Raw genomic sequence first — 72,089 nt, forward strand, 5'->3', positions numbered from 1 at the left:
GCATTACCCTGATTCCAAAAACGTATTTCAAAAAGGAAAAGAAAAAAAAAAACGTATTTCAAAAAGAAAAAGAAAAAAAAAAGTAACAGATGAATATTTCTCATGAATACAGATGCAAAAACCCTCAAAAAAATTCTAGCAGATTAAATTCAGCAATATATAAAGAGGATAGTATGTTATGACTATATGCAATTTATTCCAGAAAAAAAAATGATGTTGCAGAAAATGCATCTATTGGCATAGAAATACATTTGCAATAAAAATTGGGGGGAAATATCAGGTCACAAAGAGTATCTCTTTAAAGGGAAAATATATAAATGTGTACAAATAAAAAAGGATCTCAGTGACTTCCATAAGTTTGATGGAACCATCTGATCCCAAACCAGAAAAATGACTTTATGTAAAAGTAACAATTGGAAAGACTTCACTGAGCTCAACAGCAAGATGTACTGGAAACACAACAAATGTAGTTATGAGTGTGGTTAAGGTCAAAGATATACTGGGCTCTGGGTCCTGAAGCACATGGTAACAGCTGAGAGTCTGCTCCTGGCAGGTAAAGAGAGTAAAAAAGTTTCATGTAAGATAGGATTGCCAGCATCATTGCCTGACTAGAAACTTCTCTCTCCATGAAAAGAGGCTGAAGAAAATTCCTGCTAACCATTTGAGGCAATGGTTTAATCCAGCTGTGGGCCCACGAATAAAACAGACAAAAACTTGTGATCTGGAGGTAAACCAAGCCACCTTGGGGTTATCTTGGGTTGGGGTCCCCAGAAGCAAAGTCTTAGATGGGTTGATTGACTTACTGAGAGAGTTCTCTCAGGAGAAACCTATAATGACATAAGGAAAGCACAGTGGTGTAAAAGAAGAAGAGAGGCACAGATTATCATTCAGAGAATGCCTAGTCTCAGTCTGATGCCACATGGAGCTCTAGAGTGTAAATAGTATCACAAAGGTTGTCCTGCCCAGAAGGAAGAGAGATAAACTCTTATACTCCTGCTTCAATCAGTCAATGGCCACATGCCAACTCCCAAAGTGAAGCTGTGAATCGTTCAGAAATGGAACTCCTGTTAGTTAAGGCAATCAGCCAGAGAAGGATGCAAGTGTTATCTGTTAGCATCAATACCCAGAACAGCTGGTTGGAGTACCCCAGTATCTGCTAGAGTAGATGATTCTATCTGTGAGATCCTGAATTGTGGTAGGGGCAAGAGCTTCAAAATGCCACATAGAACTTGACTCTGAATGGAGAGGCTCAGGAGAGCCAGGTGGAAGCAACCACAAAACAGTGTGAACACAGAGGTTGGGGTATTGGGGAACAAATGAAAATAAAGTACTCACACAAAATGAGACTTCATACTAAAATTCCACCACCAAAAAGAAATCAAATGCTAAAACAGCAAACAAAATCAAGAATCAAGACACAGATTTACTCCCAGTGAAATTAACATTATGCAGTAATCTGACAATGACTTTCAAATGTCTTCTTAAGATTCTCAAATAATTAAATAAAAAGATAACTTCCAAGGAAGCGTAAAAAATTATACAACAAATAAAAGAAATGAAACAGGAAACGTAAAAGGATAAAAAAGGAGTAAGGTTGACCCTTGTACAACATGGGTTTGAACACGAGTCCACTTATGCTCAGGTTTTCTTCCATAAATATGTACTACAGTACTGATGATTCATGGTTTGTTGAATCTGAGAATACAGGAGAGTCAACTGTAAAGTTAAAGTGGATTTTCTACTGTGCAGGGGATTGGCACTCCTAACACCTGTGTTGTTCAGGATCAACTGTAGTTAGAAATATTGAATATAAAAAATATAGTCGGGCTTCCCCGGTGGCGCAGTGGTTGAGAATCTGCCTGCTAATGCAGGCGACATGGGTTCGAGCCCTGGTGTGTAAGGATCCCACATGCCGCAGAGCAACTAGACCTGTGAGCCACAACTACTGAGCCTGCGCGTCTGGAGCCTGTGCTCTGCAACAAGAGAGGCCGCGATAGTGAGAGGCCCGCACACCGTGATGAAGAGTGGCCCCAACTTGCCACAACTAGAGAAAGCCCTCGCACGGAAACGAAGGCCCAACACAGCAAAAATAAATAAATTAATTAATGAATTCCTACCCTCAAAATCTTCAAAAAAAAAAATACAGTCATAAAGGAAAGAAATACAAAAGATAGAATCAGCTTTAAATTAACACAAAGAGAATACTAGTTCATTATAATGTGCTGGGGAACTCATCCAAAACAACACAGAGAGACAAAGATTTGAAAAATTAAGAGAGCAGATAAGAGGCATGAGAGATGGATTGTCAAGCCTCCAAAGATCATCTAATAGGAATTCCAGAAGAAGAGAGAGGGGTAATGATAGAGAACCCATATTTGAAAAAAATAAAAGCTAAGAATTTTCTATAATTGGAGAAGAAACTGAATCTTCACATTTGAAATTTGAATATCAAGCAGGATAAATAGAGATAAATCTACTCGGGCAAAATGTGGTAAAATTTCATAACACTAAAGGTAACTAAAAATATTAGAAGCTACTGAAAAAAAAAACAGTCTATAGCAATACTCTCACTAACAATATTGATTTCCAGAAACAATAGGGTAATCTCTTCAAACTAATGAGGAAGAATACCTGTTACTTTAAAATTTTATAAATAGTTAAGCAACTATTTAGGAGTGAAAGCAAAATTAAGGCATTTTCAGACATAAAAGTACCAAAAGAAACTACCTCACAGACTCCAAGAACTATTAAAGGATATGTTTCATTAAGACGAAAAGCAAACACATATAAAGAAGATATGAGAGCATTGACGAACACAAAACTATATAAACTATGCCAATAAATTTAATTAACTAATAACTTTTATTTTAAAATTGTATTTTGTTTATTTTAGACGGTAAAAATAAAACTTCAGACAACACAGACAAGATGAAGAATATACAGTGGATTAATTTAAGATGTGCTAAGTTCTGAGTCTTGTGTATGAAAAAGTAGACACATATATAATGCACTGATTAACTTTGGACTTTGTGAGAAAAAATTTACAGTTGCGTATATATGGCAAGTTGTAATTCTATTCAACGTAGTTTTTGCTTCTTGTGAGGTTGCCCTCCCTTAAAATAATAATACCTCTCTGAATTATTGACATTAGGCTTGGTCACTTGACTTCTTTGGTCATTGAAATGTATCTGGGGATAATATACATTACTTCCAAGTGGAAGTTTTCAGAACCAGTGTGTACTCCATGACCTTCTCCCTTCTGCTTTCAAACTGGCCTTGCCAGATAAATTGCAGGATATCCCGTTAAATTTTTTTTTCAGATAAACAACAAACAACAAACAATTTTAAGTATATGTTCCATGCAATATTTGTGACAGGCTTACACTAAAAAATTACTCATTGTTATGTGAAATTCAAATTTAACTGACATAAATACCCTTCTCAAAAATTAACTCAAAATGTATCACAGAACTAAATGTAAACACAAAATTATAAAACTCCTTGACGATAACATAGGGGAAAACCTAGACAACCTTGGGTACGGCAATGCCTTTTTAGTCACAAGATCAAAGACATGATTTGTGAAAGAAATAACTGATAAGTTGGACTTCATTAAAATTTAAAACTTCTGCTCCACAAATAAACAATGTCAAGAGAATGCAAAGACAAGCCACACACTGGGAGAAAATATTTGCAGAAGATACTTCTGATAAAAGACTGTTATCCAAAATATACAAAGAACTCTTAAAACAACAATAAGAGAACAAATAATCTGATTTTAAAATGAGCCAAAGACCTAAACAAACACCTCACCAAAGAAGATATACAAATGGCAAGTAAACATAAGAAAAGATGCTCCACATAATATGACATTAGGGAAATGCAAATAAAAACAATGAGATACCATTACACATCTATTGGAATGGCCAAATCCAGAACACTGACATCACCAAACGCTGATGAGGCTGTAGAGCAGCAGGAATTTGTTGATGGGAATTTTAAAAGTTACAGTCACTTTGGAAGACAGTTTAGCGATTTCTTACCAAACTAAACATACTCTTAGCATATGATCCAGAAATCATACACCTTAGTATTTACTCAGAGTTTGAAAACTGATGTCCACACAAAACATGCACATGGATGTTTATAACAGCTTTATTCATAATTGTCAAAACTTGGAAGCAACCAAAATGTCCTTCAGTAGGTGAATGGAGAAATAAACTGTGACATATCCAGAGAATGGAATATTATCCAGAACTAAAAAGAAATGAGCTATCGAGCCATGAAAATACATGGCAAAACCTTCAGTGCATATTACTGAGTGATAGAAGCCAATCTAAAAAGGCAACATACTGGATGATTTCAGTTATATGACACCCTGGAAAAGGAAAAACTATGGAAGCAGTAAACAGATCAATAGTTGGCCAAGATTAGCATGAGGCAGCAGAATGAATAGAAGAAGCACAGGAGATTTTTAGGCCAGTGAAAATACTCTGTATGATATTATAATGATGAATATATGTTATTATACATTTGTCCAAACCCACAGAATGTACAAGACCAAGAATGAACCTGAAGGTAAACGATGGACTTTGAGTGATTATGATGTGTCAGTGTAGGCTCAACAAGTGTAACAAGTGTGCCACTCTGGGGGGGTAGTGTTGTTAATAATGGGGGAGGCTATAATGTGTAGGGGCAGGAAGTATATGGGAAATCTCTGTACTGCCCTCTCAATTTTGCTGTGAACCTAAAACTGCTCTAAAAATATTGTCTTTTTGCAAAAAGCAAACCATGTACTGATTCTAGATACTTTCAAAGTATATAGCCCAAGTGGCTCCTATCCAAAGTATATGTACAAAGCTTACAAATCAATAAGAAAAATAATCAATGCAATGAAATATGTGTCAAGTAAATGAACTGACAATTCACAGGGAAGAAAACTTGAATAATAATAAATACATGAAAATGTGCTCAATCTCATTAACATTTGTGGAATGCAAATTATAACAATAATGAGATACAGTTTCACATCCTTCACATTCATGAAAATTCAAAATTATGGCAACGCCAAGTGTTGGTGAGAACATGGAACAATGGTAACACTCATGCCTGCTGGTGGGAGGGTAAATTGATACCACTGCTTTAGAAAATATTTTAGCATCCTTTGGGAACACAGGAGACACATACTCTCCAGTACAACATTCTAGAGAAATTTTTAACACATGAGTGCAAAAAAATATGTGCAAGAATGTTTATTGAAGCTTTTTCATGGGAGTGAAAACTTAGAAATGGTTTAAATATCTATCAGTAGAAGGATGGATAAATTGTGATACATTTATATCATGGAATACCATTCAGCACTTAAAATGAAGCTGAGAGAGTAGCAAGTATCAATACTGATAAAACATCACTTACAGAATTATAAAGACAGCATAAAGCCATCTATATAAAGTTTATAAATGTGCAAAACCTTGCTACTTACAGCTTAGGGAAGCGTACATTGAGAGCAAAAGTATTAAATTCAGCATGAGAATTAAGGAGAGTGGTTATCTTTCAGAAGAGACAGAATATAATAGAACTGGGGCTAGGAACCCAGGGGATTCTTTCTGTATTTGTCATTGTAATCCTTTGTTTCTCAAAAAGAAAAAAAAACCCTATAGATTTCTTTATGTTTGAAATATTTCACAATTATTTAAAAATCCAGAAGGAAAAGCAAAATCAAGAATTTGACAGTGATCATCTCTCAGTGTGTGAATTTATTTTATTGTTGTTTTAGGATTTCCCTTTTTTTTCACCTTTCTTGTTGTTGTTCAGAGAAGGAAATTCTTTTTTTTTTTTTTACTGAATATGAAATAATTAGGCTTTTCTCCCATCTGAATATTTTGGATGTGTATATACATGTGTATATGGGTGATACACCACATATTTCTTTAATAGTAACAATGACAACACATTGGATAAATTTTTTTCTCCATCAATTATCTAGAACTTTTGGTGGAAAAGTGATTTTTCTGGACCATGCAGTTAATAACCTCACAAAGGTTGTGGCGTGTGTGGAATGGCCCCACCCTTGATGGTTTCCAGAGTTTGCATGGAAACCAGTTTCTGGATATTTCAGCATCTCAGGAGAAATGAGAGGTGTTGCTCTGAGGACACCCAATCAGCACCACATCTACCTGGCCCTGTCCAGCCATGCAATGGTTTCTCAAACTAATGAGATCAGCAGCTTTTCACAAAACCATGAGTCATCCTTTTCAGTGAGGATTTCCAGGAGTCTGAGGAGTGCCTTGAAGTGCCGGCTTCCCCAGATGTGCTACCATCACCAACCCTTCCCCTAATACCTAGCACCACATCTGGCCCATTGCCCATGGTCACAAGATCACCAACAGCCAAAAAAACCTCTTGGGCTTCAGGTGAAGACCTGTAAAAGTAATACAATCCCAATAAAAATTCCAGTTAGATTATTTTTCAGGAACTTGATCATCTAACACTTATATTGGCTCATGACTAATCAAGACATCATTAATTTTAAGATGTATTAGAAGACCAATAATAAAAACAGTATGGTATTTATTCAGAAACAGACAAATCAATCAATGGAAGAGAAGAAATTAGTATCATATAAAGACAGATTGACGGGGAGTTCCCTGGCAGTCCAGTGGTTAAGATGCTCTCACTACCTAGGGCCTGGGTTCAATCCCTGGTCAGGGAACTACGATCCCACAAGCTGTGAGGCACAGTCAAAACAAAACAAAACAAAATAAAACAGTTGATAGATAGATGATAAATGATAGATAGATAGATAGTCCCAAAGATTTATTGAGACACTTGTTTAATAAATAACATTGGAAAACTAGAAAACTATTATAGGAAATAAGTTGAAGCTAGATTCCTATCTAACTCCATAAACGAGGGTAGATTTCAGATGGATTAAAGACCTAAATGTGAGCAGTAAAACTATAAAATTAATAGAAGAAACTGTAGAATATTTTTGTGACCTAGGAGTTGGAAAAGTGAGGAGTTAATAAAACTTCCAGAGAACAAATGCTATGACAAAAAAAGAGATGGATTTGACTATAATAAAATTAAGGATATTTGTTCATTGAAGAACGCCATGAACAAAAGTAATAGAGGAGTGGCAGAATAGGAGAAGATATTTGCAACCTCTAAAACCAATGTCTACAATTTTCAAGGAAATTCAATCAAAGACAGTAGCCCTAATAGAAAAAATGAGTAGAGGGAGTAAAAAGGCAATCTACAGAAGAGGAAACACAAAAGGTTTAGTATATGAAAGACTCTCAAAATTACCAATAACCAGAGGAAAGCAGTTTAGAGCAAGATATCGCTTTATACCTACCATACCAACAAGGTTCCCAAAGCTGGGTAATGGAAGTCTTGGTGAGAACAGAGCCACGAGAACCTTCTTGCACTATGGGTGGGAGTTTAGAACCAGTAATTTCACTCCTGGGTGTATATCTCAAGTGAATTCTTTACCCAGTCCCATAAGAGATCAAGTACTAGAAAGTTCACTATTATTGTTATTGTGGATATTACAGTGGTGGCTGAGCATTGAAGACAACTGGCATATTTGCCAGTGGAAAAGGAGAGAGAGAAATTGTGGGAGACACTTATCTTGGAGCATTATGTAGAAATGAGAAGCAATGGATTAGATGTAAATATAGTAGTATGGAGACACTTTTGAAAAATGCTATACCTAGTGTAAAAAAAATAAAAAGTAGAGTGAGATATAAAATCAAATATAATTTACATAAAATTGAAATAATGCACATAAAAAATATATATATTTGAAGAACACATACTCTTCAAAAGACCTAAACAGGAACCACAATAACAAACACATTAAATAGAATAGAATGGTTGTCCATAGAAGTGGGTATGAAAATAAAAGACAATAAATTAATAAATCAAATAAAAAAGAAACCCTTTAGGGGCCAGTAATAATTATGTCCCATAAACTGCAGAGTGTGATTAGCTCTGCAACTGAAGATATCCTTGCCCTGTAAGTGCTCATACTCTCGTAGAGAAAAAGATACTAAAAAAAGTCAAAGAAATTTTATATGTATTAAGGAATTCATGTGGTGTCTGGCAAAGAGGAGATAATCATCATACAGATGCTACTATTTAAGCCAGGCAGACTGTAATAAAAGCCATCATATAGGATATATTACAACATAATATAGAGTGACCAACGTGTATTTTTTTTTTTACAGACTAAAGGTCTTAGGTTTCTTCTTCTGGGGGAATATTAATGGAACAGTTTATTCAATGAAAATCTAAGCACAAATTATCTTAGGCAACACATCACAGATGCATGTGTGGGAGCTGATGGAAATGCACCGTATTCACTGAAATTTTCATCAACACTTTGGATAATGAGGGACAGAAATGTGATCCTATCTATCTTATGTAATGTCAATAAACCATTTATTACGTGTATTCATCTGTTTTTAGATTTTATCATCACCTTGTAGAAAAAGAAAGTACCAAGAAAAGATGTGAACACTTCCCCTGTACCTTTTTCTCTCCCATCTCTAGACTTTCTCCCCCATCATCTTTTAATACTTGTTCCTACCTTATTTATATGGTAAAAACTTTGAAATAACAGAAATGCCCCCAAATAGGGGAACAGTCAAGCCCATGGTGTTTCCCACTTGATAAAATATCATAGACTCATGAAAATTATGTTAAGAAGAAGAAGAAGCAGAATGAACACTAAAGAAGAGTGCTGGCTCTTGGCTAGAAACACAGAGTTCTAGCTCTTGGCTAGAAACACAGATTCCCAAGCAGAGATCGGTTTCTCGCCGGGAGTCTTTCTGGCTGGAATCCCTGGTGATTTGTCTCATCTGCCTTGTAAGCAGGGTTTAATTTAACAAATTCCACACCTCTACCAATCCTTTGGGCATTCAGAATGGTTGCTGCTGACAATGGCAGGTCACACATGAAAAAAAAAATATAATAACATATTTTTTCAAAATTGATTGAGTGAGGCCATAGAAATTTGTAGAGGTATCATGAGTAATCCTGACTTAATACTACTAAATTTCACCTATGTTAATTGATTGTAAGATACTCCATTATTTTATGAATCATTAATTAAGAAAAACACTGTCAGTTTAACTATGACATAATGGTGTCCTTAAAAAAACAATACTACATGTTCAGCAGCCTGGCAAGCTGGAGTGTATGTACCACCCCTTCCACTTCTAGCTGTGTGGTTGTGAACACATGAGCTAACCTCTCCAAGCCTCAGTGTCAGCATTTGTAATAAGAAAACAGTAATAGGACCCACTAAGTAGGGCCTGTGTAGAGATTAAATGAGAAGAAAACGCAGTGTTTAGCATAATGTCTAGCACATACTGGCGGTTGATACTTAAAATATATAAGCAATTTTAGGGTGAATGGAAAGTTTGTAATAATATGGAATGTGCTCATAGTATAATGGCAATGAAAAAGCAAGACACAAATTACTATAATTTTTTTAACATCTTTATTGGAATATAATTGCTTTGCATTGTGTTAGTTGCTGCTGTATAACAAAGTGAATCAGCTATACATATACATATATCCCCATATCCCCTCCCTTTTGCGTCTCCCTCCCATCCTCCCTATCCCACCCCTCTAGGTGGTTACAAAGCACCAAGCTGATCTCCCTGTGCTATGCGGCTGCTTCCCACTAGCTATCTATTTACAGTATGGTACTGGCACAAAAACAGAAATATATATCAATGGAACAGGATAGAAAGCCCAGAGATCAACCCACACACATATGGTCACCTTATCTTTGATAAAGGAGGCATGAATATACAATGCAGAAAAGACAGCCTCTTCAATAAGCGGTGCTGGGAAAACTGGACAGCTACGTGTAAAAGAATGAAATTAGAACACTCCCTAACACCATACACACACACAAAAAAAAACCTCAAAATGGATTAAAGACCTAAATGTAAGGCCAGACACTCTAAAACTCTTAGAGGAAAACATAGGCAGAACACTCTATGACATAAATCACAGCAAGATCCTTTTTGACCCACCTCCTAGAGATATGGAAATAAAAACAAAAATAAACAAATGGGACCTAATGAAACTTCAAAGCTTTTGCACAGCAAAGGAGACCATAAACAAGATGAAAAGACAACCCTCAGAATAGGAGAAAATATTTGCAAATGAAGCAACTGACAAAGGATTAATCTCCAAAATACACAAGCAGCTCATGCAGCTCAATATCAAAAAAACAAACAACCCAATCCAAGAATGGGCAGAAGACCTAAATAGACATTTCTCCAAAGAAGATATACAGATTGCCAACAAACACATGAGAGGATGCTCAACATCAGTAATCATTAGAGAAATGCAAATCAAAATTACTATAATTTAATCTCAATTATATTTCAAAAGTAATGCATAGGAAAAACACTGCAAAGAAATATACCAAAATGTTCACATATGTGTTAACACATATAACATACGTTTGGAAGCTAAAACTACAGATTATTGTTTTTCTTTTCGTATTTTTCTGACTTCCGAACTTCTCTATAAAATTAATTTAGCGGAAAAAAGTATTTGATTGCTTTTATGATTTACTCCTAGATGCTTTTTTCACACTTGGGTACCACCATTGAATGAGTAAACAAATGCACCCTCAAATGTGGCCACAAAGAATCCATCCTACCACTTCTCATTCTAGCCCGAGAGAGACATTGCTAATCAGTCACAGCCTCCTGTGATTCTGGCCCCGAATCCTACCTGATATTTGCAATCCTTAATATAATAGTCCAGCTCTTTGCTTCTAATCAATTGAAATAGCACAACAGGTAAAGCCTATCTTTGGTCTCATGTATTATTCCTCCCCAAGATATTCATATGTTAACTATTAACATATTTAATCAGTAGATCAAAAGTTTAGGCTAAAGACAAAAAAAAAAAAAAATCCAGGTGGAATTTTAGGTGGTCAATTTTGGGAAAAGGGGATTTGGAAAGAAGGGCCTTTCAACTGCAACACCCTCATTTTCTTTTACCAAAAGATTATAGGGTTAATGTCTTTAAACCTATGGCAGAATTCAGATTTTCCTAAATAGTCATACTATTGAATATTCTACCACTTGTGCTGGTCAGGCAATGATGTTCTTCAACCTTGGTTTTGCCTCTAAGGTCCTGTGAACTCATCCCTTTTTATATTCCATGCACCAGGTTCTTGACAGATGCTAAATCAATTGGTTATTCAGTGATCAATTTCTTCTAGCAAAAAGGGGACCTCTTTCTTTCCTAGCAAAGCCATAAATTCCCCTCTCTCTCAGACTTTGTCTCACCTCTTCAATGTCTGCCAAGATGGCACAGCCCAGGTGACTGATACATAAACTAGACTAGTCCTTCCAGGCGGGTCCTAGAGTCGGTTTCCTAGGAGACAAGAACTGGTGGTCAGGGCAATGTCATGCCCATGCTTTGGAAAGCCACTGGAAATGACTGGTCGGTGAGTCATATGACTGTGTCACTGTAGGTTTACAGGGACCAAAGCTACATTTGTTCCAAGCTTGTAAATTCAGAGAAGAGAAAATCTCAGGAAAAAAAACAGAGGATCATATTACTCCAAAATACCTGCAAAAGGTGGAGTGATAGGCTGCCTGCAGATGGAGATAGTACAGCCTTTGAAATGCCATTGAAAGGCTGCAGGCACCTGTCTTCAGTGTCTTGGGTAGTTGGCAAAGAGGTGTTTCCCTATGGAAAGACAGGAGATTCTGTTTTTACATAAGCCCAGAGGGGGGATAGGAGGCGGTTCTAGGACAGCCTTGGGAATTGTCGGTTGATGTGGCCGAAAGAATATATGACTTGGTTTCAGAAAACCTGCATTCAAGTTCTGCTTCTCTCACCTAATGATCCTATGATCTTGGGTGAGTCTCTTAACTTCCCCAAGTTTTATTTTCAGTTTTATTATCTGAAAGATGATGGCAGTAATTCCAGGGTGTTGAACTAAACAACTGAGACAGCTTATAGGAATCTCCTGGCATATAGTAGGTGCTCAATGAACATTACATTCCTTATCCATTCTCTTTCCAGTTTTTTCAGATATGGAAATTTAGGCTAGGAGAGATTCTGTGATTTGCCAAAAGTCTCCCTCATCAATGGTGAATGACAGACATTCATTCTCTGTCTGGAAAGTGGGAGAACTGGGACTCAAGTCTAGTTAGCTTCCTGATTTAAAATCTAATACATTTTCTGAAAATTCTTTTTGCCTTCTTGCCAATCAATGCCAGCTGGTGGGGGCCTAATCAGAACTGAGGATGAGCACAAGTTCTTAGGGGCCAAGACAGGAGAAAACCCAACAGGAAGAGCTCACTGAGAAAAGCCCTTAGCTCTGTGCCGGTGTGGACCTCCCCATCCAGAGAACCAGGCGGAGACAGCACAGGGGAGGGTCCAGCCCATCATCGTCACATGTGGGCACTCCCTGCAGTTACCTGACAGTGCTGAACCAAGACCATGTCACCGTAACAGCAATAACCTTAGAATGACAACTCCCACTTACCAACAGCTTCTCATGTAGCCGGTCACAGGCCAAATAGGCCCCCCTCACAAGGTGGTTGTAGAGATGCAATAAGGCAACATATCTACAACACTTCATAGAGCACATGGCCTATAGTAAGTGCTCAGCTAATGGTAGCTTTGGGTACTTTATACACATGGTCTCCTTTCATCTTTGCAACGACTTTATAAAATGCTCATTACTGTGGCCTCTACTCTACCAATGAGGATACTGAGGCTTAGTGGATAAAGGAACTTGGTCACAGTCAAAAAGTTAGCAATCTCAAGGTCAGTGGACTCGTTTGTTTGTTCTAGTTTGATTTGGTTTGATTTTTCTTTGGAACCCTTTGCTTAAACGAAATTTTATAGGAAAGCCCAAAGTGTGAAGTCAACAAAAGTGGAACCACTCTGTTGAAAATAATTGGGAGGCCCAGAGCCTCACCTCCTCCAAGGAACCCCGACCTATGCACCTCTTAATTCACTAATGGTAGCCGTATATCTGGAGACCAAAGGACTATGCCTTCTGTATGTGGACAGAGACCATATGCGTAGTGGAAATGAAATCAGGTAGTCCTGGGTTCATATTACAGCTCTGTTCTTTATGATATGTGTGATTTGGGCAAGGAAAATAATCTTTCTGAGTGAATTTCATCCTGTGTAAAATGGTGCTCTGATCCCAACCTGAGAAGGCTGTAGAGGGAAAATGAAGTAATTGGTGAAAATGGCCTCAAACAGTAAAAGACACAGAGAAGAAGAGATACAACTGTTGGCTCTTGGGTCATTAACCTGGGGTTTTGGTTTGGTTTATTTTGTTTTTGTGGAAGGAAGAAGAAATTTTTAGGGGTTAAAATGAATAAAGAAAATATATCTTAAGACAAGCCTATATAATCACAAAGGCTGAAAAATGCACATCCTTGCCTCCATTCAACATTTACCATGTGCCCAGAGCTGTGTGGTGCTGAGATGGAACAAACAATATGACTAGCACCTGCCCTGGAGGAGCTTACAGTCCACTGTGTGTACAACCACACACACGCACACATGCAGGAAAAGTTTCCAAACTCTTCCCAGTGTGGCAAATTATGACGATGTAGCGGCTTAGAGTCCTGAACCCTGAGAATCCCTGCACTGGTTCTTGTCACAGCAAGAAAAACACCAAAGCCGTAAACAACACCATTACCCTCCCAACTTAGACACTGTAGAATTCCAAGACTTTATGTATTGGAACAAAGAAATTTTTCTGTTATGCTTCATCCAGCGAGACCAGAAAGGGCAAGATTTTAGATGAAATATAGTGGCCATGCAATTATCCCTTTCATGTATTGAGTGCTCACTGTGTGCCAGATATTGTGCAGACTTTAGCTAGACTCTCTCTGGGCTCCAAGTTACTTGAGAGCAGGGAGTTTTGTGTTCCCAGAGACAGAGTAAAAGGACTGGACTTTTCGGGTTCTTTCCAGACTAGAATAATTTTTCTTTTTCCAGAAGAACTCTTTTAAGTATTTATTTTACGGTAGGCCTGCTGGTGATTAAATCTTTTTTATTTTTTTCTGTCTGAAAAGTCTTTATTTGGCCTTAACATATGAAGAATATTTTTGCTGTGCATTGAATTTTAACTTGGAAATGTTCTTCTGGAACTTTAACGAAGTAATTCCATTGTTTCTGGCTTTCACCATTTCTTAAGAAAAGTAATGTTATTCATCTATTTTTTCTCTGCTTACTTCTAAGGTTTTCTCTTTGTCTTGTCTTTGTTTTGTTTTTCAGAAGTTAGCAATGAAAGCCTAGATATGGTTTTCTTCTGATTCTTTCTTCTTGGAGTCTGAACCTAGGGGTTTCATCCATTTTGGAAAATTCTTGCTTGTTATTTCTTCAATGTTGCTTCAGTTCATTTTTTCTCCTCTCATTCTAGGACCCTAGTTATATGGTTTTAGACCTATTTACTGCCTCCATATGTCTTCCCTTTTGTCTAGTTTTTCTCTAGGCTTTGGTCATTTAGTTCTAGTAATATTTTATTGAATTGCATATAAAAAATTGTCAATATTTTGGATAATGTTATTTTCCTCATGAAAAGGTTTGCCCTTTCCTTTGCTGAGTAGACAGATTAGGGATTATCAACTTTCACCAGTCAAGTACTAAGCTGGTTTGAAGTAGATCTGTGGTTATGGCAAAGATCTATCACTTCTGGTTTATCTCCCCTTTCTAGAATTACCAATAGGTAATCATTACTGAGGTGTTTCTTGAAGATTTTTCTACCTGCTTGGTCCTGAATTCTAATCCTTTTATCTTTGGCATTATAACACTAACAAAATTTCATTCTACTTTTTAGAGCCTACCTTTGTTAATCTCCATAGGCAAATTCAGATTTTGGCAAATATTGAGAGATGATGAATCTGAAGGAGTGTTGGGATCAGGTCTCTAGCCTTCTCTTTTCATTGTTATTCTATCTTCACATATCTTCTTTTTGTCTTTCCAGCCCCATAAGACTATCAGAATCTCTATAGTTTCTCTGAGTCTTAGTAGTTGTCTCCTGCCTGGACCCTTTGTTTCAAACCCCAAATTGAAAAATGCCCTGAGATTTAAAAGTCACTTTAAATGTCAGCTCACCTCCTTGCATGATTCCCTCTTCCTTGGAATTTTGTTCCCTCAAGTCCTCATTGCCTTTACCAGCTGTCAATGCCCTCAAATCTTTCCAGTCATTTTGCTGGGGGCTACTGTATTATATTCGGAAGTAGAAGTCTATAGTGTGATTTGAAATTTGAGGAGTGTTTTTGTTTCATTGGACCGTAATTTTATTTTATTTTTTAAAGAGTGAGAACGGGAAATGCAGCAAAGATGTTGATCTGTAGATAATGAGAAGATTTTGAAGATTTTAAAACACAGAGACGGCATAACTCGGGCTGTATACTAGGTGGGGTTTCTTGGCAGAAGCATGTGGAAAGGAATGCGGGTGGAAAAAGCAGAAAAGGAGAGACTGGCAATTGTTTCCCTACTTCTTGTCCCTGCTTGAGAAATGACCCAACCTTTTCGGCTCCTGCTCCTTGCTCTAGAAAAATCAGAAAAGGGTGTTCTCCCTACAACAGGGAGTTTATGAGCAATGTCTAACAGAAGTAATAAAAGGTGGTTTCAGGATAAAAATAAGAACTTTGAAGCCAGATAGACATTGTTTTAAATCCTGTCTCTGCCACTAGCTAACTATGAATCTGGTAAAATCATAAACTTTCTAAAACTTATTTTTCTTGTCTGTAAAATGGGAATATAATGTCCCATAGAGTTATTTCACAAATTAAATGTGATTTTAGTATTGTGGTTGAGCCAGGATTCAAATCCAAGCAATCTGGCCTTGGAGTCAAGTGTTTAAGTATTACAATATACTGTATCTATGAGAATTAGAGATTGTTGTTGAAATTCCCCAAGTCAGATATTTCCAAAAGACAATATTTTCCATTGTGCAGATGAGTTTGAAGACAATAGGTTCTCTTCAAGGTTACCCAAGTCCTGCAGTGGTCCTGGCTCATAGTTTCAATCAGATGAGAAATTGGTGACTCCAAATCTAGACTCTTTCAGGAAATTACAGGAAAGGACTTTGCCCTGTAGACAGACAATCAAAATTTCAGATAGAAAGTGGTCACATTCATTAGTATGGGTTAAGGTTTCTCTTACTCAGGATTCTGTCTCTACTTGTCCCAAGACTAACCTGTACCTAATGCCTTAAAACACCACTCAAAGGAAAGAAATAGGCTCCATCTATTTGTCAGGACAAGTCCTTTTCCCCATCTTCCAACTCTCTCACTGGGTTCTTCTTGGCTTCCTTGCATTTTCCCAGCCCCAGGTAAAATCTTTCTGTACAGAAATAACTTATATGATAGGCAAGCTGTCACCACAATTCTACTTCTCTTTCATAAGAATAAGGCCCTTTGTAACCTGAGAAAAATCTAAACTCCCAAAGACTAGACCATATGCTCTCTGTTTGCTGGCCTCTGAAGCTTTGTTCATGCCATTTCTTCTACAAAACTACTCTTTCCAATACTGTCACCAGCTACCTTCACAATTGTATTGACTAGTGCTCTTTGTTTTGCAATCAACAGAAAACTCAGAAATCTAAAACAAAGATTTATCAGCTCCTGTAAATGAAAAGTCTAGTAGTAAGGAAGGCTTCAGGTACATCCTGATCCAGGGGTCCATGATTCATGAGGGATCTAGTACCAGTTCTCTGAAATTTGGTTTGTTCTACCCCCCCCTCAGTGTATTGACTTTATCCTCAGGTTAACTTCCCTTATAGAAGAAAAACATGTTACAGTAGTTTTATGATTCATGTCTTCATATCACACAGTCTTGAGGAAGAGACTTTTATGTCCCAACATCCCCAGCAAAAAGTCCTGAGACTCACTCTGATTGTACTAGTTTAGGTTATAGTGATAACCCGCAGAAGGGATATAGACTACCCTGATTTGCTCAGCCTGGGTTATGTGCTCCATACCTGGAGTTGAAGGAAGAGCTACTTTTCTCAGAACTACATAGATCCCCAGTGGAAACTGAGAACTACTAGAAAGAGATAAGAGAAGAATGTGCACTTGGGAGGAACCAACAGAAATTCATTACATTATGAAGTCCTGACATCCAACAGGTGAATTAAAAGAAAAAAATATGGGCTTCCCTGGTGGCGCAGTGGTTGCGAGTCTGCCTGCCGATGCAGGGGATGCGGGTTCGTGCCCCGGTCCGGGAAGATCCCACATGCCGCGGAGCGGCTGGGCCGGTGAGCCATGGCCACTGGGCCTGCACGTCCGGAGCCTGTGCTCCACGACGGGAGAGGCCACAGCAGTGAGAGGCCCGCGTACGGCAAAAGTAAATAAAGAAAGAAATACAAAATGGATAACTAAGGTAAAAGATGTGGTGGCAAATATTTGACACACTTAAATTTAGATCTGACTAAACAACTTTAGAATTGGGTTTTGATTTTGTCAAGAAAGACTAAAAATTTTAACCCTCAACAATTAAAATATACTAACCAAATCAGGAAATGGAGGAAGGGAAATATGAGGAACAACACATGTTAATTTTATCATATTTCAGAACAAGGAGTCAATCAAGCCTGTCTAAAATGGAAACATGTACTTTTAGAAAGCATAATTGCTCCAATGTCAAAATTTTCGTGCTTCATTTTCGTGAACTTAAAGGTACCTTTTTTGAACTAATATACCTTGTATTAAAGACATTTATTTGAATTCAGAGATTCCCTCCATTTTTTTTTTTTTTTTTTTTTGCGGTACGCGAGCCTCTTACCGCTGTGGCCTCTCCCGTTGCGGAGCACAGGCTCCGGACGCGCAGGCTTAGCGGCCATGGCTCACGGGCCCAGCCGCTCCGCGGCATGTGGGATCTTCCCGGACCGGGGCACGAACCCGTGTCCCCCTGCATCGGCAGGCGGACTCTCAACCACTGCGCCACCAGGGAATTCCGGGAATTCCCCTCGGGAAACCCCCCTCCATTTCTTTTTCTTCAAGTTGGGTTGAAGTCAAATTGAATAGTTTTTACTTTGTGAATTGTGCATAAGATCACATTTCTCTAAAATTACTTCTATTTATATACCTATCTATTCTTTTTTATTGAAGAGTTAATCCATTAATATGGTTCATATATAAAGTTTTACAGTGGAAAAAGTCATGCTTTCACCCATATCCTCCATCCTCCCAAGTCCCAGCCCTCAATTCATCTATCTTTTTATTAGTCTAGAAGCCTGGAATTAGTCCACCAAAAGTGTACATGGTTATTTGGAGTGGTGGGATTTGAGATACTTTTTTAACTTTCTCACTGTTTATGTATACTTCTTTTTTCTCAAATAGTAATCAGATATAATTTGTAAGTTATATTAAAAATGAAAATAATTCCTGTCCTTCAATGGCCAATTAAATCCCACTCTTTTGTGAAGACTTTGCTGGTTTTCAGGAGCAGGAATTACCTCTCTCCCTCTTCTCCATCATCCATATCCCTTACTCTGCAGCCCTCGCACACCATACACATACTCTCTGAGACCAATGCTATTTGTGGACGTGTAATGCATTCCTGCAGCAGGAGCTCCCTGGAAGTCCAATATGGGGTTCCACTGTTAGCGTTACACAGACCAGTCAGCCTCAAGAAAAAGTGATAGCTAACGTGAGTTTTGAATTTCAAGTTACACTCAGTATCCCAGGAACCTGTTTATTTTTGCATTTTTGGCAAAATTCAACTTCCTGTTTCTAAAAAACCCTACTCAAAGAAAGAAGGGACTTCACTCAGCTGTTCAAACCTCAGGTGGTACCTCCTTTAGCAGCTTAGGAGTTCATGCGATAGAAAGGTCATTGCTTGGGGGCTGGGTTCAAGTCCCAATTCTCCCAGGTGGCAGAATTGTTTCATCATTCTGAGCCTCCATTTCCTCATCCCAAGGGAGAGATGGTAATGATGATATTTACCTATCTCATAGAATTAAGTGAGATCATATAAGTAAAGTGCATGGTACTCTGCCTGACAGAGTAAGTACTACATAAGTATCAGCCATCACTGTTACCCATGAGCCATATCCCCAGGGGGCAGCTTTACCAGGTGGAGATACACTTCTTAGATCCTGAAGAGCAGCTTACCCTGGAACTGACCACATATGTCCAAGGATCCAGGCTCTGCAGCTTTTGTCTCTACCCCTTTCCCACCTCCCCAGTCCTACAAAACCACCAGAGACAACTCCACGTTCACCTCAGTTCACCAGCCCTTCCCAGGGCAGAATCATAAACACTTAAATAAATTTTGGACTCCATTCAAACTTATTTTCATAAATTCCTGGAATTTGCTATTTGGAACAACCTCAGAGATGATCTAGTCCAACCCATTGATTTACAAATGAAGAAACCAAAGCCAGAGAGTTTAAGAAACTTGCCTAAGGGCCCATGGCTAGTTAGTAACAGAGCCATGACTGGAACCCAGGTCCCATCTTCCTGCATTTCCCTATTATTGATCATATTGCCACGTAATATGTTGGTTAATTGACCGTCTCCCCCAGAAAGTGCGAGCTCCAACTTAGAATGCCTGCTTGTTCATGAGGAAGCTGAGGTTTAAAGAGGTAAAGTCACTTGCCCAAGGTCACTCAGCTTGTAAGTGAAGGTATGAGATATGGAACTTAGATCGCTTCCACTCAAAAGCCTGTGCTTCTTATGCTGCTAGCCTGTTCTCCAGTCCTGGTGACTTAAAGATATCTCCTCCTAAAGAAAGAATGGACATCAGCGGTGGACACAGGACAGTGGAGTAGAACAGGAAGTCAAGTGGGCTCATATACTAACCTGCTGTGTGAACTTGGACCAGTCATTTGACCTTGCCTTTTAGTCTGTCTTGTGCAGTAAGACTATGGCAGCACCTGGTGCAGTGCATGACACCTTGGCCGTGATCCATATGTAGCTGAAAATTGTTGAATGTGTGAAGCTTTTTTCCCCCCAGTACCACATAGCCACGTTCTTTACTTCTTGTTTTCCCTCTCACAGGGCACCTCAGCGGAGTCCATCATAGGCCCGGAATCCTGTGTCTCCCCATTCAGGTGAGGCATCCTCAGGTCGAACTGAAGAGATCCACCTCTGTTTTCCCAGCTTCAGCAGGGATCACTGACTCTATCATCGAGTGTGAATACACTGTTTGTTTTCCTTCTTCTCCTTCTGTTTGTCGTTGGAAAAGTCCATTAGTGCTGAATGTCATGACTAAAGAGTCAAGGGGAGAACAGTTGATGTGTTAATAACCCTTGGGTAAATACCATTTGTTACTGTCACCACTGAGGCTTTCAGAGAGATGGCACCATTCCTGGCCCTGGACCATCCTCTTGTCACCTCTCTGTCTTTCAGCAACCTGGAAGGACAGGTTTGGAGAGAGAAGGAGTCTGAAAGGGACTGGTGAGCAAGAGGAAGGAAAGGTATGGGAAAGAAACAGGGACTCAAAGAGATACAGAGAGTAAGAGAGAGGAGGGCAGGTTCATGTACATACACACATATGCGTGCGAGCACACACACACACACACACACACATACACAATGAAGCCGTGGAGAGAGTCAGAGAGCTGACGATTAATGGGATCTTTTACCAGATTTTATATTCTCATGTGCTCCTTCCTTAGCAGTGCTAGAGACCTCTGCATTCATCATATCTTAGTAGCTCTGACTTGGTCTCCCTGATTCCACATCTGCTCTTCTACTAACTTCTAGGATGTGCAGTTTTTTCCTACCAGACCTGGCTGGGACCCAGAGCGGAGATGATGTTGGCTGGATTTGAAGAATCAGCATAAGAAGGTTACATGGCATCACCATGGAGGCCAGGAGAAAAAGGAACTTTCTAAAGGATATCTCCATGTTGGGGATGGAGGAACCCACCATCAGGAAAGGTCACACTTGGGTGGAAGGATTCATGAACAGGAAAACTTGAAAACCAGCTTCCCCTCTTAGTTAAAAGCCTGGGTGACCTTGGGACTGCCCATTAAGCTCTCTGCACTTTTATGATGGCAGTTTGCATCCGATGATCTTCCAGCTCTAAGCATCTCTGGGACTGAGATTTTAAGGTGGATCAGACACTAAATCCTCTTTGAATTTTCGTCCCTGGCTAGGGCTGATCAAGTATGACTTTAACGCAAGGCAAAATGGCTTGAAGACATTCATGTTGGTTAGATATCATTGTGTTCCCAGACTAGACACCTCAAATACCTCTCTTGGAGTTCTCACAAATTTAGTAATAATTCCGTTACTTTGTTTAGTACTTAATTCTTTTCATAGCACTCTCCAAGAGAGACTATAGAGCATCATGATTAAGATCCCAACTCTGGACTCAGCCAGACAAAGGCTCAAATCTCAGCTCTTCCTCATACCAGCAGAGTGAAGTCAGGTAAGATTCTTTACCTCTATGAGCCTCAGTTTCCTCATCTGCAAGATGGAAATAACAGTAGAACCTATTTCATGGGCAAGGACTTAAATAAATACTGTTTAGCACAGTGCCTACATGGATAAACCCTCCAAAAATATTAGAATTTGTCCACTCCATTCCCACACCACCAATGGGAAGTAGGTATGTATTTCCATTTAGGAGAGGAAGAAACTAAAGAATGGAGAACTTAAGTGACATGACCACAGTCTCCAACCAGTTAGAGTTGAAGCCAGGACCAGAAAGAAAATAGACTGTCCTTCCCCCATATCATCACGAAGTCTCTGAACTATGCTTTCAAGAGGCTGAGCTTTGAGAGTGAGAATGAAAAGGGAGAAGAGTAAAGCCTAAAGCTTTAATCTTGGGGAACACGTGTTGTTAGAAGGATGGGAAGAGTAGCAACTGAAGAATGAATACTCAGGAAAGCAGGTGAAGAAAACTGTTGCAGAAAACAAGGAAATGGAGAGACCTTCAAGATGGCAGAGGAGTAAGATGTGGAGATCATCTGGTTCCCCACAAATACATCAGAAATACATCTACATGTGGAACAACTCCTACAGAACACCTACTGAAGCTGGCAGAAGACCTCAGACTTCCCAAAAGGCAAGAAACTCCCCACGTGCCTGGGTAGGGAAGAAGAAAAAAGAAAAAAACAGAGACAAAAGAATAGGGAGGGGACCTGCACCAGTGGGAGGGAGCTATGAAGGAGGAAAGGTTTCCACACACTAGGAAGCCCCTTCTCGGGCAGAGACTGTGGGGGGTGGAGGGGGGGGGGAACTTCGGAGCCACAGAGGAGAGCGCAGCAACAGGGGTGCAGAGGGCAAAGCGGAGAGATTCCCGCACAGAGGATCGGTGCCGACCAGCACTCACCACCCTGTGAGTCTTGTCTGCTCACCCACCAGGGCAGGTCGGGGCTGGGAGCTGAGGCTCGGGCTTCGGTCAGATGGCAGGGAGAGGACTAGGGTTGGCGGCATGAACACAGCTTGACGGGGTTAGTGTGCCATGGCTAGCCGGGAGGGAGTCTGGGAAAAAGTCTGGACCTGCAGAAGAGGCAAGAGACCATGGTTCTGGGGTGCGCAAGGAGAGGGGATTCAGAGCACCGCCTTAACGAGCTCCAGAGATGGGCGCGAGCCGCGGCTATCAGCGCAGACTCCAGAGACGGGCATGAGACGCTAAGGATGCTGCTGCCGCCACCAAGAAGCCTGTGTGCGAGCACAGGTCACTATCCACACCTCCTCTCCCAGGAGCCTGTGCAGCCTGCCACTGCCAGGGTCCCGGGATCCAGGAACAGCTTCCCCAGAAGAACGCACAGCGTGCCTCAGGTTGGTACAACGTCATTATGGCCTCTGCTGCCGCAGGCTCGCCCCACATCCATACCCCTCCCTCCCCCTGGCCTGAGTGAGCCAGAGCCCCCGAATCAGCTGCTCCTTTAACCCCGTCCTGTCTGAGTGAAGAACAGACGCCTTCAGGGTACCTACACGCAGAGGCGGGGCCAATTCCAAAGCTGAACCCCAGGAGCTGTGCGAACAAAGAAGAGAAAGGGAAATTTCTCCCACCAGCCTCAGGAGCAGTGGATTAAATGCCCACAATCAACTTGATGTACCTGCATCTGTGGAACACCTTAATAGACAACGAATCATCCCAAAATTGAGGCAGTGGACTTTGGGAGCAACTGTAGACTTGGGGTTTGCTCTATGCAACTGACTGGTTTCTGGTTTTATGTTTATCTTGGTTTAGTGTATAGAGTTTGTTATCATAGGTAGATTCGTTTATTGATTTGGTTGCTCTCTTCTTTTTTTAAAATATATATATACTTTTTCTCTTTTTGTGAGTGTATATGTGTATGCTTCTTAGTGTGATTTTGTCTGTATAGCTTTGCTTTCACCATTTGTCCTAGGGTTCTGTCTGTCTGTATATTTATTTTTTTTAGTATAGTTTTTGCACTTCTTATCATTGGTGGATTTGTTTTTTGATTTGGTGGCTCCTTTCTTTCTTTCTTATTACTTAAAAGTTTTTTTATTTTTAATAATTGTTTTATTTAATAACTTTATTTAATTTATTTATTTATTGCATTTTTTTCTCCCTCTTCTGCTGAGCCGTGTGCTGACAGGGTCCTGGTGCTCCAGCCAGGTGTCAGGCCTGTACCTCTGAGGTGGGAGAGCCGAGTTCAGGACATTGGTCCACCAGAGCCCTCCCAGCTCCATGTAATATCAAAAGGTGAAAGCTCTCCCAGAGATCTCCAACTCAATGCTGAGACCCAGCTCCACTCAACAACCAGCAAGTTACAGTGCTGACACCCTATGCCAAACAACTAGCAAGACAGGAACACAACAGCTCCCTATAGCAGAGAGACTGCTTAAAATCATAGTAAGTTCACAGATAGCCCAAAACTCACCACTGAACCTGGTCCTGCCCACCATAAAGACAAGATCCAGCCTCATCCACCAGAACACAAGCACCAGTCCCCTCCACCATGAAGCCTACACAACCCACTGAACCAACTTAGCCACTGAGGGCAGACACCAAAAACAGCGAGAACTACAAACCTGCAGCCTGTGAAAGGAGACACCAAGCACAGTAAGTTAAGCAAAATGAGAAGACGGGGAAACACACAGCAGAGGAAGGAGCAAGGTAAAAACCCACCACACCAAACAAATGAAGAGGAAATAGGCAATATACCTGAAAAAGAATTCAGAGTGATGATAGTAAAGATGATCAAAAATCTTGGGAATAGAATGGAGAAAATACAAGAAATATTCAACAAGAACCTAGAAGAACTAAAGAGCAAACAAACAATGATGAACAACACAATAAATGAAATTTAAAATTCTCTAGAAGGAAACAATAGCAGAATAACTGAGGCAGAAGAACGGATAAATGACCTGGAAGATAAAATAGTGGAAATAACTACCACAGAGCAAAATAAAGAAAAAGGAATGAAAAGAATTGAGGCCAGTCTCAGAGACCACTGGGACAACATTAAATGTACCAACATTTGAACAATATGGGTCCCAGAAGAAAAAGAGAAAGAGAAAGGGACTGAGAAAATATTTGAAGAGATTATAGTTCAAAACTTCCCTAATATGGGAAAGGAAATAGTCAACTCCAGGAAGGGCAGAGAGTCCCATACAGGATAAACCTAAGGAGAAACATGCCAAAACACATATTAATTGAACTATCAAAAATTAAATACAAAGAAAAATATTAAAAGCAGCAAGGGAAAAACAACAAATAACATACAAGGGAATTACCATAAGGTTAACAGCTGATCTTTCAGTAGAAACTCTGCAGGCTAGAAGGGAGTGGCAAGACATATTTAAAGTGATGAAAGGGAAAAACCCACAGCCAAGATTACACTACCCAGCAAGGATCTCATTCAGATTCGATGGAGAAATTAAAACCTTTACAAACAAGCAAAATCTAAGAGAATTCAGCACCACAAAACCAGCTTCACAACAAATGCTAAAGGAACTTCTCTAGGCAAGAAACACAAGAGAAGGAAAAGACCTACAATAACAAACCCAAATTAATTCATAAAATGGTAATGGGAACATACATATTGACAACTACCTTAAATGTAAATGGATTAAATGCTCCAACCAAAAGACATAGACTGGTTGAGTGGATACAAAAAGAAGACCTGTATATATACTGTCTACAAGAGACCCACTTCAGCCCTAGGGACACATACAGACTGAAAGTGAGGGGATGGAAAACAATATTCCATGCAAATGGAAATTAAAAGAAAGCTGGAGTAGCAATTCTCATATCAGACAAAATAGACTTTAAAATAAAGACTATTACAAGAGACAAAGAAGGACACTACATAATGATCAAGGCATCAATCCAAGAAGAAGATATAACAATAGTAAATATTTATGCACCCTACAAAGGAGCACCTTAATACGTAAGGCAAATGCTAACAGCCATAAAAGCGGAAATAGACAGTAACAAAATCATAGTAGGGGACTTTAATACCGCACTTTCACCAATGGACAGATCATCCAAAATGAAAATAAATAAGGAACCACAAGCTTTTAATGATACATTAAACATGATGGACTTAATTGGTATTTATAGGACATTCCATCCAAAATCAACAGAATACACTTCTCAACTGCTCATGGAACATTCTCCAGGATAGATCATATCTTGGGTCACAAATCAAGCCTTGGTAAATTTAAGAAAATTGAAATCATATCAAGTATCTTTTCCGACCACAATGCTATGAGACTAGATATCAATTACAGGAAAAAATATGTAAAAAATACAAACACATGGAGGCTAAACAATACACTACTAAATAACCAAGAGATCACTGAAGAAATCAAAAAATAAATTTAAAAAATACCTAGAAACAAATGACAATGAAAACACGATGACCCAAAACCTATGGGAGGCAGCAAAAGCAGTTCCAAGAGGGAAGTTTATTGCAATACAATCCTACCTCAAGAAAAAAGAAACATCTCAAATAAACAACCTAACCTTATACCTAAAGCAATTAGAGAAAGAAAAACAAAAAAACCCCAAAGTTAGCAGAAAGAAAGGAATCATAAAGATCAGATCAGAAATAAATGAAAAAGAAAGAAGGAAACAATAGAAAAGATCACTAAAACTAAAAGTTGGTTCTTTGAGAAGATAAACAAAATTGATAAACCATTAGCAGACGCATCAAGAAAAAAAGGGAGAAGACTCAAATCAACAGAATTAGAAATGAAAAAGGAGAAGTAACAACTGACACTGCAGAAATACAAAAGATCATGAGAGAGTACTGCAAGCAACTATATGCCAATAAATTGGACAATCTGGAAGAAATGGACAAAGCCTTTGAAAAGCACAATCTTCTGAGACTGAACCAGGAAGAAATAGAAAATATAAACAGACCAATCACAAGCACTGAAATTGAGAGTGTGATTAAAAATCTTCCAACAAACAGAAGCCCAGGACCAGATGGCTTCACAGGTAAATTCTATCAAACATTTAGAGAAGAGCTAACACCTATCCTTCTCAAACTCTTCCAAAATATAGCAGAGGGAGGAACACTCCCAAACTCATTCTACGAGGCCACCATCACCCTGATACCAAAACCAAAGATGTCACAAAGAAAGAAAACTTCAGGCTAGTATAACTAATGAACATACATGCAAAAATCCTCAACAAAATACTAGCAAACAGAATCCAACAGCATGTTAGAAGGTTCAAACACCATGATAAAGTGTGGTTTATCCAGGCAATGAAAGGATTCTTCAATATACTCAAATCAATCAATGTGATAATCTATATTAACAAATTGAAGGAGAAAAACCATATGATAAAAGGAATCTAAATTGGAAAAGACAAAGTAAAGTTGTCACTGTTTGCAGACGACATGATACTATACACAGAGAATCCTAAAGATGCTATCAGAAAACTACTAGAGCTAATCAATGAATTTGCTAACGTAGCAGGATACAAAATTAATGCACAGAAATCTCTTGCATTCACATACACTAATGATTAAAAGTCTGAAAGAGAAATTAAGGAAACACTCCCATTTACCATTGCAACACAAAGAATAAAATACCTAGGAATAAACTTACCTAAGGAGACAAAAGGCCTGTATGCAGAAAACTATAAGTCACTGATGAAAGAAATTAAAGATGATACAAACAGATGGAGAGATATACCATGTTCTCGGATTGGAAGAATCAACATTGTGAAAATGACTATACTACCCAAAGCAATCTACAGATTCAATGCAATCCCTATCAAATTACCAATGGCATTTTCACAGAGCTAGAACAAAGAATTTCACAATTTGTATTTAAACACAAAAGACTCCAAATAGCCAAAGCAATCTTGAGAAAGAAAAACGGAGCTGGAGGAATCAGGCTCCCTGACTTCAGACTATACTACAAAGCTACAGTAATCAACACAGTATGGTACTGGCACAAAAACGGAAATAGAGATCAATGGAACAGGATAAAACGCCCAGGGATAAACCCACGCACATATGGTCACCTTATTTTTGATAAAGGAGGTAAGAATATGCAATGGAGAAAAGACAGCCTCTTCAATAATGGTGCTGGGAAAACCAAACCGCTGCATGTAAAAGAATGAAATTAGAACGCTCCCTAACACCATACACTAAAATAAATTCAAAATGGATTAAAGACCAAATGTAAAGCCAGAAATTATAAAACTCTTAGAGGAAAACATAGGCAGAACACTCTATGACATAAATCACGGCAAGATCCTTTTTGGCCCCCCTCATCCCCATCCCAGGAATGGCCCCCCTCCTAGAGAAATGGAAATAAAAACAAAATAAACAAATGAGACCTAATGAAGCTTTTGCACAGCAAAGGATACCATAAACAAGATGAACAGACAGCCCTCAGAATGGGAGAAAATATTTGCAAATGAAGCAACTGAGAAAGAATTTATCTCCAAAATTTACAAGCAGCTCATGCAGCTCAATATCAAAAAAGCAAACAACCCAATCCAAGAATGGGCAGAAGACCTAAATAGACATTTCTCCAAAGAAGATATACAGATTGCCAACAAACACATGAAAGGATGCTCAACATCACTAATCATTAGAGAAATGCAAATCAAAACTATGATGAGGTATCACCTCACACTAGTCAGAATGGCCATCATCAAAAAATCTACAAACAATAAATGCTGGAGAGGGTGTGGAGAAAAGGGAACCCTCTTGCACTGTTGGTGGAATGTAAATTGATACAGCCACTATGGAGAACAGTATGGAGGTTCCTTAAAAAACTAAAAATAGAACTAACCATATGACCCAGCAATCCCACTACTGGGCATATACCCTGAGAAAACCATAACTCAAAGAGTCATGTACCACAATGTTCATTGCAGCTTTATTTACAATAGCCAGGACATGGAAGCAACCTAAGTATTCACCGACAGATGAATGGATAAAGAAGATGTGGCACATATATACAATGGAATATTGCTCAGCCATGAAAAGAGACTAAATTGAGTTATTTGCAGTGAGGTGGATGGACCTAGAGTCTTTCATACAGAGTGAAGTAAGTCAGAAAGAGAAAAACAAATACTGTATGCCAATGCATATATATGGAATCAAAAAAAAAAAAAAGAAATGTTTCTGAAGAACCCAGGGGAAGGACAAGAATAAAGACATAGATGTAGAGAATGGACTTGAGGACATGGGGAGGGGGAAGTGTAAGCAGGGGCGAAGTGAGAGAGTGGCATGGACATATATACACTACCAAATGTAAAATAGATAGCTAGTGGGAAGCAGCTGCATAGCACAGGGAGATCAGCTTGGTGCTTTGTATCCACCTAGAGGGGTGGGATAGGGAGAGTGAGAGGGAGATGCAAGAGGGAGGGGATATGGGGATATATGTATACATATAGCTGATTCACTTTGTTATACAGCAGAAACTAACACACCATTGTAAAGCAATTATACTCCAATAAAGATGTTTAAAAAAAAAAAGTGTATTTTAGGCAAAGGGAACAGTTGAAGCAAAGTTCCCAAGGTGGGGATGAGTTTGACTATGACTTTCAGTGGAGTATTTTCAGTGACTTGATATGAACAGAGGCCAGATCATGACAGTTAACAGAAGAGAATTGAAGTATAAGGAAATAGAGAGTCTATGGGTAAACTACTCACTCAAAGAGTTGGTCTTGAAAAGAAGGAAGAGAATGGTATTGGTGGCATTTATGGTCGACAGTGGGCAGTGCCAGCCATTTCTATTTGGTACCTTTCATTTCCCTTCCCATTTCAGTGATTTCCCCTCAATACCCATGTTCTCAACCAGAAAGCCACATCCTTGGAACATTCATATTAATGACTATGAGGTATTTGTGGGGTTTGGAGATAAGAATACTCAAATCCTCCCACTTCAAGTCTCCACTGACAGCATGGAACTTGTTTGCACTTGTAGATACTGTCACCATTTCAGCAAACACAGAGATATTTGCTTTGGATCTTTATTATTTTGTTGTTGTTGTTCTCTAGAATTTAGGGTCACCTCTGGTTTCTAAGGCTTACTGTATCTTATTTTACAGTTGGTTAGTTTTGCTCACTATCTTTCCACCCTTACCCCATCCTCCCAGGTCAAATTCTAGAGAAAGGCTGTCCAATAGACCTTTCTTTGATTATGGAAATGTTCTATATATGCATGTCCAATACAGGAACCATTAGTCATATGAGCTATGCAGCATTTGAAATCTGGGTAGAAGCCACAATTTCGGCTAGGACAACAGAAGAATTTATATTTTAATTTTATTTAAACATTAATTTAAAAATATGACACATTTATATGTTTGGAATATAAGTATGTTTGGAAAAAATCAGGTATATGAGTCATGTAGTTTGATTATAAAATTTATGAAATCTAAATACAGATCAAGTCTTTCCAATCACTATTTAACATGTGTTCAGTAAGTGTAAAATGCACACCAGATTTTACAAACTTAATATGAAACTTTTTTCATATTTCATAAAATATTTCATTATTAATATATTAACTAATTTTAAAATGACAATATTTTTATATATTAGATTTTAAAATATATTATTATAAGTAATTTCACCTATATCTTTTTACTGGTTAAAGGGAAAATTGGAAAATTTCACATTTCAAATTACATATGTGACTCATTTTATTTTCATCAGAGAGAGCTAATTTAAGCTATTATTTAGATATTAAAGAGCAGATTTGACAAATCTCCCTATTCTGTAGGTATATGAATATAATTCATATGTTATTGACTTATGATGCTTTACATTAAAACAGAATAGAGTTTTTTAAAAAGCCACAATTCATTTACATAATTTTCACTAACTTAAATAGCCACATGTGGCTAGCACCCATATTTTTGGACAGGTAGTTCTAAAGTTAAAATTCAGGAGAGTTCATAGTTCCCAAAGAGAAGACACTCTGCAAGTTCTTTGTGATTACTGAGAAATGCATCAATGCAAATAAATAATTCCCAGGGCAATGAGGGAATTTCTCCTCAATTAAAAAAAGGAATATATACAAAGTAGGCCAAGTTTGATGTGCTTGAATATTATCAGCATACTAATTTAGCCCAAAACATAAAAATACTGCTTCTTGTAAATCAGAGAGGTAATCTCTAAAGATCATCATTTCCCTAAGTGTGTTCTAAAGGGTGCTGATTTCGTGAAGTCTTCTTTGATGAAAAAGGTGCATTGTCAAATAGGCTTGGAAAATTGGGAACATTTTTTTCCCTCTCTTATAGATTCACAATACACATCATAACACAGAGGCTCTGGGAAATCCTACAGTAAATAACTCTGTGATACATTGTTTGACTCACTTTCTCCAATGTATTTAACCATGAAACTCTGTGTGTGTGTGTGTGTGTGTGTGTGTGTGCAAAACATTAGTGTTTTGACACACTAGAGAAATATTAGGGTTACGAGTATGGACTTTGGGGGAATTCCCTGGAGGACCAGTGGTAAGGACTCAGTGCTTTCACTGCAGGGCTGTGGCCCTGGTTCAATCGCTGGTCAGGGAACTAAGATCCCGCAAGCCGTGTGGTGAGGCCAAAAAAAAAAAGTATGGACTTTGGGAAAAAGAGAGCTGGGTGAACAATGCCAGTTCTACCACTTACTACTAGCTGTGTGACCTTGAGAAAGTCATTTAATCTTTCTGACCTTCATTTCCTTCATTTGAAAATTGGAGATAATATCTATAAATAGCAGGCTTGCATGAGGATTAAATGTAATAGTGTATGCAAAGAACATATCACAGTTCCTGGGATCAAGTGGATCTTCCCCAAATGGTTAGCTATGATTATTTTCATTATGACTTCTATTTATTTATTTATTTATTGGCTGTATTGGGTCTTTGTTGCTGCTCATGGGCTTTCTCTAGTTGCAGCGAGCAGGGGTTACTCTTCATTGCGTTGCACGGGCTTCTCATTGTGGTGGCTTCTCTTGTTCTGGAGCACAGTCTCCAGTATGCAGGCTTCAATAGTTGTGGTATGTGGGCTCAGTAGTTGTGGCTCACAGGCTCTAGAGCGCAGGCTCAGTAGTTGCAGCGCACGGGCTTGGTTGCTCCATGACACGTGGGATCTTCCCTGACCAGGGCTTGAACCCGTGTCCCCTGCCCTGGCAGGGGGATTCTTAACCACTGAACTACCAGGGAAGCCCCTCATTATGACTTCTTAAATGACTGAAAGACTGAGACTTTCTGGGCCCCAGGAGAAATATATTATGAACTGGTAGAGCTCATTTCTTGCCGGGAAATATTTTTATCTGTTGTACTGGAAACCTGGATGTAAGAGTGATCTCTTCTGCCTCCCTTTGTTCATCCCTCACTAAGAATGTACACTCAACATCAGATGCTCTCCATCTCACTCAAAAGAAAAACGAGAGCCTTCAAAATGACCTCCAAGTTCTGTGTGATCTGGCCTGCCAGGGCCTCTCTAACATTATTTCCTACTACTGCTGAGTCTACTCTGGCAAACAGATTACCCTGCTGTTCCTTGGACATGTCAGGAACACGCGTCAGGAACCTCAGGAACTTTGCACCTGCTGGTCCCTCCAGTAGGGTACCATTCCCCCAGCCATCGGCATATCTCCTTTCCTTCCTTCTTAACCCTGCCTAAACTTGCAATCAACCCTACATACTCCAGCACACTTTACTCCTCTTCCTTGCTCTACATTTCTTGACTACACATCTGATATGCTATGTTTGTTTCTTAATATTTTGTTTCTTGTCTGTTTCCACCAATAGAACATAAACTTCACAAGAGCAGAATTTTTTTTTGTCTCTTTCATTCTCTGCCATAACTCAGTGCCTAGGACAGTGCCTGGCACATAGTAGTAGATGCTCAGTAGATGCATATTGAGTAACCATATGCAGAAACTGTGTATGTTGTGTTGCTAAGTGTGTTGCTAAGTGCATTCCCTCTAAGCCTGGTTTTGAATGACTTGTTGAAGCATGAAGCACACAGTTACAGGTTGGTTTCTGTGGTTTTTATTAGTGTTTTCTGGGACCCATCAAACCAAAAAACCATATCTTGAAAAATATAATTCTTTCATAAAACAGAAATACTCCGTTTGAATTTAACACAGTTTCAAGGGCAAGATTTCTGATTTTTAAAGAAATAGCAGCAGTAGGGTTGCTTCCCACAAATTGTCAACCCAGAAGCCAGATGGGAAGAAAAGCAAGAATTAGGCATATAGTTACAGAAAGATTAATCCCAATTAAGCTAAACTTGTGAAGGCTTATACATTTTAGTGGTTCGTGAGGCCCAGTCTCAACACGTTTTTATTAAATGTTCTCTGTATCTCTTATTCCAGAAATGGAATACTGAGAAGCAATGCTGAGGTTAATTCAGCTCTGATCATTGTGATTGCTGTGTTCTTTCTTTCACACAGGAAGTATTCATCCAATGGGCTCCTATGGAGTTCCTATTACACCCCACATAGTTAGATAAGCTCCTCACAAATATGGTTCCATGCTGTGCACACAGTAGGCACTCGATAAACTTTTTTTAACTATAGAAGAATAATATAATTGCCTTTCCCTCTTACTATTTTAACTTTTCCTACACTTTATACATTTGGAAAACAACACACTTGCAAAACTGAAATCTAACATGCATGACTAACCTTATCAAAAGATCCCTCAATATTTTTCAAAACAAACAAAAAAATACAAACCAATCCCAAAATACTAAAACTTAGAACTGCTTTACACTTAAATAGCAATTTACATCATATAAACACATTCATAATCTTCATTGGTTTAAACAGGTTTGAGGTTCTTGACTGGCTTCTTATACCAGATAAGTCTCACAGTTCCTAATAAGGTAACAGAATTCTCACACAACATATGTTGACTTGCAGAACCAAATAACCTGTTTTGATTTTATTTCAGCGCAGGTAGGAAGGCAAAGTAAAGAGTCTCACAGTAAAATGTTCACCTGACAGATAATATGTCCTTGAAGTTTTGGCTGTTGTGCTCTTCGTCCAGTGAAGAAAACAATTTTTACATCACGATTATGGATATGGCTTCCCAATCCGAGGAGTCTTCCAGAAGACATTCATTCATTAACCTCAACATATTGTTATTGAGGACCTGTCTCATGTTAGATACTGGGAAAACAATATTGCTAAGATATCATCCCTGCCCTCAAAGAGCTTACAGTCTAGCAAGGTAAGAGTTTGAAGAAGGACAAGCACATTCAAAGGAAAACTCATTGCCCAGGTCTGCCCTGCTCAGAAAGAAAGTTCAAGAAGCTGTAAGTATGTCCCTGGGAGTCAGGGCTTTGCTCATTTCATCAAGTCAAATATCTAGAAGCCTCAGATGATCTGAGTCTGGTAAAGTCTTAGCAATACCTCTCCTGCCTCAGGTTCCCAGGAAAGAAAAACAAATAAGAGCCCAAGCCTTTAGTTTAAGGAGAGTTTAAGGACACTGTGTGTAGTGACCATAGGAGCATTGGCTCAGACGAGCTTCTCAAGTGAGAAGCTGTGAGTTGCCAAAAAAGGGGGCTTCACCTGGTTCTGGCTTGTCTCTGGGATTTTGCTATCCCTTGCAACACCGGGGGGAAGGATTCTGTTCACACCCCAAATTGGCATGGCTCGATTACCTTGAGTTCTCCAAGTCATGAACAGCACACAGAAAATGCATCAAACTCAAGCCAAGACAATAGAGAGATATGCTGAGACCTTAATACGCCCACCTATTTATGCAGGAACCGGGTGCCAAGAAACCGTCACTTCCAACAAATAACACAATCTGCTAATTATCTGCAGAGCGTTCCAGTCAGTACGCCCCAGACTCACTACCTAGCAGGGACTGCTCTTCAATGGAGAGGGTGAGGAAAGAGCCAAGACCAATTTGGAGGAATGTGAGAAACTTACAGGTTTGCAGAAGAGCAAGGTCGGAGAAGGATCCAGGCTGCCTAGATGATGAACAGGCCAAGCCAGAGAAGAAAGAGCAGAGAGCGAATTAGCAGACACCCCTGATAACTTCACACAATTCAGACTCACACAGTCACACAAACATTCATGTGTTTACACTAATTCAACTATCTGGAGGTTTAATTCAATCTGTGGGAAATATAGTCAACTGCTGGGAAAGCCTCATAGTTCTTTAGCCTTCCTTGGAGAGCAACGTGTGTCTTTCATACAGGCATGTCTCAGATCTGTGCTGCTCACCTTCATTTCTCTCAGTTCCAAGTCAGGCAGAGAGAAAAACAATTCGGTTTTACCTTCAGAAGGTCATTCATCTCACTAAGCTGTGCTCCAAGGTCACTGGCCATAATGGCTCTCATTATAATTAGGACAAATTCTTAATTCGTCATACTTCCAACCTTCTGAATCCATTACAGACACTCTGCAACCTTTGACTATGACTCGCTTGCCTGAGTTGAAGAAGGCACTGCAGGAGGTGTTCCATCAGTGGATGAGACGAGCCCCCTCTTATTGGTACATGTCTTCATTCCCATATTACGCTCAAGATAGGCAGGAGGGAGGAGAAAGCCAAGGACACGGGGAGCAGAAAAGAAAAGTTGCAAAAGGGATCTGGATGTTCAAACTCATTTTAAAAGTGTCTCCAGGCTCACGTTCCTCCCAGATTTCAGGGTCTGGCGATAAGTCTCCAGGGACCCAGAACATCGCCAGCATTGGAGAAGTCTCCAACTCCTTCCTGACCATAGATCCTGAACTGAGTTTTCTGTTTCTCTCTTCCATCCTTCCTTTCTTTTCTTTGTCCTTTTTTTTTTTTTTTAACATTCTTCTGGATGCAAATCTAGGCAAGACATCATTCACTTTGGAATGAGTTAAGATGAGACAGGAAAGAGATTATCCAAAAGAGGAAAGATGATAAGAACTAACATCTGCAAAGATTCTCCCCTGGAATTAACTTCCTCTCTCACACACACACTCTTTTTCTCTCCTCTCAGTGTTTCCTTCTGTAATATAATTTTTACTCTGTTTTGTAATTCTAGTGCAAGTGAGTTCCATTGCTAGCCCTTGTTTAATTTATCTGAGTCTAGCTCTCATCTCAGGTTCTGAAAAGAAATCCCTGTAGCTATTTCAACCCATCGTCCAAACATTTTTAAAATGAAAAATAGGTTGACTTTAAAGTCTTGCTTTTGCTATACTCTAGGGATTTTTTGTTATTGTTGTTCTGAGAATAAATCACCATCTTCATCTTGACTAGCTAAATCAGTGGTTCTCCCTCCCCACCCTGGCCCCGGAGACATTTGGTAGTGTCTAGAGCCATTTTTGTTTGTCATAACTTCAAGGACCAGAGTGCTATTGGCACCTAGTGGGTAGAGATCATAGATACTGCTAAACATCCCAAAACACACAGGACAGCCAAATAATACACAACGAAGAATAATTCAGCCAAAAACATCAATTGTGCCAATTGGGAAACCACAGGACAATGGGAGTACAAGAGCAAACTCATAACTACCTCCCTTTTCCCACTTATTTTTAAGCAACTGGGATAAAAATAACCAAAGCCAGACTTTCTCTTAAGTAACTAAAAGTGAGCAGACGTGGCAATTGAAGTTTTTCACCAATCATCCAAGGCGGAGGAGGGAAGATAGACTTGGCATCAGGTAAATCATTCCTGGATGAGTATAAAGCCCCCTCCACCATTATTCTTCTCTGATTTAAGCATAAAAGTCATGTGACTGCAGTGATTACAGTCCACTGTGGATTGTGGAAGTCCTCATTCTCCACTCACTGACGCCTGAAGGTCGGGGTAGACTTCTCAGCATCCTTCTGGTTCATCCCACCAATCGGAGACACTGGAGTTCATCCTAGAGACCACGCCCACCTCTCTTGACGAGGCCACGAGGATGCTATGTGCGGAGGACACGTCACCTGTTCCTAAATCATTTTGCATATAAAAACTTTTAATGCCATCTGATTTTTTTTTTTCTTTCTCCTTAGCAAGAAGCACATGGCTACAGACTGTTCTTGCAGTGGAAAAGAACTTCACAATAGAGGCAAAAACAAATCACAGCCACATACAGTGTCATATTTCACAGAAAACTGTGTACGTTTGTTCCCCATATAGGACATACTTCAAAGTAACAAAATAATTCTATCAACTGTCATGTTCCTTCTTCCTGTTAGAAGTAGATGTATTTTTTTTCCCCGTCATGGTACATAAATATCAGAGAAAAGTAGTCTTTGAAATATTTACGTCCAGGGACTTCTTGTTTGGTTAGCATTTGGGATGTGTTTAGGTTTGCGTTCAATGTGTGTCAGCAGCTTCAGTTTTCATTTTCCCTCCATCCGCGTGCATTCTTCCCAAATTTATATACCAGTCTTCGTCCATCCACACGTTCCAGAATTTCTCTTTTGTAGTAATATCTGTAACAAAAGACATTGCATAAGGTGGCTGGTCTGATTAGGACAGCCGGGGAATAATGGGTCACACGGCCTTAGTATGTTTGGAGACGTGAAACTCCTCACCTCATGGCTCGGCTGAGTTTTTCGTAGGTCATGCTGCTGTTGTTTTTCTTTTTCCCCCATAGCTGGGCCACAGCCTCTGATTTCAAGAACCTGAAGATGCCCTCAGATCGGTCTTCCCACTTGATTAACCCTGGATTCTTGTCTGGGTTCAGGAGGATGTCACGGATGAATTCCCATAAGTGAGTCCCTCGCGGATCTGAGGTGAAGGAGGAAAAGGAGTTTATTCATGGCTGAAGTCACCGCAAAGAAGGGCTAGAGGAAACCTAGAGTTGAAACATCTTACATCAAGTCAGAGATATTCGATTCCGTGCTACCCACCTGTGACGCCAAATCACAGAATCCCCACTGGGTATTTAAGAATGAACTAGAACAGTTTTTTAATTTTACAAATCAGAAAGCTGAAGCATGGGGAATTTAACTGACTTGACCAAGGTCGCACAGCTAACTAGTGGTAAAGCCAAGACAGAAGAATAGGTCTTACATAGAGAACGGATTTGTGTTTGCCAAGGGGCACGGGTTGGGAAGGGGGGTAGATTGGGAGGCGGGGTGAGCAGATGTAAGCTATTATAAGGAATGGATAAACAACAAGGTTCTACTGTATAGCACAGGGAACTCTAGTCAATATCCTATGATAAACAATAATAAAAAAATATTTTTAAAAAAGAACGTATATATATGTATAACTGAATCACTTTGCTGTACGGCAGAAATTAACACAACATTGTAAATCAACTGTACTTCGATAAAAAGAAATAAATTTTTAAAATAGGTTTTAGATCTCCTAGGCTAGGAGGTGTATCTTCTAAATATGGCTGACAGATGGCTGGCATTCATTTCAACTTGTTACTTCCCAGGAGAGCAACGCTCAACCACTTTTATTCAGAACCTCTTTTATTTAGAACCTCAACCAATTCGACGGCTGCCATCCAGCAACTGTGTGTGTCAGCCAAATGCCCATCGGTAGGGTCTTAGAATTCTAACTCCTAGAATATATTGGGGCGGGGCCTCACAGGGGTTGAGGGGGCCAATTTGAAAATGAAACAGCTACTGTAATGAAATTAGCAACCAAATTCAATTCTACCCTCACTGGATTTGTGACACACAACTCCCTCCCACAGCCAATTTGAAGGGCTGTGTTCATTCAGTTCTGTGGGATGATCTGGAGTAGCAGATAGCAGATAGCAGTCCAACTCCTTACAATTTCCAGATTACACCACCTTGATTTCTTTCCGTGTCCTCCCCCACCCCCCACCTCCACGTCTCTGATATTTCATACACTCATAAGGTTTTATTATCGGGGGAAATACAACTCCCCAAAAGCACTGTTGAATCTTAAGAATAAACAGTATTTCTTGGAACAATAACTCCGCAAAAGTAAGAAGCCAACATTCAGCAAAAGAAAAAAAGAATATACCCTCAGCTGTTTCTTCCCATCTCTCTCCTCTTCCCACCCTTTTTCCTGGAGAAAGGGAAATTGCTCACCCATGCCTGCAAGAAGTGCTCGTTCACTGATGTCTCAGTTTTAGCACAAAGAGAACAGAATGAGGAGGAGATATCCACCGCGGCTCCACTTTGAGAAACGACTGCAGAGGGGGTTACTTAGCCAGCAAGTGATGCCTCTCTTTTCACACCCTACCCAGTCTGAGGTGAAGAAATGCAGGCAGCAGGGAGAGGCAAGATTTGTCTAAAAACTGGTGGTCTCCAGTTACTCTCCACTCAAGGGGAAGGGTCAGGAGGCATCTGAAAGCCAGCCAACTTACTGTGCTTTTTGGCGTGGGACTTTGTTGGTTGGTCTTGCTGCTTTTTCATATCAGGCGACTCTGCTGAAGAGAAAAATGAGAACTGCTTCATTTCCCTATTTCCTACAATTATCATCTTCATTCATTCATCCACTCATTTCACCAGTATTTATTGAGCACCTACTACATGCCTGGCACTGTTCAGGTAGGTGGTCATGTCCAAAACAAGACAGAGATGATAAGTGTTCTGGAGAAAAAATTTCAGGGTAAGAAATAGGGGTAGAAGTGTGGAGATGGGAATAATTTTGCCATTAAATATAAGGTGGTCACAGAAGACGTCTCTGATAAGGGGACCAGAAAGGTGTGAGGGAGACAGCCATACAGAGAGCTTATGGAAGAGCTTTCCATGCCTGAGAATAGCAAAGGCCCTGAGGTCAGTGTGCATAGAATAGAAGGAAGCCAGTGTGGCTGTGAACAAGGGGCAGAGGGGAGCAGGTGAGGTTCAGATCACTAAGGCCTTGTAGGACTTTTTGAGGATTTTAGCTCTTATTCTGTGAGAGATGGGAAGCCATTGAAGGATTTATTTATTTATTTATTTATTTATTTATTTATTTATTTATTTATTTTTGGCTGCGTTGTTGGCTCTTCTTTTCTGCCTGCAGGCTTTTTCTAGTTGAGGCGAGCAGGGGCTACTCTTCGTTGCGGTGCATGGGCTTCTCATTACAGTGGCTTCTTGTTGCAGAGCACGGACTCCAGACGCGTGGGCTCCAGCAGCTGTGGCACGCGGGCTTAGTAGTTGTGGCTTGCATCCTCTAGAGCGCAGGCTCAGTAGTTGTGGTGCCGGGTTTAGTTCCACGGCACGTGGGATCTTCCCGGACCAGGGATTGAACCCGTGTCCCCTGCATTGGCAGGTGGATTCTTAACCACTGCACCACCAGGGAAGTCCCCACGAAGGATTTAGGTCATTGAAAAGTTTTAGGTTTATATATATATATATATATATATATATATATATATATATAAAATACAAAAACGTAAACATTTATAACAAAGAATGATGACTTTTAAGCCAGAGGAGTGCCTTTTTTGGCATGCAAAGTTACCTTTCAATCAGCCTGACAAAGGGCCATTGACTGGCCTGAGCTCAGTACAGAGGGCCACAGTGAGCTATGGAAACACAGATTAGTTTAACAAATGACTCATTATGGTAACCCTTGAGATTATCAACAAAGAGGAGATGACAGAGGCAAATCTGTGAAATAAAACTTGTTAAAGAGAAAACTAAATGATCTAGCAGTGTGTGCATGTGTGTGTCAGTGGGCATTTCAAGTATCAGGAAGACTAAAGCAGATCTTACCAAAATAAATTCCCACAATCAAAAATCTGCCAACTTGAATCCAGGGCAGCCCCTAAATGGTAGCCAATCCTGAAAAGAATTTGGACCAGTATGTCGCATCCCTTCTGTGTACATTACCTCAGGGCTCCCTAACTTAGGGTTTGCTGACCCATGTGTGGACTTCAAGGGCATTTCAGACTAACTGAAACCTCAGGCAAAGGAAGAGGGTCCACAGCTTTCAAGACTGTCAAGAGTGATCCATTATTCAATAAAGTTTGAATACCATTATCTCCTAAGGAAAATGGTTAAGAAGACTAGCTCTTGTTTCTTGACCACTTACTATGTACCAGGCACTGTGGTCAGCACTTTACATGAATCACCTGTTTTGATTCACACACTCACCCTATGAAGAAGGTACTAGCAGGATCCAGAGGTTTTACTCATAACCACTATTCTGTGCCATTTCCAAAGATGGTGCCACATAACAGATTTCATAAATGTCTTCCCTGACAAGAATCAGGTTCAGGTCTGCAACCCACTAGTTAGTGAGGAAAAGTCATTCTAATTTGATGATTCTCTATTTCCCTGCGTTCATAGATGCATTCACTTATCTGATCCCCCAGATCGTGACAACTCAGAGCTCCCAGCAGTTTGAAAGTCGTGATGGGAGAGATGAGAGAGTTTTTATAAGATCTGGTTAGAAGAGAAACCTCTTTTTCTGGTTAAATGCGCCACCACCCTCCCCCACCCCGCTGCCCCTCCCCCTCAACACTGTCAACAGGAGGGTTTGCACCGGACTTGGATTTCTCTGAAACCTGAAAGAACAAATTCGCAGGAAATGCAAGGAGACTCCACTCTCCCTCCCTGTAGGTTTCAGGGTGAGGTTGCGACATCCCATCAGGATGTGACAATATTGCGACAGGTTGGCACCCACCCCGGTTTCCAAGTGATACATCATTCTGACAGGGCCACGTTGTTCTGCAGACAAAGAGTGGCATTTACCCAGCAGGCCACAAGCAAAGCTTATTTTCAAATGGCATCCAGGAGGGATGCAGGGCCATTATTTCAGAGCCAGCACTGAACTCAGAAAAACCCAAGTGTAGGTGTCTCTCAGCTTTTTGGCCTCAATCATTGTTTAGGGGTTGCAAACTCATGTCATGCAAGAATCAGTTACTTTGGGGGGTTAAGGTCCTTTTATGAATAAAATGGAAACCTTGGCCCCTCTCCCCAGAAAAAGGCACGTATGTGTACACTCGTGAAATTCTGCAACAATTTCAGGAGTGTGTGGGTCACTTAGGAGTCCGTGGACTCCAGATTAAGAACCCGCAGACCAGCTACACCACGAGGAAATGTTCTCTCTGAGATGTCAGCCATTTACCCAAGCTAGACTTCCATCCAGCTTAAGAAAGACCTCCCGTGAAAAATATCCCCCAAATAAAAATGCGTGCGTCATCGTAGGCAAGAATATGCAGCCAAAGGCAAAAGAAAGTTGAATTTCTTCCAGCCTCTTCTTCCAGTCCCCAGGGCACGGGGGACAAGCTGTGGAATCACCCACCTTTCTCAGCACTAAAATCTTTTGATCTGAAACCTTACCTTAATATGATGGCCTTGCCCCCTGTATCTTCCCCTGGCCCCCAAATCAAAGTCAAAACCTTTGAAGTTAGCCACGTGGTTAAGTGATTCATCCTTATAAAATAATGGCTTGCTCTGGGGAAACTGTCCAGCTTGGCCTTCTCCTCCTGCACTCCTAGGCACCTCAGGCCAAGGTCCAGTCCAGACGGGGCAGCACCCAGGCTCAAGTTTATGATGAGTTCCAGAGCGTGACTTCATCTAAGCTGCTTCACAAGAAGCAGAGATCAGAAGTATTTGCATATGATTCAGCTGCGAGCCATTTCTTTACGGGATATACAAATTTCAGTGTTATAATAGACCATGCCACCCTCGCTCTAGGCTCAGCGAGTCGGTAAATAAACACATCAATCCCAAGTTAGCCTGATTGGCTCGAGGACTATCGGGCAGCTCAGGAGCACTGGCGACGGCCATCTTATGAAATGAGCAGATGACAGAGAAATCAAAACAGAGCCCGCTTCCCCACCTGTGTTTATCAGCGAGGGCGTCAGTTGACATGTGGCCTCGCCTCAGCGCGGCTTGTGGCTTGCTTTGCTAAAACACATAGATACTTAACTGCACTCCAGTTCATGGGAGCTGGAAATCTAAAGACTCAGACAAATGACAAGGGTCTTTGGGGGGGGGGGTGCAATTCTGGTCCCGTCCAGTCCTTACAAGGCTGTAATTAACTATCCTACCTGGAAGGCTGTTGCCCCAAAGAATTCACCAACCCAGACACTGAAATGATTCTTCAAGTGATCATTCTGATCGGGGTCCTGGATGGCTTATCTCATTTTCCAGCCTGTGTTGAAATTTTGGGATAGGAATCTGGAGTAAGGTGATCAAGAATCAAGGGAGGTGCAGGAAAGCAGATTCGTAAAGCCCATTTGAAGAAGGACTATTCAAAATTAGAATAGTTGAACTCAGGAGACAGTGAGTTCCCTGTTACTACAAGCATGAAAGCCGACATTGGTCCCTGTTGATTGGGAGATTCCAGCAGGTTAAGTCAGGATGCAGGAGAGAGCAGTGTGGCCTGGCTGGGAGGGCAGCAGAGTTGTTGATTACGGCTTTTTCTTTCCCAGGTGCCTAGAGACCTAACCATCCCTGAGGCTCAGGAAGTGGTTGCTTCAACTTTATTCTTCCTTGGAATCTTCTGCCCTAAGCCAAAGACCCAGGGCATGGGAGGTGACACCTTAGGAGGTGTGTCAGGCAGTCAGAGGGTGACCATGTCGGTTTCTTCAGCTCTGAAAACCTTGGTCTTGACTGGGTGGCAACGATTGCCACAGAAATTTTACCCTGACTGGCTCAGTTCCCCCAGCATGGCAAATCCACTGCAGAGCCTTCCCAGTGCTTGATCTAGTTCCCTAATTTCAACAAATACTTAGAGTGACACATAAGGCGCTGGGCCTCTGTGTGGAGGGGGAGGTCGAGAAATGAATTGGTCTCCGTTCTTAACCTCAATTCCAGAAGCATTTACCCTGGCTCCCAGCCCTGTCTCATTCAAAGGGCTTGACCTGAACAAAACCTCAAACCAAAAGCTTTCATTTTTTCAGTTCTCAAAAACACACTCAACAAAATTAAAAAAATAATAAAAAAAAAGAAGGAGGAGGGGTTGTTGTTTGATTCTTCCTTTCACAGACACTCTTTTAAATCACAGTTCTGAAGTTGCCCCAAATTCAATTCCAGGAAAAGACAGATTCACTTGTGACGGGTCTAAGCTCCATTTCACAGAGCCAAACAGATTCACAGATTTGCACCGAGATCAAGAGACAACACAAAACCCTCTCTTCACCTCGCCCATGCACTCATTCCTACCAGGGGACCTATTTGTAAGTGGACAAGGAGAAATAATCTGAAATACAATCTGAAAGCTCCTCTCCCAGACTCCCAACAGACCAACCCTCCCACTGAGTGTAACCTTGACTGAGAGTCATGGGTAGCCCCCAGATGCATCTAATCCTCACCAAACACAACTCACATGAACATAATTCATAATGTGCAGGTGGTCTGATTAATTAGAGAGTCCTGATGAGCCAACAAGGTCAGACTTTAAAACTGACCTGTGATTCCCAGGGTTCCAGAAGTTTTCAGCTACTGCCCCTCCACCCAGAGACCATCATCCCAGGTTCACTGACCTCTGAATTCCACTGTTAGACATTCATTCTCTAAAGCCAAAGACAGCTTGTTGAAAATTAAATAGAGCCTTCTCCCCCATAAGTATACCCACATATGAATAATTTTATTGGATAATTTCACAAAAGCAAGTTTTTACTGAAAAGAGAGTTTCTGTTGTCACAGAGAGTGACTTGGTTTCACAGGAGCAAAACACATTTCCTAGAGGCATCCTTGTTGGTCATTTTTCAATGTACAAATGTGGGCCCCAAAGCAGATTCTTTATAAACCTTTCCTAGCCTTTTAATGGGAAAGACTCCAGCAAAGTTGGAAATGTAGGGCATTGGTAATTCTCATTAATTCACAGTAAGCGCTTGCAGGAGGTACACTCAGCCTCCGATGTCAGGACAACTTACCAATGGGAAGGTGACCGCTGGTTGTCATGGAGATCTGGGCCCGGCAGAAAGTTTTGCTGTCCAACAACTCTGTGGCAATGAAAACATAAAGGACATTAAGAGTCCCCTCCTTACAACATAAATTTTTGGCTGTTAGAAAACCAGAATAAGAATGGAATAAGGGTCTTAAGCATTGGGGAGTTAGTTACCTACTGTGCTACCATAGTTGGTGTCATATAAATAGTTTTCTTCTTTCCAGGTGTTCATGATGGAAGGGTCTACAAAGGACAGAAAATGGGAATGTCAACAATAACCTTCCCCAGGTGAGGAGTTTGCCTTTTCTTACTGTTCATCAAAGAGGTGTGGGACAAGGGGCTGGTTCTCAGAGAGAAGAGATAAGATTCTGCTTCAGCTACATGTTACCTTATCATAATGTTACCCCAGTTTTCTTCCAGGGCCCTAGGGGAGATGGACTTTGTTACGGCCCCATCCAGGTGTTCTACACCTGTTGCATTTTGAGGGAAGTGAGAGGAGTTGCAACAGTGGGATCCTGTCCTAGACCAATGCTTTCCTGAGGATATTCCCAGTCTGCACTTGGGTGGGGGGGGGGGTCCAGGAGCCTGGCATTGTCTTCCATTCTACTATATTGTCACCAGAATATTTTTAGACTAGTAAACAAAATGGTAGGGACAAAATAACTTCATGATTAATGAGAATCTTTTCCTAGTAACGTCTTCCTGGGAGGATTAATGATGTTTCTTTAAGAAAAAGTCTGCTCAGTCTTATCACAGAGTCTCTATTGCTAAAATCCAGAAAGAAACTCTCCTCAAGTTGGGTGACAGCTCCCTCCCTCCAGGATTTCTCCAATATGCTTAAGGGGTGACATGAAATTTTCAAAACAAAACTAAGGAGAAGGAGATGAGAGTATTACCAAATCAAATAAACAGGTTTTAAGAGTAGGGCCTCATTGCTTCATCTAGGAAAAGTTCTCTCTCTCTCTGTCTGTCTCTCTTCAGTGTGCTGGGTAAGCACAGCTCCTGACTCTTCAGATTTCAGACTCCAAGGAAACTCCCCTCCACCTACCCTAAACGAAGCCCAACTCCTACACACCCCTCACCTCTGGGCTGATCTCCAACAAAAGCTTCTTCTTTCCTGGCCGGCCAAGAGCTGTGAGATCTGGCAGGAGCTGTCACCTCACCCCCACCAGGAACTTCCTGCTCCCCCCTCATCACACACAGAGGCTGCCCTCAGCTCTGCTCAGCATCTGAATCTCAGGGCCTGACTCACTGGCTAAGTCCTCCTGTTTACGACATAGGGATTTAGCTGGTATTTGAACTAATAGCTACATGTTTGGCCACCCCAAGCCTGATCACTTAGGGGTTACACCCTCTGTCCTCATTGGGTCACCTTGTACGCCTGTTGTTGTCTCTGAAAACAAACCGAACCGAAAAGGTTTGGGGGTGTTGGCCCCTGTATGAGCCTCCTTTCCCCTCCTCCCAGGGTGGAGCTTCTTCCCCACCCTTCGGCTCAGCTTTTCTGAACTGACAACATGAGAATGTCTGGACGGTCAAGGGGGAATTGTCAAGTCCTTGGGACCTCTCCGGTACCAACCTGGCTCCTCCGCTGGGGCTACCTGTCCAGTCAACAGTGGGGACTCGGGGTCAGAGGGCAGCATCCTCTCAGCCTAGTCCTGTGCCTGCCTCTAGGGCAGTCACGCCCATAAAGCATAGACCATCTGGGTAACTGAACCCTGGTCTCTGGGGAGGAGGGCAGGGCTGGGAATACCTAATTAACATGTTTAGCAGCTACTTTTTCTTTAACAATGGTAGACCAGCCCCCTTATAAAAGAGTAAATAACTGCAGTGGGGGCCAATTGCTGCCCCTAGTGACTCACAAATCACCCCAGGTCAAACACAGTCCTTGGTGACTGGCACGCAACCTTCAGGAAGGCCTGAGGCAAACTCCATGGTTGGTCCATGTGGCCCGCATTCTCACTGATGTGGACATGGGGAGTGACCTTGGAGCAGTGCCAGCTCCTATGGACTTGAGGGGACTTGCAGAGCTCTCCCTAGACTAAGAGGTCATAGGCCAAAGGTCACTACACAAAGACCTCTGATTGGTACAAGTCTCTAGGGCACAACTTCTCGAGGCAGTCACTGCCCCCGGCAAGTCCCCACGGGAGACAGAAAGTCCCCAGGAGAGAGATTTGGGGACAGAGGAAGGAGGGATGATTAGGCAGATGAAGGAGAACAAAAATGAATGTAGCTACTCTGGGACTGCAGACCCTACTCAGAGCTCAGAATAGTGGCTTTTGTCTAAAAGCGTACTTAAGGCAGGAGTCAGTTCCACAGCTGCCTTTGGACAGCCCTACAGAAACTCCAAAGTCCCCAGAAACTATAGTAACTACAACACCAAGTCCGAATCTTCCTCCTCCTTGTGAAACACACTCTCTCCAAGGGAGGAGGGGGAGAGGAGACACTGACTCTTCCTCTTCTCTCCCCTTTGCTTCTCCTAACTTGGCCAAGTCCAATCCCCTGACTCTTTGTGGTGACAAGAAAGCCCACTTAGACTCTGCATTTTCTGGGCTCCTGGATCAGAGCCTGGATGTTCCCTTGACCAACCATGGGAAGCAGAGAAGTGTGGGCAGCATTAGACTCACGATCAATCTTAGAAGTCAGAAATAGTTGGCAGTCACTGGTCCCAAGGACAAGGGATGAGGCTTATGGCTGCCTGGCCCATTGGAGACAGCCAGGGAAGAGACATCCCTGGGTTTCCTGCCACGGTACTGGCTCCGCCCTGCTCCCACGCTCTCCCTCACACTCCCTCCCGGTTGTCCTCCGCAGGCTTTGCCTACCAAGTTGGCTCCCTTTATCTGCCACGACTCACCGGCTTGTTCGGTCTTGACAATGACATTGTGTGTGGACTGGAACAGGTCACTGCTGCACTGGCCTGTGAAGGACAGATTGGGAAACTCAGAGCGGGCCCACGTGTAGCCAAAATGCATTGCTTGACCAAGGACGAAGCTGGCTTCATGGAAGAGCTTCTGACAATCCCACAGCATGATCACCCTTCTTTGCTTCTGGGAGGGGGCTTCCCTCTCTGGATCTATCATCTCAAGCCTGGGGCCCTTGGCCCAGAAAATCAGTAGCTAGGGCACCAACATCAGATGGAATTATTTGGCCTTGTATAGAGAAGGCATCCAGTATGAAGGAAATAGAACTTTAGAAGTTGAAAGACCAGTTTTTTCACTAATAGCTGCAAGGTACTTCACCTTTCTTCATCTTGGTTTCCTCAACTGTATATTTAGGAGATTAAGCTAGCTAAAGTCATTCGATTTCCTCTAAGGTGCTTTCCCATACTCAGATTTGATATAAAATGCGAAGGAAACACAAGGAAAACCACCTTAATTCTTCATTGATCTTAAATTTAATCAAATCCCTTTTGATTAGATCTAATCTATGAGCTATGTCTCGATAAGTGCAGTGATTCTTCCCTTATTTATGCCTGGCAACTTTTCTCCAGACGGATCATACATAAAAGCACATATACACATGTGAAATTGTTTCATATGTTTTTCCTGCCCATCCAGATTATAAATATCTCAGGAGCAGAGGTCATGCTTTAATGTCTCTGACCTTCAGTTTTCCCAGATGAAAACTGCCCCTGTCAAATGGGTGCAATATTTATTTTCTCATAAGGTCACCAAATGAATCAATTCACTTAGAGTCCTTGTATAAGTAAATACTCAATAAATGTAAGTTAGTAGAATGTCTACAAAAAGGCAAACAACGAAACAAAGGTGAGAAATCTGAACATTAGGCATTCAGAGGCACCAGCAGCATGCAAGTCATGGAAGGCCAAAGATGGAAGGTCAAAGGTGGAAGGTCAAGGACGGCCACATCACCTCCCACGCTTCCCTGCCTTAAGCTTCAATCAGGGCAAAGCTTTAAAGGAGTGGATTTAATTGGAGGTGGGGAGGTAAATATTTTTAATTCTTCAAGTGTAAGTCTGCTCTTTCTGAAGATGCCTGGGGGTTATTTTTAGAGCTTTGTTTGGTTTGGTTCTAGGAAAAGAAAAATGAGCAACCACCTCTGTGAGGTGGATGGGAAGTAGGGAGTGTCCAGGAGCTGAATGAGGTCATCTCAGATGGCCACCACTTCTGCCCGCTCCGAAGCCAGACGCTGGGTTCTCTTCAGTGTTGATGACAGCTGTCTGGATCTAAATCTGGTTCATAGCCCTGGAGCTCATGCTTCCCGGAGCCCCAGCTACCTGCCCAAACACAGATTCTGCTTAGACAGACATGCTCATTCTGATGTGGACAGGACAGCTCACTATTCGTACATATCACTGCTTCCCAAAATAGTTCTCAGAGGAGCTAGTTTTTTATAACCATTATCAGAAGAACCTTAGGCCAGTGTCGAGGGCATTCTGCAAGATAGCTGTCTACCCTACCAGCTCTTACAAGCCAGTGTAGCACATGTGCATGTGTGAATAAACTATCACCAATGGACAGCCTTTAAACGGTGCCTGTCTATGTGCTAGGTGAGGCCTCAGGAAAGACACCTGGGGCTCTAGGGCAGCACCAATCCCAGAAATCACTACAGAAACATCCCAAACGTGTCCAGACCATTCGTTTTAAGCCTTTTTTTCGATTCAGGACCTTTTAAAAATCTGTTGCAATATCGTAAGCTTTCTCCCCTCCCAAAAGACAAACTAGATCTAATTTTGCCTATTTTCTTACCACACTTACATCCCATCTTAAGAACCTAGGTGTAGAAATTTTTTTTTAAAAAAATAGCCATGATGATCTTAACAAGCAAGGGATTGGGAATGAAACAACCGAACCCCATTTACAAGAGAAAGAAGTGGTTTTCTGAGAGTACCAAGTATCCTGTGAATACCCAGCTAACCTTCGTCTCCTTGGAAATTAACCATGTAGAGAGAATTACATTATGCTGGATTTGTATGGGATTAGACACACCTTGTACCCTAGGCTTCAAGCCTGTCCTCTCACCTCCCTTCTACTTCTCTGGCTCAGGAGACAGTAATTTGGAGGTGAGACCATCCTTGGATGTCCCTAAACAGGAACCCTGCCATCCGTGGAGTCTCTGCTCTTCCCAGATGGTTCCTAGCAGGGCAGAGAGACAGAGACAGAGACAGAGAAAGAGTTACCATTCCACTTGAGATGCTGCAAGTTGCTGTAGAGGAGCTGTCCCGCTGTCCCCGCCGCCCGGGTGAACTCCTGCAGACTCATGCTGCAGAGATGCTCGCCGTTGATGTCAAACTCCTGGAAAGGGATGCAGCTGGCGTCCAGCTGGTTGGTGTCCAGGAGGTGCTGGAGCCACTCCCACACCTGGTACTTGGTCCAGTACTGAGGATGGATTTCATGCCACTGGCCTCCAAAAAACCCGCTGGAAACTGCAAAACAGGAGGCGGCCCTGTGAGTGACCCGTGTTTGTTTCCGAGCATGATTCCAGACCTGGGGTTGCTCCTCTGGCTGCCAGACGTCACAAGGATCACAACCACCCTCTGTGTGCCTCGGTGGGGATTGGAGCGTGAGATGGGCTCTGGAGAGGAGGCTCTAGGAAATGCAATTCTTTCCCCAGTTGTGGTGGGAGCCAATCATTCAGCCTCCGTATATCTTGATTTTGTTCTCCGTATACTTATCCCTGAGCTCTGGATGAGGACACAACACTTGAAATGCTCTGAGATCATGAGCTCTTTCCCCACCTCCCACAAGCTAGCACGAAAGCTAAAGCATTGCTATAGTTTCAACAGAGTATTAGCTTCTTGTCCACACCCACATAGTTCTCTCCTTCTTCTCCCTCCCTCTCTCCCATTTATTTCTCTCTCTTACACACGCATATATACACATACATACCCCAAACTCAGACCATTTTCAACCAAAAATGAAGCTTGAGACTCAGGTTCTTTTCTCTGTGATGCCTTTGCTGCTCCCCAAAGTGGTCCAGATGATTCATATGCTGACATCCTCCCACCCCATTCTGATTATTATAGCTACTAGGATGTCACTTCCCTACTCAGCTACCTTCAGCAATTTCCCTTTATCCACTGAAATGAGGCCCCAAACTGCCAAGCCAGGCATTAAGGCTCTTCACTAACTATTCCTCAAGTGACCTTTTGCCTTTTTTCTATGTTGTTCTTTCAGCCCGGTTTGTACTCTACCTAGCACTCCCTGTTGAATTTCTACCCAGTTTGCTGACCCTGACCACCCTCTAAAGCCATCGCAGACCCCCCTGACTGACTGCTGAGGGCTGCTGTCCTCTGAATCTCCAGGAGATGCACTTTACATTTCTCCTAATGACTTTTGTCATGCTCTGCCTCTCCCGATGGGTCTCTAACTATAGTCCTGTTCTCCTTTGTAAATTGTATGCTCAAGGTCATGGACTCTGTCTTACCCATCCTTGTATCTTCCATAAAAACTGCCTCAGAGACTTTGCCATCATGGGTACTGTCTCTCTCTTTGTTTAGTAAATTTGGGGCTGAAGAAGAAATAACATCGGAACCTGGAAGAGTTGTGAGGTGCATTCACAAGATGGTTAATTCAAGTACCCGTGAAGAAGAGAGGTTCATTCAAGCCAATAAATATGACTGAGCTCACTATGGACTAACGATCTATGTATGTGACTCTCATACTCACTTAAGAGAACATGACTAAATCAGCCCCACATCCTGGAGGGATGGAGAAGAGAGAACCAGCCTCTGGAGGCATGTAACCGGACTGAGAGACCTTATGATCCCCTTGAAAGCATGGGCCAAGGGAAGGAGCTCTCTAGGGGGAAAGGTGAGGGGCAAGGACAAGGGGAAAACCCTATTATAGCCCACCAAGCTGAAGGAGGGGAAATCCAGCTGAGCATGACACACAGATATTCCCACAAACTCAAGGATGGACCAATAGAGGAAAACGTAGCAAAAGAAAATGATCCCTAACTTTTTCTTCAAGGTCATGCAAGATCAGTACTTCTCAAACTCTAATGTGATTATGAATCACCAGGGAATGTGGTTCAAATGCAGATTCTGATTCCATAGATCTGGGGTGAGGCCTGAGTTTCTGCATTCCTAACAAGCTTCTCCAGGATGATTATGATGCTGGTCAGTGGATACAGTTTGAAAGGCAAGGAGCTACAGAGCTCCAAAAGGTTTGATCTCCATAATGCCTATGGCCTAGCCCTCAACACCCCAGGAGGAAAGGCTGAAGGGGGAATGTTACAACCCAGTCCCACCTGCCACTCATATTAAGTGCCTTACTCCTCATTCCTCATGGCCACACAAAAGCAGGCCTAAACCCTCAGCTTGGGCCCTAAAGGAGAAGCCAACGGCGGAAGGGGAAGGGGCAGGGACTGGACGAATCTAGTCCCAAAATTTAATTACATAGAAATATTCCCTAATACACCAACACACGGAGCCTAGACCGGATGTCTCTATTTCCTCCCGACTTTTTGGTGTCCCACCAATACAGCTATTTAAGGGTGGGCTACATTTTTTGCAGTTCCCCAAGTCTTTGTTCTTTTATTTTTTAATTAATTGTGTTGCTATGACCGTGCAGCTCCGGGTTTGTAAACAAGAGACAACACCTCTCCATAACCCCACACCCGGCCTGCGGTACTTTCTTCTCTCAGTGTCACATGACCCCGATGAGAGGATGGCTCCTGATAGCGCAGCCTGTTAGAACTCGGCAGAACCCGAGAATTTTGTCTAAAGTTGACCAGGGGAGACTCCCCATCCGCCAGGCGACTCATCAGATTCCTGAAGCTTTGGGAAAAGCACTGAAAATCGTATGAGTTCAGCTCCTCTCTGGCATTCAACTGGCCTCCCCCATCATTCATGACCAGGCGCTGGGCCTTCTCTGGGGCCTCTGGAAGTTAGAGAGTCAAAAAGTGACGTTTAAATTCCACTCCCTGCTGACTACACTCCAGAGCAAACCAGAGGGATGCTGCCTTAATCGAGGGTCCTAGGGCCTGGCATCCCGAAGATTTTGCAGCCTAAAGAGCTTTTCCCTGTTTGGAATCATCCTTCGAGGTCCCCGCAAGGAATCTGAGTCCTGACACAGGGAAGTTCATGGCCAGAAAAGGCAGGAGTTCAGAAGCACAGGAGATCAATAAGAGAAGGTCACGCACCCCCGCTTTCAGCCACGTGTGGCTGGGCTTCCAAACTGGAAGGCGGAGCTGCCCACGGATCGGCCACTTCTTGGAGAATGCACCCCTTCCGCCAGCTTCCCACTGCTGCTTCCGGACTCTGCTCGCCGATGGCCCATTTCCACTTTCTCAAGGGAAGCAAGCGCAGCAGAGGCTCTGGGGAGGGGATTAGCAGCAGGTATGGGGTGGGAAAAGGCCTAGAGCTCCCCACGTCTACTGCGGTTCGCTGCACAGCAGTCTACGCAAACTGAACACCTCACAGTGGGGTGCGGTGCCCTGATTCAGCAACAGCTTTATTCAGTCCGGCTTCTACAGTAAGCCATGGGCTTGATCACCAAACCCTCTATAAGCCCCACCTCCAGGCCCCCCTTCTTCTAATCAGTCGGTTCTAGATTAAAGCACCAAAGGCAGGCACATGGTCTCCTAACAACTCTCCCCTCCCTTTACCAAGGGAGGTCACCGGAAAATGAAACAGAAAGATTAAGCTGCTATAACCCTCTCCTCCTTAACTTCCACGCTTCCAGGCCACACACACACACACACACACACACACACGCACACACAGTTTTCCATCCTATCCTATCTTGATATCCCAGCCAACACTATTAAAGCTGGCCTTCCTTTGGGGTGCCCCTTCTATCACCCTCTCTTCCAGGCTACCAACCTGGACCTTCGAATATTCGGAGAAAACCATGGAATATCTCAAATGGGCTTCTGGCTGGGGCCCTGGGGGGCCTGTGAGGACCTCCAGTATGAAGAAGAGTTTTCTCCAGTCCCCCTGGTCCCCACACCCCTCGGCTGAATAAAACCTGTCTTTTTCATTGAGTTGGGAAACGAAGCCTAATGAAAGTCGAGGAAGAATCCCCAGAGGGAGTGACACTGACCCCCGCGCGGCCCCTTACCATTGCACATAGGGTAGCTGTCTGTCCAGGCCGGCTGCTGGTGGAGGAGATTGTTGCTGGGATTGAGATTCATTACACCACTTCCTTCCAGAATCATGATCTGTAAGGGGATAAAACAGGCCGTTCAGCCAGTGCCTCTTGGACAAACGTCGTCTGAGAGTATAGATCGTAGAGTGAATTTAGGAAGGAAGAAATAATTTGGTCCTTCCATCCATTGCCTGCAAAGCATGTTGCCGCAGCCCTCTCAGTAAAAGCAAAACTCACAGGCAATTAAAAATTTCCAGGTTCGATTTTCATATGCATGAGGCACGTTTTTACAGCCACCCATTCACAAATGAATAATCTCTGATCGGGAATGAAACGGGAGGAAAAGGTAATACCTGCTCGCTGGGTGAGCCTGGCCAGCAGCCAATTTTTTTTTTTTTTTTTTTTTTTTTTTTTGACAAAAGTGAAAATGCCAAAGAGGTTTTTATTTAAAGAAAAATTTCAATCAATGAAAACCCAAACGGGTAGCAGAACAGATCCAGCAGCTGTGCAGGAACTCTGACCTGAAATCAGACATTTACAAGTCCCGACACATCTGAGCAGCTTACACCTGGGCATCCAGTAAATGTCCTCAGCTCAGATGTCTGCCACGGGATGGGCTTGTCTTGGAGGACCTCAGCCATATTTGACCTAGAGTTTTTCAAGTATTTGGCTCCGTGATAATATTAGAAATCAGTTGGTTTTTGGGGACAAGACGCTGCCCCTTCCTTTCCTTCCTGGTAAAAATTCAGCCCCACATTTCCTCTCCTTTTAGAGACCTGGAGAATACCGCAGCCTTCAAAGCTGATCTGAAGCTGACTTTCTCAGTCTGAGGGCTGGTTTTCTCAGTAAAGGGCCCAGAAGAGGCTTTCTTCCATGAGCCTGTTCGGGTTTTTTAAACCATGTAAACATTTTACGCTTTAGAAGTATTCGCCTCAGTCGTCCAGCGTCTAAAATGTTCCTACCCTCAAGGCAGGAGCCCTCTACCTTTCAGACTCAAAGCCCCCGAAGTGTGTTCAATCATCCAAAGGATGAACAGCTTGTTTCCAGAGGATGATTGAGCATTACCCAGGGCCTCTAAGGGTAACCTGCTCTTTCTAAATATTCGGGTAGGAAGAAGAGTCTAGCTTTAGAGTAGCAGATCGTGTAAATGTTTCTGCCTGTACAAGGGAAATCTTGCTTCTTCACGAGGCACCAACCTCCCCCAGTGGGAAACTGCCCAGCCACGGTGGTTCCATCCCTCAAAACCCTTCCCTCTAATTTAGCTAGTGCTCCTCTGGTTCTATGTAGGGCTTGAGAGGGGAGAAGAGGCGTCTGGAAAAGGCATAAAAATTCATTCACGTATTCATTTATTCAACAGATATTTATCAGCCTTGCAATGGGCTGGGCACAGTTTTAGGGACCAGGGATAGAGCAGTGATTAAGAGCTGAACTAGGCTAAACAGGAACATTTATCGTGATTATTAACATCATCATCCTGGTTGTTTGGCAAATAATTAAGCCTAAGTAGAAGGTAGGAGAAGGAAAGACAGGGTGGGAATAATGAACACTGTAACAGACCACGGGGTGTGGAGATGGCAGAGCTGGATTCTACGTGGTGGTGCCATAGAGATGAGTTTCGAAGTCAGAAAGAGCGGCGGTTTATCCCACGCTCTCACACCTGCTAAAGTTGGTACTAAGTCGAACTAAAGTCATTAACCTCTCTGAACCCATTTCCTCTTATGCAAAATACAGGTCATCATACGTACCATGTGTATTGGTTGGAGCTTAACCGAGTTTCTATACCTCAAGCACTTGGCACAAAGTAGGACATGACCGCATGGTAGGTGTTATGAGGAGGAGGGCTGCTACATCTCTGGATAACCCAAACCAGAAGCAACCTTGGGCCTCAGTTTCCCCGTGCAAACATTTAAAGAAGGTAAATTGCTTCTTAAGTTCATTTCCAGAAATCTCTTTGATTCTCACTGTCAGAGAGAAGCAACCCAAGTCAAGCCTTCTCCTTCACAGGAACTGGGCCTTTTTCCATCGAGCTTTCTACAGCAATTGCCCTAAGCTAAGAAACCAAATGGGGGACTCCAAGGTACAAGAAAACTTCCAGGTCCCCAGAGGGGTGGCTGGTGGAGGGAGGAGGCATGGCACCGGCTCCTGTTTGCTCAAGGCCGGGCTTGTTCCTTGCCAGCATTTGCTCAACTACAAGCAGTAGACAGGTTACTGTTTAACCCTGAAGGGGCTGCAGCTCAGAGCCCAGCCCATCTGCCCTCCAGGCTGTGAGTAAGGGTGGGGTGGGCAGCGGAGGCTTCCCTGAAATTCTTTCACAAGGGTTTGCCCGCAGGGCTGTTTCAAAGTGGCCATTTCAGTGGAAGCCAGTCCTGCCGGGGCCAACTAGGACCCACCTCCTCAGCCGGCTGGCCCAGACCTCCTGCTCACCACTTCCCGAAAAACTAGAAGGCAGGGTGGTGTGAGGAGTGAACGCCTAGCTTTGAAGTCAGGGAGAGTTGGGCTCAGATCCTAGTTCCCCTGATCGCTGTGGGTGACCTTGCGCAAGTTCAAGTCTGTCTAGCCTAAATCTTTCTGATCCTTACTTTCCCGCCCTGTAAAATGGGAACAACCCAGACGCAGAGGGGTGTGGGCATCAAATGAGCTTGTGCTTGCAGAGAGCCGTGTGGCTACTAAGGAACAATTCAGTAAATGTTGCATGACCGTGTGGGTCAGTTTGCCTCTTAGGACCGAATGCCCACCAGCCCCTTTCCTCCGGGAAGACATCATATCTCAGCTCGAGGCACCCAGAACTCTCAACCCACAGAGAAGCCCTGAGGACTACAAGGTCACAGCTGCCCGGTCGCCACCCAGCCCCCCAGGAGGCTGAGCACGCTCCGTGCCAGCACCCCCTTTCCAAGGGAAAGCAGCTGGCAGGCTGAGGGGCCCTTTTTTACAGGGTGCAGTAAATGGTTACTGCCCATAAAAGAGTTTATGTGGCTTATTCCTTAGTGAGTCAGAGTTCACCGAGGTCACCCGGGCTTGTGAGGAAAGATCAGTATTTTCAACCCAGCTTGAGGCTGCAGGGACAGCGCCCTCAGGGTGGGCACCGGAAGGCCCCCCACCTCGGGGCCAGCATGGTGGAAGGTCTTTCACCGAGTCCTATCCCCCTGGGAGGCCCAGCTCTTCAGGTGTAAAATGAGGACATTTGCCCCCCAGCAGCCTTACAGGACTGTTGAAAAGATCGAATGAGATAATGGATAATAAATGTGCCTTGCGAATTGTTTTTTTAAAAAAGCATTATTGGGCTTCCCTGGTGGCGCAGTGGTTGAGAATCCGCCTGCCGATGCAGGAGACACGGGTTCGTGCCCTGGTCCGGGAAGATCCCACATGCCGCGGAGCAACTAAGCCCGTGAGCCATGGCCGCTGGGCCTGCGCGTCCGGAGCCTGTGCTCCGCAACGGGAGAGGCCACAACAGTGAGAGGTCCGCATAACGCAAAAAAAAAAAAAAAAAAAAAAAAAAAAAAAAAAAAAAAAAAAAAAAAGCATTATTATAATCAACTCACCCACCCTCCCATATATGAATATAAACTTGCTATGGTACATGGTGATTACTTTATGGGGTGTAAAAAGCAACCCTTTTCATTAGAAAGTAAGGGAACTATTTAACGCGGCTCTTTAAGCTTTCTACTTTACCTTCAGCATAGCTTTTGTTATTTCCTTTCAAAAGAAAAATGTATCAAGTGTGGGAGGCAGAGACTTTGGAATCTCTGAGGCCTGGGTTGGAATCCAGGCTCCCCATCTTTCAGCCACGTGACCTTGAGTATGTTACCCTTTCCCAGCTCAACGTCTTCACTGATTTCAAAGGGGAAGTTGGGGAAAGTGGATGTCCTCCAAGCCGAAGGGCTGTTTGGAAGGATAAGTAATATCGTGGATTTAAAGGTCCCTAGTCTGATGCCAGAACACATGCCCTCAGTTAAAATCAGTTTCTTTTCCTTTCTTTAAACATCAGTTCTCAGGGTGTTGCTCTAACCCATTTTACTTCTTCCAAGATTGGAAGAAGTAAACTCAGAGCCGAAGTAAGAAGGTTCCACCCTTCGAGGCAAAAGCAAGCTGGGAAAAGGATCTGTTTCGCCTCATCTCCAGCTCGAGGGAGAATTCTAGGGGTGAAAAGCAGTTTCTCAACCTCAGCACGACTGGCATCTTGCTCCAGGATGATTCTTCGTTGCGGAGCCGACTTGTGCATTGCAGTATGCTTAGCTGCATCACTGGCCTCTAGCCACCGGATGCTAGCAGCACGCACCCACCACCCCCCTGAAAAATGTCCCCTGGAGCCAAATCACCCCGCGTTGTGAACACCAGTCAAATTAGAGCCTGTGGAGGTGACAGCTCAAGCTTTGATCTTGCTGATGTGGTGACCTTGGACTGTTTTCTATCCTTTCTGAGCTGCTATATCCTCTCCCAGGAATGGCATTAGCATCACTACCTAGGCTTGCTGGAGGACTGACTGAGATAAAGGACTATGAGGTCCCCAGCACAGCGCCTGCTCATGCCGGGTAATTGCCTCCTAGGTGGAAATTTAAGAAAATGCACTGGGTATCAGGCCCACCTTTGTCTATTCCTGCATGGTATGTATTCTGGGAACACAACACAAATTACTACTGGGCTATTAAAAACTGCACACCAAAAAAAAGGTAAATCTTAATTCGCACCGAAAGAGTGAAATGCAATGTGGGTGATGCAGCGTTTTTCCATCTGCCTTCTCTTATCCCCCCTTCGTGTATACAAACAATTGGAGAGAACTTTTCAACCCCTGTGATGGTCTTGACGTCCACGTTTGCCCAAGACATCACCCTTTGCACGGCTGTTCTAAAACTGACACTTTGGGCGACGGAAGTCTGGAGCCACGCGTGGGACTCAGTCGACTACAGTAGACGGTACCTCATGACAGCCTTCCAGCCAGGACCTATTCCACCTTAGGCAGCAATTCCCTGGCAAACAATGGGCCACTAAGGTTTGACCAGTCTGAACCCATTTTGGCAGAGAGAAGGCACCGTGCTGTGCTGGGGTGGCCACAGACACTCTTTACTCCCCTGCTTTGTTAAGTGGCCGTTCGGGGTTGAACACAAATTCCCACAGAGCCCTAAGTTGCTAGGGTCTCAGACCACTTCTGGGCCACCCATGCATAAAGACGATCTACCACCTCTGTACCCTCTCTACCAGACCTTCATCAAAGGCTAAATTCCCTTCGGGCGCCAGCTTGACCACCACGCACAGGGAGGACCAATGGATCGGGGTGGAGGCCATCAGAGCACTTGGCCTGACCCTAAAGTTTAAGAGTCTCACATTTTAGCCGCTGCTCAGTGGCTCAAATGGGAATGCATGAGAAAGAGGCCCACTAACATCTGGGTTGAAAGGACGCACTCAAGACGTGAGGGGCTTCAAACCCAGCCCGGTGTTGCTGCATTGCTGGAGGGCAGCTCTTACAGTGACTCAGGTGGTGAGAGGTGAAATCTTGATTCTGCCCCTTGGCAGGCTGTGTTGACCTTGAGGAAGTACCATCCTCTCTAAAGTCTCAATTTCCCCCCATGACAGAAAGTGGGGGAAATGGAGTTGATGTGCGGATTAAATGAGAATGTTTAATGTGTGAGAATGTAAAGTTCTCACACATTATCTCATACGCGGCAAGTACCCAGGAAATGTTAGCAGTTATCGTGGGGTCTGCCCAGGGATCTCTCTCTAAACTGTGCTGGTTGGTTTGGGTGACATTCCTGGGGTCGGGTTAGACCCTTCAGAGGCAGGATGGTGTAACGGTGGGGAGCTCCAGGCTCCGGAGTCAGATGGCCATGGTTCAATCCCTGGCTTTGCCAGTTTCCTAATGGGGCAAGCTTGGGCAAGTGATTCAACTTCTCTCGAAGGTCTCAGTTTCCTCATTGATAGAATGGTATGAAAAGTGTTGATAGATGATATGAAAAGGGTTGTTGAAAGACAAAATGAGAAGATACCTGTAGAGAGCTTGGAAAAGTGCTTGACACATATTAAGTACTTGGCAAATTTTAGCTGGTTTTTATAATCATTATTATCATTTCTTTATTGTGTTGTGGCTATTATTTTGTTGAGTCTCCAAGGAGGAAATTGAGGGTTAAGTTCACTTCAAGCAAGGCTTCTAATCTCCACTGTCTACATAATATTCAGCAATCCCAGCTGGCTGGCACAATCTAGCCTAGGGCTGGACTCGTGCCTCCCCACTCCCCATCCTGGGCTGCTGGGTGGATGCACCGTTAGGCTGAGCTACGGACAGCATCTCTCAGCCCCTGCTCACGGAAGCCGTGCTCCGCCCCTCTGGGCATGCATCCTTCCTGCTCCTCTTCATCCCACCAGACACACGCTGCCTGAGGCTGCCAGGAGCGGTGGAAGGGCACACCTCTGCAGCCCTTGGGTTACCGCCTGGCATTGTGCTCTCACCCACCATGGCTGCTTTGCAGGTGCACGGGAGAGCAGCACATCCAAAGTGGGAGCTCCTGGCAGAGAATGGCCAGAGGATCTCTCTATCCTACAGGGTCCCTTAGCACATGAACTGCTCATTTACTGGAAGAAGGGGGTCTGGGATTTGAGCTCATAGGGACAGAAAAATGAGGGGAAGGGGCACCACTGGGACTTTGACAAGGGACCAGAGTCATGCACTCCAGAACCCAGGAGGCTCTGCCCAGTCTCGGGACTCCTACCAAGGCCAAGAACTGCTCCACTGGTCTCTCTTCTTAAACACATAGAGAGAACCTGCCAGCAGAGACAAACGCAGTCCAGCTCAGGCTCGCTTATTTGGAGCAAGGTGTGTCTTTTACTCTGTGGTGAGGTTATTGAGACCTAAGACAAAATGCTGTAAAATGAAAAATAAAAAAATAATAGTAATAATAATAGTCACTATACTATAGTAGCTAGGGTTTATTGAGCATTGAAAATGTGCTGGCTCTGTGCTAATAGTTTTAAATACATTATCTCAGTCAATATTCACAATTACTCTGTAAGGCATTATATCATTTAACAGATGGTTTATCCCAGGCTCAGAGAGGTTGGATGACTTGTTCAAGCTCACACAGTTTCGAAAGAATTGAAGCTAGAAGAGAATTCAAACTCCAAGTGTCTAGCAACAAACCCTGGGAACTTTCTGCTGAGAAGGGGGTGCTTTGCCAGAGAAGAAAGATGCCTTCAACTCATCCTCACCCATATCCCCATTCCATACATACTCACAGCATTCTCCCTCTGTCATCTGGGGCCTCACACCTTTACCAGGATCCTTCAAGATTACAAAATTCTCTGGTTCATTCAATCATGCAGTGACCCTGATTGAAACCCTTTTCCTTTTTGCCAGAACAACCTGAAGCCATCACTTTTCTCAATATATTCAAGAGTTCTTTTTAGAATGAAAGGGTAGAAATCTGTCTTCATTCTGTCATACCTACGATATACTCAGGCAGGAATATTTAGGGTATGAAAGCTGGGCCAGTTTTACTCTTTTAGCTATTAATTACAGATTTATACACCTATATATTTATATACACATACATACATACTTACATGCATATATATACATGAGCATATTTGCACACATATATAATATAAACGTTCCTTTTATGACTCCATAAAGTCATTTTTATTTTATATTTTGGAAATAAACTGGTCCATAATTCTTTGTGCTTCATCTGAATTAGCTCTCAGTCCAGAAAGTAGGGTTTGCTCTTTCTGGGAGGGTAAAGATACACTGGGAGCCACCAGGACCACAGAGCAGACCGTAACGTAAGCAGGGCTTTGCCTGTATTCCCTGTTTCCAGCCCCAGGGGACTGAGAGTCAAAGCCATGGTCTGCCTTCTTCCTAGCTCCTTGATACATTCAACCACGATATCCCCAAACGGCCTCAGACCTGGCTGCCTTGTGTGAGTATTTTTACTCCTCAGGCCCGAGGAGCAATTAGACATTGCAAATAATTACTTTTGCAATGACAGTAATATCCCAACCATTCTCGGTCCTTAATCAAAGTTACCAGCAGGTGAATTCACAGCATTTGCCTGAAGGATGTTGCAACAGATTACTGACTTCCTGTTTCAATATGACTGTCATTTCAAGGAACTACTCCCAACGAGGAGAAAAGAAAATTCAAGTACATGTGAAATCTAACTGAATGAAATACAGACAATCACTTGTGTTTTCCAAATGAATCAAAGTGTGAATCAAGTTTGGGGAATGTATTTGATCCTCTCGGGATTACATCACAGGTAATTTCATACCCTCATAATGTGTTTTGAAACAGACATTTCATGTTCCCAGGGGCGACATCAGAAGCATTATTCCTGGGCTTTCAAGCGTTTTCATGAGCAATGATGTCATATTGGGAGGCCAAGAGTTGATCCATTATAGATACACTTTACTGACTATGAGCCATTTGGAAATATACATATTAGGCTGATCTTTATCAGTGTTGGTGCCAGATCCAGACAAGATGCAGATACTGACAGTGGACAGGCACCAAAGTTGATCAAAAAACAAGATTACCTTTCATGACCCCAGGAGCCTTTATCAATCTCATTCAGATATGACAAACTAAGAAAAATAGGGCAAGCTTTGAAGCATAAAAGGTCACAGAGTCTTCTGAGACCTCAAGAGAAACTAGGGTTTTCTCCTCTTCAAAATGCACACCAGGTTTTGCACGTATTTTGTGGGCCCCAGGCCCTCTAAAAACCATCCACTGACCCCTGCAAATCTATGGACACCATGGATCCTTAAAAAAAAAAAATCTCTTGCACTCATGTTGGATTGAAATGTAAAAAAACTTTGCAGTGGAGTTAGGATTGGGAGACAAGTCTACTCCGACCTCTGAGAGAAGGCCTGAGAGATTCTATTCTTGCTCTTACTTCACATGGGTGTTGCCTAGTTTTCCTATGGTGACAGCAGGAGGAGCCCCACTGTCCCTCTCCATCGGCACCTAAAGTAGGGATCATGCTGCATCCAGGAGAATCATTCTGGACCTCTGTTTGGCAACGCAGTGAAGAATTCACCATCCTCCCCACCACCCTGAACCTCAGTATCTCTCTCGCCACGAATCCTCGATCTCTATTCTAAAACCAAATAATCATAAAGTAAAGATCATATAGAAAAAACAAAAAAAATCCCCAAACAAAAACAAACAAACAAGAAACCAGGCTTACTTTTACGACCCTAGGTCTCTGTAGGTCTTTGGAAATGTACAGGTATGGGGACTAGAGGATTACATTTATGGTGCTTATTCTCCTACTTGGCAGATGAGGGTGCACATGTGTTTCTCAAAGGTTGGTCTATAGGCCACCTGTATCATCATCACCCGAGGAGAAGTTAAATTTGAAGTTTCCTGAGGTCCTGCCCAGACCGTGAATCAGAATCTACTTTTTTTTTTTTTTTTTTTGCGGTACATGGGCCTCTCACTGTTGCGGCCTCTCCCGTTGTGGAGCACAGGCTCCAGACGCGCAGGCTCAGCGGCCATGGCTCACGGGCCCAGCCGCTCCACGGCATGTGGGACCCTCCCGGACCGGGGCACGAACCCACGTCCCCTGCATGAGCAGGCGGACTCTCAAGCACTGCGCCACCAGGGAAGCCCAGAATCTACATTTTTGAGACCCTCCCTTCACGAATCCTTAAGCAGTCTCACAGCTGAGAGCTTCTGGCCAAAGATTCATCTACTTGCCTTCCCTCGATTTCCCGCAACAAGATAACAAACTCCAGCAGATATCAGCCCTAAAAGAAACATCCATAAACACCAGGAAATCTTTGTAAAGTCAGAGACAATACATTCAATCCAAAGAACTCAAGTTCCAGTTCATCTGTGGAGATTCTATCACTGTATTATTTGCAAACTTGAAATAAAGCTGTTCTAATGTCCAGTACCACCAAATGGTTCAATGCAACAGTGCTCAACGAACTTACAAGTATGAGTCTCTGAAGGCCGAACAAACAAAGCCAGCATTTGCAGAGGATTTTTGTAATGATTATTTCCATCAAGGGAATCTCATGGCTGGCTGAGTCACCCCTTACCCCAACCCCAACCCCCCCGCCACCTCAGCTCTTCCAAAGTTTACTTAACCACCTTGGATTTCAGACCTCATACCGAAGAAAATTAGTATCTTAGCCTTCCGCAGAGAGAAACAATCATCAAGGAATGTTTGTCCCACAAGTATAAATATGTATCCCCTCCAATTAATATATATTTCTTGACTGTACTAGATGCTAGGCACTGTGCTGGGAGCTGGGGGCACAAAGTGAAAAAAACACAGAAGCTGCCCTGCTCGATTGGACTATCCAGAGAGGACATCACTCCTGAAAACAACAGTAGCTCTTTCCAAAATCATCTGACCACATTCGCCATCTCCTGCTGGGGTTTCCATGGAGCAAGAGGAGACAGAGCCTGGCAACCTGCTGTGGCATTTGGGAATCACCAAGCTTGGAAAGAACTTTAACTCCATTTAAAAACAGGACTGAGCCTCCTCTCTCCAACAACCCCAAGCCCTCACCTTCACAGGAAACCCTCACCAAGACCTGGAGTTGGCAGCCATGAGTTTCACACGAAGCAGCCTCAGCCAAAACCAATCTCCACTCAGGGCGGAATAAAGCAGTTGGTTGTCTGGATGGCTGAATGTCTCTCCCGGAGACAATGGTGTGTTTATGTGTCGGAGGGTTAGGGGCAGGTTAACATAAAACCCACCGTAAACAGAGCTGTTAATTCAGTTGCTGGCAGGGGCTTCTGTTATCTTCTGAATACCTCCCAGAGGGTATAAGCCCTACCTTTGCATTTGAGTTGGCAGCAGAGTTATTTTTTTGCACCTGTTGCTCTGCTCCAATAACAACGCAGTTAAGCATTGATTTGTTGGAAAATAAACAGAAAAAAGCAAAGAAAGGCATCTGCCCAAACAGCCTGAGCTGGTTTGACAGAGCGTTCATGCCAATTTGTTTTTCCTATAAAAATCAAAGAAAAACCTGCACTTTCACTTTGGATGCTACCCTCCCACTCCCTCAGAAGAAAAGGTGGTATCGAAGAGGCCAGCCAGAGCTGGTAGGGCCAAGGAGCCAGAAGACACTGTACTTTTCCATCGTCTGGCTCTGTGAGGGCGCTGAGGGGTGTCCAAGATCTGCAGAATGACATGGCCAGCCTCCAGCCAGCCCAGGTTAAGATCCTGAGTCAGATTAACAAGGGCAGAGAAGGGGCTGCTGGGGTATGATAAAACCCAAACCACACTCTTCCAAATGGTTGACTTCTGAAAGTCAATATGGTTCAAGTAGTAGGTGTGGCCTATGGGTACCTCCCTAAGCAGAGACGCAGCCTGCTTCTCCCAAAGACTTCTTCATCTAACCCTGAGCCGCAAGCATAGTTTGAAAATTCCAGGTCCCTGGACCATAGCTTTCCCAGTGGGGAAGGGAGGTTAGCCATACTTACCTCCAAGGCAAGATGTATAGACTCACTCATGTCCTGCCAAGCGACTTGATGTGCCAGGTCCCCAGTGGAAAGGACCTAAGATGTTCACAGTGGGATGCCTGCATTAATTCAAGCATCATCGTGATCTCATTTCTCAACAGTTCGTCAATATCACATGAGGCGCTCAAGCCGAAAAGGGCCACAAAGAGCTAAACGAATCACTCAAATGGAGATCATGACCATACTAATTAAGCGGTGGCATCACCACCCACCCTTCAACACACAGTGTCAGAAGAAGCCTCTTAATATCTCTTTTTAAGCCTTGAGCAGAAAGCCTAGGACGTGGGCAAGGCTCACTGTTCCCCGAGATGACCACCTCCCCTCAGCTTTCTCTCAGCTGTTGGGCCTTCATTATCACCAGACCACTGGCTTAATGGGGGAGTCACAGCGGTGGGGGAAAGGCCTCGGAAACGCCGCTTCTCAAGGAGCGTTACGAACAAGGTGTTCCAACAGAAGAGGGACATGGCTGGCTGAACATTCATTCCCAAGCATTCTTGTCATGAGCAGGGCAGGGAGTGGAGTGCCTTGGAACCAAACTGGGCAGCCAGAAAAATAAAAGATTTAACAACACCCGCAGTTGACTGAAAAATAAATAAGACCAAGGACGCAAGAATGCGGGAAGGGTGGAGGGAGGTTAAGAGGTGGGAAGCGGAGCCAGGGAGGGGTTGGGATGGACTGGGACAATGGATTTGACCATGTTGAGATTCAAGTGTCTTCCCAGAGAAAGCCTAAGATGACCCAGCCAAGGAAAGATCAACAGCCACCAATTTAGAATCTCACGGACTGTCTAATTCCAAAACAACAGACAAAATTATGCCGAGGATGATAGTTTATATTTATTGAGTGTTTATGATGGGCTAGGAATTAAGCCAGGCTTTACAGGAATTTTCTCACTCAATCCTTGCAATAGCCTCAAATGTTGGTACTAATATTATCCCCATTTTACAGGTAAGGAGGCACAGAGAAGTTAAGCAACTTACCCAAAGACACAGAGCTAGTAAATGGACTGGATATATTATAATAAATGTATTGGAATGTGGAAGGAAAGTGCAATACAACTCTTGTAGCTTTGAAAATGGATCCTTGTATTTCCAAAGACAAGGAGGATGTCTCTTTAGGATCGCATACTTTTATTTTTGAAGTTGAGATCCTTTAAGTACAGATCCTTTAATTTTTTCCCTAAATGTGAACAAGAGGCATACTAAGCATCCTTGTGCCCTAAAATGCAAGTTCTCTTAGTGTCCATCAGTGTGGATGCTACAGAAGCACCAGTTCACTGCCACACAAATCCATTTGTCAAAACTTCAGCCTGGCTTCCTGTTGAAAGCCCCAGACTGACTCAGGAGTTGGGCTTGGCTGCTTGAAGCCACCTCAGACTTATTAGCCATGATAAAAGAGCAATAATAATAACAAGGAAACAAACGGTTGAAAAATTAAGGGAAAATTACGCCTCCTTTGGAAAAGCATCTGACGACTGAGCTGTCACACACAGGCCCTGATGTCAGACCTGCTGTGTCGTGGACGTCACACCCACAAGGGGAGGACTGTGAATGTGTCACTCTGGGAGCCTGCATTCCATCACTCAGAGCAGAACTCTAGGGAAGTCCTCCCCGTCCTCCACCAGGCGCATGACCCTGCAGCAGTTTGGGCTTCCCTGGTGGCGCAGTGGTTAGGAATCTGCCTGCCGGTGCGGGGGACACGGGTTCGTGTCCTGGTCCGGGAGGATCCCACATGCCACGTAGCGACTGGGCCCCAGCACCACAACTGCTGAGCCTGCGCTCTGGAGGCCGCGAGCCACAAATACTGAGGCCAGCTGCTGAAGCCCGTGCTCCGCAGCGGGAGAGGCCACCACAGTGAGAAGCCCGCGCACGGCAGCGAGGACCCAGCACAGCCAAAAATAAATAAATAAATTTATTAAAACAAACAAAAAAAAACGTAGCCGTAAAACACAGACAGAACTTCGTTAGACTCGTTCCAGTATCATCTTTGCAACTTAAGAAACAAATAATATCTGAATTTTCTCACGAATTAGAGGATCTCCTCTTTAGAAGAAGTAGGGTTTTCTCTTTGCACAGGCAAGCATTAAACGACAGTAGACAAGAAAGCCGCGTTCCTTTTTAGTGTCATCCTACAAGAACAATAGACTCTCAGCGATCCAAGTTTCATTTTTCCTTCCAAACACACTTTGCTCCACTTCTCCTAGCTCACTGGCCTGTGGATGAAGCCCGCTGGAAAATAACAAATGAAAATACTCCTCAACAAGGCAAGCAACTGCCTATCAGAAATGTTCTCTGAGGAATCAAATCCCTTCCAGCCGATTATTCAGCCATCCCTCCCATTTCTTCAGTGGACACCTTTGACACTCAAACAAAATGACCCAACTCACCAACTCAAAACACCCAAGGTCAGCTAGATGAGCACGATGAGAATGTGTAGGGGCTCTCCCAGCAACTTCCCGGCTTGCTGGCTTCCCAGCATCAGGACCTATCACATGTTTAAATAATTTCATCACATCCAGAGGGAGGCCCAGCTACATCATTTGCAGGGCTGGGTGCAAAGGAAAATTTGGAAACCCTTGTTCCAAATGTATTAAGCATTTCAAGACAGCCACAACAGAGCATTAAACGAAGCACAGGTGCGTTCTAAGTATTGGACCCTGTGTGACTGCAGTGGCTCTATCCCACTGACACCGGCCCTGTCCCAGGGGTCAGTCCCAACTTTTGCCTTCACCTGTACCCTTGCTGTATCATCATGGAAGGCAGGGGGAATCTTTGCTGTCTAAAGCTTTTCTGTCTGAAGCTCCTAAAGTACTTAGGAGAATTAAATGAAATACAACATGGAACATGCCTGTAACAGCACCTAGCTTACAGCAGGCCCTCAACAAATGTTAGCTATTATTATTGTTGTTGTTATTATGATTATTATCTTCATTATGCCAAAGGTCCCTTGACAACTCCAAAGCTACCCATAGGCAAGAATGATGGGTGGGAAGAAAATACACCCCATTTCGACAGAGACCATCTATTAGCTACTGATGTTCAGAAGTCATTTCATTAGCTCTGTGTGAGACAGTGCTATAAACTAGGCATTCTTAGCCTTCTCTTTATACCATGGACCCATTTTAGGCAGTCTGCTGAGGCTTATGGACCCCTTCTCAAAAAAAATGCTTTTAAAATGACAAAGTAAAATACTAAGATTAGAAAGGAAGTTTATATTGAAATGCTATTATCAAAATACTTTAAAAATAAATGTGTGATATCATAATAACATATGGGCTTCTTTATTAGTACATTAAACAAGAATATCTAGTGCAGGTCCAATAACTTCCATAATATCAAAGTAGTGATGAATAGTGATCTTTTGAGACATCTGTAACAAGCATAACATGATATGAAAATATCTGTAATTTCTCTTGGTGCCAATCAGTTACAGCTATTGCTACTGGGGAGTTTTGCTTACATTCATATTGAAATTGAATTGAATTCACACTGAATGTTGAATTTTAGTTAGATTACTGAAAATAAACATGTAATTTTTTTTTCCACATCCAAGTTTACAAACCCTCGGATTTCTCCCCATGGACACTACGAGATCTTTGGATCCCAGGTTAGGAACCCTTGCTGTTTTACAGCAAGGACTGCTTGTTCAATTCAAATAGCCTCTTGAGACCACTCCACATGGCCAGAAGGCTCAGCTGAACAATTTACAGGAGGCAGACCCTATAGTGCCTTGGCAAAATAAGTAGGAATTTTTTTAAAGCCTCTAGAATACCCAGAGTAAGTAATGCCTTAGCTGCAGTGGTCAGTAGGTATCTGGAGACACTCAAGAATTTAAGGGTTGGGCAACATATATAAAGTTGCAGTTAATCATGTGAACTGCTGGGAGGGAGATCAGTTTCTTTGGGAGGCCCCTACATGCCAGGCATCAAGACAGGATAAAAACGTGCCATGTACCTAGCCCAGGTCTTCCTTGGAACTGCCATGGGTGGTGGTTTGCAGCCAGTTCAACCCAAGGCTCCATTTGGAGTTCCCAGCTTCACATGGCTCATGCCATCTCCCTGCTGCCTACCTTCCCCACTGAAAACCCCACTGCAGTTCTTCCCCAAGCTCAGAACCAACATCGATCACTTTGAAAAACAAAATTCCAGCATCTTACTCCATAGCGCCTCACTGAAAACACCCATGTTCAGCACTGACCCTCCAATTCCGTTTCACAAATTACTAATTGTTTCCTCACAAGCGTTTGTCCAGGTGCTTTCAGAATCTTTGTCTAATTTAATCCTTACAACAGCCTGTGCAGATGTTATTTTCCAGATGAGGAACTTATATTCTTGAGCTTACATAATTCACCCAAAGTCACTCAGCTACTCGGTGGCAGAGTCGAATGTGAACCCAGGTATTCCGACTCTAACCTCCCTGTTCTTTGTACCACATTCTGGCTGCTTCCAGGCAACGAAAACTCATATCCTCCTGCTCCTTCAGACACATAAGCAGCCAAAGTCTACTCTTCATCAACGCTCCTCAATCTACAGGCTCTGGCCCAATGGAGTTAAGACAAGTGAAAGGTAAGCTAGGTGCTCTCTGATTTTCTCAGTGGACATAATTGAGACAGAGGCTGAATTTGGGCCAAATCTAAAGTCCTTTTCAGGGGCTTCCCTTGTGGTGCAGTGGTTGAGAATCCGCCTGCCAATGAAGGTGACACGGGTTCGATCCCTGGTCTGGGGAGATCCCACATGCCACGGAGCAACTAAGCCCATGCTCCACAACTACTGAGCGCATGTGCCACAACTACTGAAGCCAGCGCACCTAGAGCCCGTGCTCCACAACGAGAGAAGCCACCGCCATGAGAAGCCCGCGCACTGCAACAAAGAAAAACTAGGGCTTTGTCTAGTTTCTCGCCGCAACTAGAGAAAGCCTGCATGCAGCAACGAAGACCCAACACAGCCAAAAATAAATAAATAAAATAAATACATTTATTTTAAAAAATAATAAACTAAAGTCTGTTGCAAAGAAAACATCTTGTCAGTAGTCACCCTGGAGACAAGGCTGAAATAACCTTCACCTTTCAGACCCCACTTACCTCATCCAATAGGATATATCATTAGCCCTACTGAGGGAATTTTTTAAAGGTTCCTAAGAGGGACCCCCCCCCAAAAAAAAATCTCTATGAGACAGTCATATACTCCAATCTCCACTGTCATACACAAAAGTAGAAGACCTTCTTCATATTCCAAAAAAGACTCAATAGACTTTTGGAAGAAGTCTGCATCAGGCAAAGAACGGGCTGGCAGGCAGACTAAAATTTCTCAGATCCACAATTGGACCCATAAAGACCTAGCCCCCAATATTGTTTATGTGGTGTCTATAATATAGAGTGAGGGGGATGTGACAGAATAGGAAATTTTGAATTCAACACAATTACAACAACATCAAAGAAATTGTACATCTAGACAAGGTCTTAACAAAAGTAAAAATAGTTATTTTAAAAGTGGGGTTCAAGAGGCCGTCTAATAGTCCAATAATCAAAATATTATAGGAAGCATTTTGGCTCCTTTTGATTTGGGGCTTGGTTTTCATCAGAAAGCAGGTTTGGAATGCACCTCTGCTGGCCACATTTTAAAAAAATAGGCAGATACCCTTAATAACAATAAAGATGCTCCTGAGAAAGGACAGGAAGGAGGCTCTAAGGGTCGGTGGTGTGTGGGGGAAGATTGGAAGAGAAGAGATCATGTGAATCCAATGAACCAGAACAAGGGGCTCAGCCCCATAAAACAAACCGAAGACAGAGTGTGCTAGTGAAATCAATTTTCAAAGAAGTATTTTACAAGGTATAGCTTTTAAAACAAGGCCAATTAAAACCCTGGTAGCCTCTTTAAATGGGCCATCCTGCTTGACCCTATCGCAAGCTTTGGTTGCTCCAGATTCGGGCCAAGGGCCTCTGGGAAGACCAGGCTCTCCAGGTGGGCTGCCCAGTGGCTTGGCCAGCCAGGTTCCCCTTCTGATGACCCCTCGGGTCTTCCTCTCGGAGAAGTGAGTCCATGTCCATCCAATCTACCCAATCATTTATGGACAGTCAAACAAACTGATCAGCACCACACAAGCTGAGCAGCCTCCACGAGGTCCTGAGTGTTCACTTTTCCGCCGGCTGCTTTCGTGTCTTACAGAAGACAGCATTAGGGTGCCTACCCGTGTACACCAATGGCTCCCAGCGGTCACCAAACAGTCAGCTGCATCCAATTCTACACTGGAACCAACTTCAGATAAATGAGGCATTTGATAAAGATGGGATGTTGTCATGGAAACAGCTCAAGTACCCCTAGTAAAGGTATCTAGTCTTTAGTACCTCCACCAGGTACATCCCTTGGCCAAAATTCTGAAGACCCCAAGGAAGCCACTAAAGGGCTCCTACTGGTCTTCTTTCCTGTCTCATCCTTAGGAAGCCATCTCCCACCCCATTCTCAGCTTTCACAGACTCGAGCTAAACCTGCTGACCTCTAGGCATAGCTAGTTTCCCCGGGGTCATCAGATTCTGAGGGCCGAAGTGGATCTTAGGGATGATCGGGTTCAAACTCCTTTGTCCAAATGAGGAAACAAAAGCCCAGAGAGGTGGAGGGTATTGCTCTGGGAACACAGCTTTGCTGGGACTACAAAACCAGGTCTCCTGACTGCCAGTTGCATGACTGTCCTGCACCCTGCCTTGCCCACACCATGCTCCAATCACTCAAAAACGTGAGTCTGGAATTCTTCAAGGCAGATTCTTAAAGAAATATCTTTTTTTCCCCCCTCTGAAGTGCAATAAATTTTTTATCAAATAACTCTGAGGGATCCATGGAAATTTCTACTCCAGCACATCTCAGCTTCTCGACGTCAAAGCCACTCAGCTTGAACATATGTCCCATCCTAACATTAGTTGCTGTGGGAAGCCATCCTCCCCCACTGCACTCTTTGTTTCCTGCACAGCTTAATAGTCTGGGCTTTAAAACCCTGTCCGATTTAAATAAACGTGATAGTCACATATGTCTAATAAGAGCACACTGGCAGCTCCTCAAAATGAATCCGATGATTTAAAATCCTATTATGGAAAATTAGATAAGAAAACATTAAATAAAGTTTATTATCTTCCCTGTCTCTTCAGTTATTCAACAATAGATTGAAGAGAATTCCAGCACTATACGGCTACCTCCCTGCCTCTGCCTTCAGGTGACAACCCCCAGCTCAGACAAAACCGGCGTGGCTCACCCAGGCTGACAGCCTCGCATGGTCAGTTACCCAGTTAACAAAACAAGGATTAGAAGCGTGGTCTCAAACCCCAAGGCTACATGGAGCCCAATCCTCCCGACTGGCCCCTCCCACAACAGAAATGATTGGCACTTAAATTCTACCGGAGAGGAACCCTAACGAGAGAAATAGGCTGAAACGGTCGAAAAAGGTATCACTGAAAATCAGCTTCCGA

General features: G+C 42.7%; 1 protein-coding gene across 1 annotated transcript; it reads right to left on the reverse strand.

Annotated features, from left to right (window-relative positions):
• Nucleotides 1-32,413: 32,413 nt before the first annotated feature.
• Nucleotides 32,414-53,243, reverse strand: EHF (ETS homologous factor). Its single transcript, XM_059069733.2, has 8 exons — nt 53,144-53,243; nt 49,258-49,503; nt 46,972-47,034; nt 44,295-44,363; nt 44,107-44,175; nt 38,656-38,718; nt 36,896-37,091; nt 32,414-36,793 (listed from the first exon to the last, which is right to left on the reverse strand). Exons 1-8 carry the CDS (start codon nt 53,238-53,240, stop codon nt 36,694-36,696), a joined length of 903 nt encoding a protein of 300 aa, XP_058925716.1. The 5' UTR covers nt 53,241-53,243; the 3' UTR covers nt 32,414-36,693.
• Between the last annotated feature and the right edge of the window lie 18,846 nt (nt 53,244-72,089).

The sequence above is a fragment of the Kogia breviceps genome, chromosome 7 (genome assembly GCF_026419965.1).
Source record: "Kogia breviceps isolate mKogBre1 chromosome 7, mKogBre1 haplotype 1, whole genome shotgun sequence".
Classification (NCBI taxonomy): Eukaryota; Metazoa; Chordata; class Mammalia; order Artiodactyla; family Physeteridae; genus Kogia; species Kogia breviceps.

Coding starts and splice junctions, on each gene's coding strand:
- EHF (XM_059069733.2), bottom strand. CDS start 53,240: ATGATTCTGGAAGGAAGTGGTGTAATGAATCTCAATCCCAGCAACAAT. Junction 38,719..44,106: donor CAGCGGTCACCTTCCCATTG/GTAAGTTGTCCT, acceptor TTTTCTCTTCAG/CAGAGTCGCCTGATATGAAA. Junction 37,092..38,655: donor GTCCCACGCCAAAAAGCACA/GTAAGTTGGCTG, acceptor CCTTCACCTCAG/ATCCGCGAGGGACTCACTTA.